At 35.1% G+C, this 72089-nt stretch overlaps 1 pseudogene; it reads right to left on the bottom strand.

Annotated features, from left to right (window-relative positions):
* Window positions 1-26956: 26956 nt before the first annotated feature.
* Window positions 26957-36243, bottom strand: LOC149208765 (cytochrome P450 734A1-like; annotated as a pseudogene).
* Window positions 36244-72089: the final 35846 nt, after the last annotated feature.

Below are 72089 nucleotides of genomic sequence, written 5' to 3'. Positions count from 1 at the left end.
AAAATATTCCATGGAACAAGCTTTCAAAGCATAACTCTCTCTTGGCAGAGGCCGAGGATATACAGGCAACAACAAGTGAGGAAAATACTAAGGGAGAGGCAGATCAGAACATCATCATGCAACAAAGTAGTTTATACCTAAACAAAACTAAACAAAAGAAGCACAACATGGAGAAAATATAATGTCCAATGCTATTAGTACAAGAAATTTGGGAATTATGAACACGAATACAGAAAGAAACAGTCAAATTAACAAAGAGGCAATGTCCTCCTATCCAAAAATGAAGGAGAATCCTCTAAAACAATGTTTCTTTCTTGCCATCTTTCTGAAGACACTCATAGAAAGAACCTTTGGTTCTTTGATTGTGGCTGCAATGATCATATGACACGACACAAATCTACATTCTTGCATTGATGCTTTCATAACATCTGAAATTACTCTTGGAGACCATTCCCATATTAAAGTTGAAGGGAAATGTATTGTCCATATCCTCACCAAACAAAATCAACAAAAATATATATCTCATGTTTATTATGATCCACATCTGAAGCATAATCTCATTAGTGTAGCTCAATTAATGGAACATGGTTATGATTGAATATTCTAATGGGAAACACGTTATATTTATGATAAACCTCTCATTATAAGATTGATAGAAAATGTTGAAAAAACCAACAATAGGATGTTACCTTTGACTCTTAGAAGTCAAAAAATTTCACAGTATTTTGTACACAATGTGTCAAGAATAGATGAGTCACAATTATGGCATTCTAGGTATGGGCATATTCCCCTAAAGAGTCTAATTTTTCTTCAACACAATTATATTGTCATTGGACTCCCTATTCTGAATGAAAAATATTGTAACTATGAAATATTTATTCTAGAAAAGCATAAAAAAGATAGCTCTCCGACATCTTCCAATAGAGCAAAAGAGTCTTTAGAGCTAGTCCATACAAGCATATGTGGCCTGATGCCAACACATCCCATTGGTTGTAGTCTTTATTTTCTAACCTTCATTTATGATTAAAGAAATAGGAAATTTGTTTATTTTCTCAAAAGTAAATCTGATACTTTTTTCAATATTCAAAGAGTTCAAAGAATAAGAAGAAAGGAAGAGTGGAAATCCTTTAAAAGTTCTCAGGTTAGACAAAGGAGGAAAATATAGTTCCAATGACTTCAAAGCTTTTGTCAACACCAAGGAATCATCATTCAAAACAAAAGAAGATATACTCCACAACAAAATGGAGTAGTAAAAAGGAAAAACCATTCAATCATGAATATGGCCCGATGTATGCTTCATACGAAAAGGTTGTCCAATGATGATTGGGTTGAAGTAGTTTCTTCTGCATTATATGTTCTCAACAAATCTATGATAACCAGTGTCCAAGATATAGTACGTCAAGTAGAATGGAATGGTAAGAAGGTGAATATATCTCATTTTAGAAATTTTCGATATGTAGCATTTGCGCATGTTTCTAATCAGCCATGAAAGAAGCTTGATGATAGGATTGAAATATGTATTTTTTTAGGTTACAATGAACATTCAAAGGCCAATAGACTTTACAATCCAGTCACCAAAAAGTTTGTTTTAACAAAAGATGTTAAATTTTTTGAAAATAAATCCTAGTCTTATCAAATTTGTGAATTTTTAAATCAACCTATCCATGCACCATAGCTTCCAAGATTACAAATTCAGGAAGAGCCATACTACTCTGAAAATGATACATATTTTAGAAGTGAATCTAGCATTGATTCATCATCTTCAGAAGACAATATGAAAAATATAAGCATTAGAGAAATTTATGAGCAAGAGCATCAGTTTGATCAAGGTAATATGTTGGCCTATCTTTCATCTCAAACAACCCATTTCAAAGAGGCAATAAAATAAAAACATTGGGTTGATGCAATGAATCAAAAAATTGTTGCCATAGAGAAGAACTAGACTTTGGAATTGGTTGATATCCCAAGAGAAAAAACCAAAATTGGTTTAAAGTGGGTATACAAGACCAATTTGAATGAAAAAGGAGAAATTGAGAAACATAAGGCAACAATGGTTGCGAAAGGATTCTCACAACAATTTTGAGTCAACTATGGTGAAACCTTTGCTCGAGTAGCAAGGTTATATATTTTGAGAACTATTATGGCCACAACTACTCAACACAAATGGAAAGTTTTTCAACTGCATATAAAATACGATTTCTTAAATATTATCTTGCAAGAACAAAGTTTATGTTGAGCAACCTTCTGATTTTGAAGTTCCAGGACAGGGGCATAAGGTGTACACATTGAAGAAATCCTTGTATGGCTTGAAATAAGCTCCTTGAACTCGGTACAATCGCATCAACACGTATCTCATCAAAAGTGGCTTTTGCAAATGCAGCCATGAGCCAAATCTATATAGAAAAAATCATGAACATAAAATTCCCATTGTTTGCCTTTACTTTGATGATCTCGTTTATACAGGAAATATGATGTAAAATAATTCAAAACAACAATGCAAACAAAGCTTGATATTAATGATCTAGGGCTCATGGAGTACTTCTTACACATAGAAATTCAACGATTTACTAATTCTATTTTTTTTTGTCGGCAAAAATATTCCACTAACACCTTCCAAAAGTTCAAAATAAAAAATTGAAAACCATTTGATTCTCTAATTTCGTCAGGAACCAAGCTGAGGAAGCTAGATGTAACACTACCAATTTATATTGCATTGTAGAAAAGTGTAGTTGGTAGTATCTTATATCTCACTGTAACTAGAACTTACTCTAATGTTTGTAACCATTCTTGTTTCTAGGTTTATGAAATCACCCAAAATTTTATATTAGAAGGTTGCAAAAAGGATCTTAATATATGTTGCAAGGAGCTTGGACTATGGTTTTTTCTACGCACATTCTGGAGATTACTCACTATCAGGTTACATAAATAGTGATTATGCAAGTAGTTTAGATGATACAAAAAGCACCTTAGGGTATGTTTTTCAACTCGGAACGTGTCTAATCTCATGCGCATACAAGAAAAAATCCATCGTTTCAATATCTTCTACTATAATGTACCACGTTGGCCTACCCCGGAATAACAGCTATTAGGTTTCCAATTCTATGAATGTTTTTTTTTACAACCAAGATCTAACCATTTCGTGATTTCTTAATGGTTCATACAGTCTCATAATATCACATCTTTTATGCTTTATTAATCCAGAATGGGAACCGTTAGATTCATATAAACAACTTATATATCAGAACCGTCATTGAGTGTGAAGGAATAATCATGGCATGCAACCTATATAATCTTATGGTTAATCCACACCGGCATTAATGGAGTATTATCTTAAGTTTACTATGGCCAACATTGGCCATCCATCATTAATATAATTAAGCGTAATCAAGGTGTTCTGACCAACCCTTGGTTCAACATACATAACTAACTAGTTAAACTACCATTATCGGAAGATATTCCTTTACTTGTGCAATTAGAAGCATGATCCCCTAAGTGTCCCACATGCATGAGAGTTACCACTTGATGTTAGCTAAAAAAATTATCTTAACACTATTATATGACCATTTCAAAATAATGACTTCAAGGAGACATTACGGAAATCATTAACATCAACACACTATAGTTATAATTTTGCAACTCCTTAAGCATAGTCCAAGGAATACTGACATGTATTTCAAGCCCACAATAGATGCAGTCATTTCATAATAAAACATTAACATAGTTAATCTATTTATGGATAATTGTCAGATGCCAATTTCTACCATGAATGAGTCCTATAACTGTTACCCACTCAACATGCTTCTATAGTTAACTTCACATTAGAATGCAACCTGCATAAAAAATCTATCATTCCATAATAGAGATAAATTCAACCATCATTATATATGTGTTAATTGATTTTAATCTCATAACAATTAAGGATTAACACAAAACACATACCATGCAAGTGAATGTCATGAGATTAGAGGGAAACATAATTAAATATATTAATACATAACCATATACTATTCATCAAGAATTCTCATGGCAAAGAAAACTTAAGAACACTTCTCATAAACAAATTGGGACTATAACAGAGAGAGAGAGAGAGAGAGAGAGAGAGAGAGAGAGAGAGATTAAGAATCATCATACACACATTACACACATGTGACGCCAACTAAACCATGACTTGGAGGGAAAAGAAACACCACCTAGCCATGAATCACCTTTGATTCCTCCCGAGCCAAAGGTCTTGCCAAGGATCAATTGTCCTCAATTGATCAATGCACTAGGTATTTAATACCCTATTTCATGACTTAGTTACCATTACTAGCATCCCACTTTTATGGATTTTCCATTTGCCTAGGTCTTTTTCCAAAAATCTTGTATTTATCTCCCACAACGATTTTCAACATAAAAGCTTGCCTTTATCTCCCGCAAAGCTTTTATGTCCAATGGATCTTTATCTCCCCTCCATCCGATGGATATCCAATCCATTGAAGCTTATTTAGAATCACATCTAGAAGCTTTATCATGAAATATTCATTCTATCCCATTCCTCATGGGATTTGGGAAGAATCTCCTCTCTCTTGGTGCTCCACCCTCTAAGTGATTTATTTTATTAATTTATTTAATAGCGCATTTTCTTTCATATTACATATCACCTAGCTTTCCTCATCTTATGTTTAGAATAGCTTAACCCACAAAGAAGGGTACCACACCTAGCTTTAACTCAACTTAGGTTTACAAACATTTAACACACAAGGGAGTATCTCACACCTAGCTTTAAATTAGCTTAGGTTTACAATAATTTAGTACACAAGGGATGGGTGTTAGATACTCGCCCCTTTAAATTTTACACCGTTCTTGGTGTATCACTGCATCATGTCCTCATTCACAAGTAGCTAGCTTCTAAACCAACAGCTCTCATGGCTCTGCCATCTGATGTAATTTTTCCTATGTACATCAGTCACAAGGAGTGACATTGGCCACCAAGAGTGCTTCTTCATTCATAGCTACCTGTAACATTGCTAAAACCATTTGTGAGCATTTATAAATGTGGAATTTTATCTATGATATATATCATAATCAATTACTTAATATTATTAAAGAAGCTATTTCTTATCATGTATTTTATCTGAAGAATGTGTGTCCTCTGCTTGCATTCTGTTCCATCCTTTTTGTTCTTGTCGAACACCTATTTCTTGCAGTCTCTCTGCATACAATACACCAGTTAACATATTTTCCACATTAATATGCTTGTAAGGTCATAACAGATTAGTTCACATAACAATATATATCCATCATATATATTTAGTGTGATTGTATGTATGCCAAATTTCCATTACCCATGGTTACTTATACCAATCTTACATTCCTTCTTCTATGTAACCTCTAGGTCAATTCCCTTGCCATACATTTATCTTATGTCTTCATACATATCTACACAAATATGTATTATACACACCGATATACATCTCATATTCAAATCATGTAATACATGTAGTCATACGAGTACCGTATGTAATGTTGTACATAGTACCATTTGTGCTACTCCCCATCATACCATTCCTATGGTAGAACCTGCATGACAAAACTTTGTCCACATATTTTCCTACCATGTTAGTATCATACCAAACATTATTTTCTCTTGTTATAGCAATTAAAACAAATGTTCTCATTGGACAAGAACTTTGTATGAGTATTGTTCTTTTTTGTGATCAGAGAAAGTTTTGTCAAGTGCAGATCATTTCTAGATTTCATTTGATAACAATATCTATAGTATCGTACTACATTCATACATATTTTCATCATACCTTCTGCTTAATGTCCTAAAGCAGATGATTAGCTCACAGATTATCAGATCATATTTCATCCGATATGATTTACTATTGCCCTTTGTATGCCTCAACAACTTGTTGGGCATGCATAATTTAGTGTAGTTATAACTAAAAGTTTTTACTACTTTCAATTATACACCCCTTTTAGTTGTAAGTGTTTATGATCTCAGGGTACTTACATGTTAGCTCCTTTTAACATTAAATCACCCTTAACCAAAGGATGATTTATATATTTTATGAATTCCTAGTTGAATTACACAACCTTTCTTATGTTGTCTAGACTCATTATCAATGCAATCCAATAAGAGAACCTCTCAAAATTTCTTGGTACAAATTATGATATCAATATATTTAAATAGATTGTTAAATATCACTTAATTGACCCAATCGTCCATACCATTTGTGCTACTTCATCAACAACTATGGTTTGCACTCAAGGATACTTAGAGGTTCTATTATGCATATCCATCAAAAGATGCATATGTCCTGGAAATCTGTTTAAGTTAAAATTTCCCCTTAACCATACTTTATTCCATCGAAAGAACAAATCACATTCTATGTATATTCAGGTTATATAGTCTTGTACTATAACATGTTCTCACCATCCTTTACCTTGGTATAATACTTTGATAGCAATTATACCATTTATAAGTTGTTTTTATAGCATGATGACCATAGTTTAATCTCTGTCGAGAATCATAGTCTAGTTTTATGAGAATTGTGATTCTTGCATTCATGAAGGAAACATATGTAAGTGGGTCACTCAAGTAATGATATCTTCCTCCCATGTGCATTACTTACTTTTAAGGAATTTTCTCCCTATTGCATGCTATAACAACTTTAGTTATAAGATTTTTCCTGTAAGACTAATAACCTTCAATTGCCTTGTCCAACCTGACTCTTAAACATAGTCATGCATAATTTATCTATTTATCATTGCCACATAACAGCCCATGCATGTATGTTAACAGAATATAATTCCAATATAGTTCAAGCAAATTAAATCCCCTGCATGGAGGAATAAAACCAAATTTATACATGCTATGCATATTTGTAAGCATTGATAGCAGTCTAACATTGATTCTACAAGTCACAACTATGCCCAACATCTAGGCAACAAAACATATAGTCTATCACAACACAACAACAACTCCATACTACTTTATCAATATAATCGTTAGGCCAATCACACTCTTTTCTTCTACAGAACATACTGCCGCTTAATAGGCATTGGTGTAACCAAAATCATTATGATTGTTGAGCAATGACTTTTACTTTCTTTCGTCAATACCAAAATTCATCAGGAAGTGCTCACATGGAAGATTATTATGGCTCATTACTATGCATGGATATTAAGCATCATCCTTTTTAAAACATTTTTATCTGAATGACCACTCAGCCAGATTATGGTAACACATACAATTCATGACAATGAATGGGTGTATGTATCATTATACAACAATACAACAATGATACAACCATGGTTTTCTTTATTATCTATTCTTCTTTTCCAAGGTTACGTGATTTTATTTAGCCATGCATCTATACCGTAATTGTACCAACCACCATTTAAATCACTTAACTATTGGAAAAATCAATTCCAGTATAGTTTTCACATGGTTCATCAACCGATTCATGTCATGGTTTGGGATGTTCATCCAATGGTAGAAATTGTGAAAGAGGTTTTAAGCAAAACATTCTAATTTCTCTTCGTCAGTCATAATACCAATTTTGCCCAAGTTTCCTTTTATGTGCATCTAGTTGCTATCATGCATATATATGTAGCTTACCATCACTTGCGATACCACAATGTCCACATCCTCAAGCATGACTATTTGTGAGATTTACATGAAAGTTAACCCACTAAAATAAGCTACAATTGTAGGTAGAAAAATTGACTTTATGGAAATCCTTATAGATAAGGATTTAGTTCTTCTATGCAATTATAAATAAGCAATTATTTTCTCATGCATAAACATAGTGATGATTAATATATGACCATGTTTTCCTATTATTGAGCCATGTAGAAGCAACTAGTCTTTTATTCATCAATAAGTTTGTTTTGTTTATGAGAAGCTTCACAATGAAAGGTTCTTGTAACATGATATCAATTTTTAATCACGATTCAAAAATGAATTGTTTCTCTCTTAGTTGATATGCATGTTGTATTATGAAACCTACTTAAACATACAATACCACATTAAGTCTTTCAGTGAAATGCCAATTCAACCTATTCAACCTATTTGACTGTTAGCCTGAAAATTTTGACTTTTTCACTTAATATATAAAAAAACAAACTTAGTTTTGTTTCCAAAAATATCATCTTGGAATGTTTCTCTTATCAACCATGGAAATTCACTAAAATTCATATTGTTGCATATTCAGTTGTTTGTTTTCTTTTATCCTTAAACCAAAACAAACAAATTTTGGTTTGTTATAGGCTACAGTTCTTTACACGCCCACACTCTTGTTCTCTCGTGACCTGTGATTATCTTTTTCATGCTTGACATAACCAAGTGGTTGTAGTAATTTTAAAGAATGGAACTTCCATATCTACTAACATGGTTGTGGTGGAAATAGGTATTAGAGCAAACACTGAGTTGTTTGCATATCAACTCACCGTGGAGAAAGCCAACTTTAAAGTCAATGGGAAAATGAAAACAAGCGTTAGTAACCACTTGGATTGGAAATTGTAAACAATTATGTATATATTTTCAATTCAAAAAACCTTTAAATTATTATTATCATAAATCATTCAACGGAAATATCCCTTTTTTATTTTTAATGTTGAATTTTGCGCTGGATATATGATTTTTTTTTCTTTCACAAAAGACAAGCAATTCTTTGCATCCAAATTTGCGCAGTTACTTTTTGCATTCCTCCAATTGAAAAATAAATCATTGCTTTCTGTCACGAAGGATAACAATTCTAACTAACTTAATCTGGACAAAAAGTGGCGATAAGGATAATCACTATCCTCGATCTATCTCCTTCCACCCATCGGATAGGCGCATCGAAACATTATTGTACCTCTTCCTTGTGCTAAAGAAACCAAAAGCAACGTGTTTAGAAAGGAGAAACAACAATAGTCAGGTTTAGCATGGTTTCTTAAACATCCTCCCTAAAATATGGGTCTATAGCTAACACCGCCTCAATTTGCATTCTCTCGGAAAAATAAAAAAGGAAAAATATGGTACTTTCCTCAACAACACATGAGGAGTGGTGTAGATGAGAGCACAGAGCATGGCTACGAGAGTGATATGACATGCAAGTTAAGGATGCCCTGCAACACACCCCTCATACTCAACTCTCACTGGAAATAGTGTTGGAGGTGTCTTTTTTTGTGTTTCCATGTTTCATCATATGGCCTATAAAGAATAATATTTTGATGCACAATCACATGCATATCTTAAGCCATGCATAAATATTAAGCCATGCATAATTACTTCAAAGTTATAGACCATATATGCGCAAAACACGAGAGTTTTTATCCTCCTAATTTTTCTTCTTGGACTGCAAAATTAGGAATTATATAAACCGCACAAAAGCCATGTCTGCCTGTGCGAAACCCATGCCACCTAACCAACGCACTTGGAATTCATCTTCCATAGCGAGGACGTAACCCAAATCTTTACACATGTATACATATAACTAGGCATTCAATTTACCCTAAAAGGTGAAAATAACACCCCTTCTTAATGACATCCTTACGAACGCCATATCTCGAATTCTCATATTCATAAAACCAATTTATCTTAACATGTTTAAAAAAAAAATGAATGCATTCAAACCCTCATTAGTTTAAATGCTAATATGTATATATATTATTACCTATGACAAGCAGCCCACATTGACTCTTTAGCTCTTTAGTTAATCAATAAATTTAACCCTTTATATAATAAGGACCATATTCATAAAAGAAAACTGTGTTTTTTTAAATGTTATTGATCCTATAATACCCAAGATTTATACTTGAATTTTTTTCCACGGAATCCTAATTTCTCTTGGTGTTATGATTTCCATATGCTTAAATTTCTACAAAAAAATCGGGGTTATTGTTTTCATAGGAGTGTTATAACCAAACCCGCCAACAAAAAGTTTATAAAGGTGGATGAGTCCATAGGCTGGAAGGTTTGAACTTGGGCTCTGATATCATTTGGAACATATCCTGTTGGCCTACAGCAAAATAATAGCTAATTAGGCTTCCAATTCTGTAAATGTTTTTTTCTACAGCTAAGATCCGACCATTGCCTCATTTCTTAATGGTTTATACAATATCATAATATCGCATCATCATTTTATTCTTTATTAGATCTGTAATGGGAAATCTTAGATTCATATAAACAAGTTATATATAAGAATCGTCATTGAGTGTGAAGAAATAATCATGGAATGCAACTTATATAATATTCTCATTAATCCACACCTACATTAATGGAGTATTATCTTACATTTACTATGTCCAGCATTGGCCATCCATCATTGGCCATCCATCATTAATATAATTAAATGTAATCAAGGTGTTCTAACGAACCCTTGGTTCAACATATATAACTAACTAATTAAACTACCCTTATTAGAAGTAATTCCTCTACTTGTGCAATTAAAGGTATGATCTAAGTGTCCCACATGCACTGGATTTACCACTTGATGTTAGATGAACAAACAATCTTAACACTATTATATGACCATTTTAGAATAATGACTTCAAGGAGACATTACGAAAATCATTAACATCAACCCACTATAGTTATCATTTTCCAACTCCTTAAACATGGTCATGCACATTAAGCCCACAATAGATGCAATCATTTCATAAGAAAACATTAACACAGGTAATCTATTTATGAATAATTGTCACATGCCAATTTCTACCATGAATGGGTCCTAGAATTGTTACCCATTGAACATGCTTCTATAGTTAACTTCACACTGGAATGCAACCTGCATAAGAAATCCGTCATTCCATAATAGAGATAAATTCAACCATCATTATATCTGAGCTAATTGATTTTAATCTCATAACAAGTAAGGATTAACATTAAAACACATACCATGCAAGTGAATCTCATGAGATCAGAGGGAAACATCATTATATCTATTAATACATAAGCATATATTATTCATCAAGCATTCTCATGGCAAAGAAAACTTAAGAACTCTTCTCATACGCAGATTACATGCATGTGACACCAACTAAACCATCACTTAGAGGGAGGAGCACCACCACCCAGCCATGAATCACCTCTGATCCCCTCGGGCCGAAGATCTTTCCAAGGATCAACTATCCTAAATTGATGAATGCATTGGGTATTTAATACCCTCTTTCATAATTTAGTTACCATTAGTGGTGTCGCACTTTTATGGATTTCTCCATTTTCCTAGGTATTTTTTCAGAAAAGCTTGTCTTTATCTCCCATGAGGATTTTCCACATAAAATATTGCGTTTATCTCCCACAAAGCTTTTATGTCTGATGGATCTTTATCTCCCATCCATCTGATGGATATCCATTCCATCCAAGCCTATCTAGAATCACATCTAGAAGATTTATCATGAAAGATTCATCTCTATCACATTCCTCATGAGATTTGAAAAGAATCTCCCCTCTCTTGTACTCCACCCTCCAAGGGATTTATTTTATTAATTTATATAATAACACATTTGCTTTTCATATTACATATCACCTAGCTTTCCTCAACTTAGGTTTAGAATAGTTTAACCCACAAAGGAGGCTATCACACCTAGATTTAACTCTTCTTAGGTTTACAAAAAATTAACACACAAGGGAGGATCCCACAACTAGCTTTAACTTAAATTAGGTTTACAATAATTTAGTACACAAGGGAGGGGTGTTAAGGTATGCTGGTTTGCATTTTTCTTTTAGGACATGTTTTACGGTTAAAAAAACAGTGGATGCATATTAAAGGAGGAAGGGAATCATGACTGCTACTTTCCTTTCTAAATGTTTCCTAATTGAATTGGTTACCAATGGAATAAAAGGATAAGAATTATCCACTAGCCCATGAAAAAAAACTAGAAACAAGATTGGGAAGGATATATCTATTCAATCTTATCCACGGCTTGGGAATGAAGAACAAGGGCGAACGGTTATTCATCAATTGGAAGCGTTGGATAATGATTATCCTCATGGCCAGGATAGAGATATTACTAGATTCCACGTTGCTCGATTGTATAGAAATCAGAAATAGGAATGCAATCTTGAAAAGAGTACTCTAGCCGATGATACAGAAAAGTTGCAAGTTGGTTATGCTATGCAAGCGAAATGTACGTAGCTGACATGAAATATATATTAGTTGGATTGACTTCCTTTTCTGATAAGTGGTAAGAAGTAGATGTGGGAAGGAGATTTAACAGTGGCAAATAACAAACTTGCACACATCAATGCCCATAACGATAACTGCCAGATGTTATCACTTGTTTTATAACTAGCCATATATACTTAATGTTCCCTTCTTATCACCATAAGAAGAACGCTTGGGAATTGATAGATAGTACAGTGGCTTGCACTGTTTAGCTGCTGTCGATTTTTAACCCTTTTTTATGTGTTTATATTTAATTGTTCTTAATAATTAAGCCAAGTAAAGAGCACTGATCTTCTGTACACTATTTTTTTTACGATGGTATGGTCTCGCAAAATTTGTTCTTTTTAAGGGAATCTTATTGTTGACGTTGCTCATCATTCTCTCTGTAAGTGCATTTGGTTCATTTACGATGGAATAACAAACTTTAAATTTATAAGCCTATTTTATATACCCATATTTGTTGTCGTGAGAGTGGTATTAACATGCCTCAAGTCAATTTTATGCTTTTGTTATATTGGGAGGCCTGGGGTGTCCGGGAATAGATTATGTTCATGTTATGAAAGAGAGAAAGCATTTCTAATCCTAGCCTTATATTAACAGATCTTCAATTTAATACCTTTTAAATATGTCTTGTTGATGACCATGACGTGAAATGGGTTCTGTGTCACTATCGAGTGATAGTTTAAAGATTTATGTGGCATTAAATTAAAATTTTATTATACTACAATAGATCCCGATGCACCTAAGTCCTTTCAAATTGATTGAATGCAATTTAGAAATTACTCATTTAAATTCTCCTTGCAATTTCATGGTTGACAGTTATATGTATTTTCTTTTCTAAGTTGTTTTTCCTAGAGGATATTGTTTGTGTTGGTATACATTGAATAAATATGGTCATCAAATTACCGATTCATAAATTTTACGAGTCCCTCAGATGCACAATCATAGCATTACACTCTAATCGAGTTTAAAGGAAACATGAAACTACTAGTTATTGCCCAACTGTCCCATGCTTTGGCACTGATTACGTGGATGAGCTTGAATGGATTGCTTTACTAAATGATAAAAAGGGTACATCATTTCCTCAAACAGAAAGTAATTGCGCAAATTTGGATGCAAAGAAGTGCTTTTGTCTTTTATAAAAAATAAAATAAAAAAATTCATATATCCTGCACAAAAGTCAACATTAAGAACAAAAAAGGTATATTTATGTTGAACGATTTATGGTAATAATTATTTTGAAGTTTTTTGGATTGAAAACATTTACAGAATTGGAAGCCTAATTAGCTATTATTCCGAGGTAGGCCAATGGGTACTTTACATTTGTAGAGGAAGAGTATGTAGTTTCTGTAAATCTTTCTTAATTAATTATGAACAATTCAAATTACAGCCCAAAGATCATCAATACCAAATATTTCACATTCAGAACTTAATATGTTGTTTAAGATGACATACCTTGACTAACAGCGGAAGATGTAATGGCTGCCATCTTCTGTCTTCTGTCTTCTATCTTCTTCTCAGAATTCGGTTTCTCTCCTCTTGCCCTCACTTCCTTTATGTGTTTCTTGATGGAGAAGAATACAACTCTTGTGTGGGAGAGAGAGGACGCAATCCTTTATATATTATTTAACTCTAATCTGGTACGTCCATCATATACCAATTCAACGCTTAAGATCTAATGCTTTAGATTAGAAACTGCTTTAATGCTTTAATGCTTTAATGCTTCTAATGCTTTAATGCTTTAATCAGGTCACATTAAGATTTAGAAACTGCAGATTTTTAACATTCTCCCACTTGACCCGAGTAATCATAATATTAAGTGTTGAACATCATACAATGATAAATTGCTGAGAGTTATGGCGGTTGTGCACTATTAATTCAATGCATTTCCTTCCATATACTACAATACCAGCAAATCATCAATTCATACTCATAATTTATATAAAACAGCATAATGGTCCACATAATGTCTTATATCATAATGATTAAACATAATATCTTTATAAGACTCTTTCTTATTTAAAATTACATAAAATACGTACTACTACATTAAAACAAGATACACATAATTGTATATCAGAAACACATAAAAGAGCTCAGAATATCACACATCAATCATTATTAATACAACCAAGACCCATTCTTTGAGCATGTTCCTTAAATTGTCTTGGTTGTAACCCTTTCGTCAAAGGGTCTGTAATCATAAGTTCTGTCCTGATGTGCATGATTGACACTCTTTGTTTCTGAACCTCATCTTTCACAACAAGATACTTCAGTTTTATATGTTTGGCACCTTTAGAGTACTTGTCGTTCTTTGAGAAAAATACCGCTGCAGAGTTATCACAATAAATTTTCAGCGGCTTGCTAATGGTGTCGACAACCGCAAGTCCTGAAATAAAGTTCCGCAACCATAATGCATGAATTGTGGCTTCATAACATGCCACAAATTCTGCCTCCATAGTGGATGAAACATCGATAGTCTGTTTCGCACTTTTCCATGATATGGCACCTTGAGCAAACATAAACAGGTAACCAAAAGTCGATTTTCTAGCATCGATGCATCCAGCAAAATCTGAATTGCTATATCCAATCACATAGGATGCCTCTCCCATATCTTTCATTTCAAATTTCGTCGAGAGAAATTCCTTAGTCTCATGCAATATACTTAAATTATTTGCAGCAAGCAAGATGTCATCAACATAAAGGACCAGAAAAATAAACTTGCTCCCACTGATCCTTTTGGTATATATACAGTGATCAACCGTATTTTCCTTAAAACCAAAAGATGTAATAATGGTATTGAACTTAATATACCATTGCCGGGATGCTTGTTTAAGCCCATATTTTGACTTCTTAAGTTTACACACCAATTGTTCTTTACCTTCTACAGAAAAACCCTCAGGTTGATCCATATAAACATCCTCATCAAGATCTCCATTCAGAAACTCCTTGTAATCAACAATTCCAATATCATAATCTGATTCTTGCATATAAACCACATAATCATTAGAAATAGCTGACCTACGATTTCTTTGAGGTCTTCTTAATGCTACTTGTTGTGGTTCATGCATATCAGCATTATGTAAGTCATTTCCTTCAGGAAGTACTTCTTCATTTATATGTTGTTCATTATCATCATGCTGTTCTACAACAGCTGGAACAACATTTGGAGTAATAGTAGATGGAGGAACTATTCTAGGCAATGTAACATTTACCCTTGTTTCCTTTATTTCTACTATTTCTCTTCTAGTACTCCCACTGACTTCACCATTCTCAATGAATCTTGCATTACCAGTTTCTAATTGCCTCTCAACTTCCTTTACAAACGTCTCAAGGACATTCACAGATTGAGATTTTTTCATGAAGCAAATAGACATAACCATAACGGGAAAAATCGTCAATAAAAGTGATGAAATACTTTTCTCCATTAAAGGCTGGAGTGTCCATAGGTCCGCAAATATCAGTGTGTATTAGTTCAAGAAGCTGGCTGCTTCTAGTGGCTCCTTTCTTATTATGTTTGGTTTGTTTACCTTTAATACAATCCACACATAATTCTAGATAACTAAAGTCCAAATTTGACAAAATTTCATTACTTACTAATCTCATCATTCTTTCTTTGGATATATGCCCTAGTCGTTTATGCCACAAGAAAGCAGAATTTTCATTCAACATGCTACGTTTACATCCAACATTATTTACTACATTCAACAAGGAATTCGCATAAGTGTCATTCAGTTTCAATTTATATAAACCATCAATTAGAATACCAGAACCAACATTATCAGTATTCTTATATAAATCAAAACAACCAGATCCAATCATACATCTAAAACCAGAAATATCCAATTTACTTGCGGAAATAAGGTTTCTAGATAATGAAGGTACATAAAGGGTACTGTATAAGTTTAATACATATCCACTTTCTAGAATTAGACAATAAGTCCCAATGCCTTCAATTGAAGATTTCATTCCGTTTCCCATAAAGAGAAAATGATCTTCATTTGGATTTATGGTTCGGATCGTAAGAAATCCCTGCACATTGTTGGAAACATGAGTTGTAGCACCAGTATCAAGCCACCATGTATTAATAGGAACTTCAACTAAATTTGATTCAAAACATACGAAAGATAGATAATCACCTCTCTTTTCGAACCAAGCTTTCCTTTTCGGACAGTCACTTTGATAATGTCCTTTCTTTTTACAGAAATGACATTGAACATCCTTTAGTTCCTTCTTTTCCTCATCCTACACATTCTTAGCAGGTGCCTTTTTCTTCTTGAAATGACTTGATTTTCCTTTCTTTTCTTTACCAGCTTTATTACTCACAAAACTTACTGAGTGATTCACTTGATTTTTCAAACGTCCTTCTACCTGAACAAGTCTACTAGCCAATTCATTAACATTCCACTTATCCTTGATAGTGTTATAGTTAATCTGAAAAGGTCCATATTCAGAAGGTAGCGAGTTCAGGATGAACTGGACAAGGAAAGAATCCTCTACTGTAAGTCCCAGGGAGTTTAACCTTGCTGCAATATTAGTCATCTCTATAATGTGCTCTTGCATAGTTCGTGACCCATCAAACTTCATGGTCGTGAGTTCTGCCATAAGAGTACCAGCGAGTGACTTATTAGCTGAACGAAAACGCTCTTCCACAGACTGCATATATTCCTTAGCACTTTCTGTTTGTGGAATTGTTGACTTGATGTTGTTAGCAACAGTCATCTTAATAAACATAAGGCTCAATCTGTTACTGCATTCCCATGCTTTATGGTGTGATTTTTCTGCCTCAGTACTATCTCTTGTAAGAGCAGCAGGCTTATCCACAAGGAGTGCCAAGTTAAGATCCTGAATACCTAAATGGAAATTGACTTGTTCTTTCCATTCAGAAAAATTAACACCAGTGAACAATGTAACAGATGAAGCATGTGTATTCATGGTAACTCCTGCAAATTAAAAATGAAATAACTATAAGCTCATAACTAACGCGATTCAGATGTAGACATAATAGTATAATATAGCACTCCTTTGGGTAGATACTATCTTATACTTAACATAATTAAATACCAAAACATAAGCAGGTAATAAATATATTCAATCAAATAGAACTGACATCTTTGGATGATCAATATTTATTTAATCAAAATATCTATTAAACCTCATCATGTCAACTAGTTATAGAACAAGACTTTCCTTTGGGTAAGTTCTCAGGTTCTATCATTAGTGACGCCAGTTTTAATTGGTATTTTTAACTGGCAATTTCTATCAATAATCATTATGTCACTTATGCACTAAATGATTATTCTGATTTTGACCACTTTGGTGATTAACAAAATCATAAATCTCATGTGCATAAATGATTTATAACACATACTTGATGTGAAACAATCAGTCACAGAACAATTACTATAGAGATCCATCATTATATGGCAAAACAATCAAACGTCAATAACTTCTATTATCAACGCAATTAATCTGTGGAAAAAAATAAATTTCCAACACATTATTCTATAGAGCATGTTCTTGGATTATATCAAGATATTTATATGCTGTTATTGATTCCACTATGGGCCAAAATCTTACGCCTCAAGCTAGCAGCAACCAAAACCTTGATTTTTACCACTCAACCACCACAGAACAACTTAGAGTTTCGCCGATTCCATTACAGCAAATACAAAATGATGAAAAAAAAAAATCACAATACGGCGGTTGAGACAGGACGGCAAGTAATAAAGATGGTCACGATGAATTTATTCACCATATCGTCCCCATATTGCATTACTTTAGCTTTAGTATTATTGTTTGGGTGGGCATAAAATTCAATACAGTCAATACCCTTATGTGATTATAGTATACATTTCGATATTGAGGGGATTCATAGTTATTCTCCAGAGAAGCCCAAATTTCAAACAATGCCAAAAGTGCATAAATCTTGCCCTTAAAATCCAAAAAAAACGTTCTAAGAATTCAGTCTTGGGTTATACAAATACTGATATTAACTTTTAAATATCATACAATATGACGCATTCAAAACAGAATTAATCCAATAAGGAAAGACGTCACTCCAAACTATATGCCCAGGCACAGAATGTATGATTCGAAGCTGGCAATGCGATGAACTTTTTGACAGCGCTGGAAAATTCAGTGGTAGCCTGAGTTTCTCGTGAGCACACCTATCATTCTCAGGAGCTGTCAAAACAGGAGGGACCGGATTTGATTCTTAGTACAGAGGCCGAGCATATTTTTCAGAATTAAAAGCCGGTGGCTGCAGAAGGACGTATTCAAAAGGGCCGACTACTATTTTTCTTCTCAAGTCGAATAGCCAGTGTGGGGATTCGATCCTTCAGTTTGAGGCTATTCTTCAGATCAACGGTTTCATGTTGTCACAGTACCCACCAGCAAGGAAATCGAAAAAACACAGAGATCCAGAATCCCCTTCGGCATCGACATGCACAGCTTGAAAATCTCTTGATTAATCAAATTTCCATTATATTCATTCGCAAGGGCAATCATAGGAAATATTCAGTTATTGATTTTGGCTCTGATACCAAATCTAAATCTTTCTTAATTAATTATGAACCATTCAAATTACAGCCCAAAGATCATCAATACCAAATATTTCACATTCAAAACTTAATATGTTGTTTAAGATGACATACCTTGACTAACAGCGGAAGATGTAATGGCTGCCATCTTCTGTCTTCTGTCTTCTGCCTTCTTCTCAGAATTCGGTTTCTCTCCTCTTGCCCTCACTTCTTTTATGTGTTTCTTGATGGAGAAGAATACAACTCTTGTGTGGGAGAGAGAGGACCCAATCCTTTATATATTATTTAACTCTAATCTGGTACGTCCATCATATAACAATTCAACGCTTAAGATCTAATGCTTTAGATTAGAAACTGCTTTAATGCTTTAATGCTTTAATGCTTCTAACGCTTTAATGCTTTAATCGGGTCACATTAAGATTTAGAAACTGCAGATTTCTAACAGTTTCCACTTCAACAACTTGTCAGGCAGTGTCACTGAGAAAACTATTGAAGGATCTTACAAATGTTCAAAAGGAGCCAACTTCTGTTTATTGTGATAACAATTCGACAATTTATTTATAAAAAAATAATGTCTTTCACAGAAAGAGAAAGTGCATTGACACACATTTTCATTTCCTCCATGAGCTTACTAGTAATGAAGAAGTTGAAAATAATGGACAATGTTGTATTATTGTAGAGAGTTTGTTTCTTAGCTGTACGAGCGTCCTAGATTAGGATTATTTCCTATTTTCTAGGAGTCAGTTCTAATCTCCCTAAATTGATGTAAACTTATATATTTGTGATTTTATGATTAATTGAACAAAGTGTTCTCTACATGGGAAATCTTCAGGTGCAGCTTGTTCACCTGTGAGCTACTAGTTTCAGATTATAAGTTTAAGCTCCCATTTTCTTTAACATGGTATAAAAGTTGGTCAGCCTTAGTGGTAGAATTGAGTGCCTTAGTTGCGGAGTTGAGAGTGTTAGTGGCTGGAGGGTTTTAGTGGCATATTCAAGGGCCTTCATGGCTAATTTGAGTGCTTTAGTGGTTGGAGTACCTTAGTGGAAGATTTGAGGGCCTTAGTGGCAACAATGGAGCCTCAGTGGCAGTAGTTGAGGCTTAGTGGTTGGAGAGCCTTAGGGGCAATAGTGGAGCCTTAGTGGAAAATTAATTTGAGAAACCTGGTGGATGGGTGTGTTGTGAGCCTTGGTGGTTGAAGCATGGAGCCTTAGTGGCTCGAGAGAAGTTTGTTTTTCTCTTGTGTAGAATTGGAGCAACGGGGGTCTGACACACTAAACCCATGTTGCCTAAAGAAGGGAGCAGCGCATATTTCAGGCTCAAAAATTTGTTGATCGGAAATAACTTAAGGAAATATTTTACAACACATGGAAAACTCATGGGTTTGATACCCTACACCCATGCTGGCGCAGATGAGGGTTGTTTGGCTAGATCAATCGTAGTGGATTGAGTTCTGATCAGTCGTGTGTATCGTGGATCATGTAGATCGACTCAGATATGGGTTTCTGTACATCATAGATGCCAAGGTTGTGAAGATCATTTGGTAGATTGTTGTTGAGATCCTGTTGAGGATTAGATCGAATCCAAGTCTTGGAGATTACCTCACATATTGCCCCCTTCGGTATTTTTTTCCTATTTTTTTAGATCGCTTGTGTAATTATTTACTGTTAGCCAGATTGACTGTTGAAGATTGGGTATCTTGTGGTAGATCCATAGATCAATCCATTCATAATGAATAATCATATGGCAGAAGCGTACTTGAATGACAGAAATAAGTTTGATGGGTTGAATGATTCTAACTAGAAATTCAAATTGCAGACACTTCTTGAGGGGTAAAGTGCATGGATGATTGAAAATGGGGATGAAGTGAAGTCGACTATAGCTAGAGGTGGAACAAATGTAGCAATTTAGGATTGGGAGAAGAGGGAGAACAAAGTGAAATTGTTGTTGAAATTGTGAATGAAATATTGCATCATCCCCGACATCGGAGAGTGTAAATTTGCAAAAGATATTTTGGTGACTCTCATGGATCTATATGAGATAAAGATTACCAATCACTTGTTTTTCGTAAAGATTAAGATTATATCCATGATAATGGAGGATAATGAATCAATTGTTGCATTCATCTCTTGGATCAAAGAGTTGAGAGACATGCTCAGTGATATAGGGGAGAAGGTGTCAAACCCTCATCTTGTCATGATTACCATGAATGGTATGATTTATGATTACTAGATGTTTATTATACGGTTGAACACAAGGGAGAAAGCCCCCACTTTTGAAGAATTGATAGGAATATATATGGAAGAAGAAGAGAGGTGCATGAATCTCAAACCTCAGAATGCAAATCTCACATTGATAGCAAAGAAAGACCCTTTCAGAGGGAAACTAGGAGCTGGAGAGAAAGGTGGTAGTACACCCTAGAGAAAGCCACTTCAAGGTATGTCTTCGACCATAATTTATTTAGGGATCAAGTGTTTTTATTGTGGTAAATCTGGTCACATTACTAACATTGTTATAAAAACAAGGCTGATGAACCCAGACACAGATGGAAGAAATATACAAGGCAGTTTGTTGACAAAGAACAAAATGATGAAATCGAACTGTTTGGGTCTAATTCTACTCTTTTTGCTGATACTGATGATGCTTAAATATGGCATGTGGATTCTGGAACATCCACTCACATGACAGGTAATAAGCATTGGTTTTAAAGTTTTAAAGAAACTAACAGTGGTGTTAATATCTACCTTAGCGATGATAGAGCCTACCAAATCAAAGGTTACAGATACATTCACGTGATATTTCTTGATGGTAATATCAGACAAATCCAGAATGTGATGTATGTACCTGGCATTCAAAATAATTTTATCTATGTCTCTATGACATCAAATCAGAATTTGAAGGTAGAGCTTCTTAAAACCTATTGTGTCATAAAGGATTTCTTGGATAAACAACAATTAGTTTCATCTAGAATATGTGTTGGAGGCTTGTGTAAGTTGAATTTCACAAGCGTGCCACACCAAGCTTTGACTTCAATAATGATGACAACAAAGAATCTTTGGCATCAAATATTCATACATATCAATCTTCCTAACTTATTCCTGCTAAAAAATAAGTTGTGGTTAATGGACTCCCTGTTTTAGAAAATTCACATGTTAACTTTGAAGGATGTGCACTTGGAAATATGCACACGGATGAATTTCCCTCAAGTTTAAATAGAGGAAAGAGAGATATCCTCGAACTTTCTGCACACTGACATATGTGGACCAATGTAGACAAGATCATTAGGAGGAGCATATTATTTTTTATTATTCATTGATGATTGCACAAGCTATACCTAGGTATATTTTCTCAACAAGAAAGGTCATACATTTGAATATTTTAAAGAGTTTAGAAGTAGGATTGAAAAACAGACAGGGAAGGTCATCAAAATTCCTCGCTCAGATCAATGGGGAGAATACAAGCTAGGAAACTTCATCAAATATTGTACGGACCATGATATAATTCAGCAGTTTACAATACCCCACATTCCATGGTAGAACGGGGTTGCAGAGAGGAAGAATACAACACTGGTGGAGTGTACATGTAGCATCTTTAAAGGTAAAAACCTATCTAATGGTTTTGAGGCAAAAGATATTAATACTGCAGTCTATTTAAAGAATATGAGTCCAATAAAGAGCCTTGATCTAATTAACACCTCTTTCAAGGTTTTATATTCTTTTAAACCTGTAGTTACTCATTTAAGAGTATTTGGTTCAAAGGATTTTGGACATATTCCTAAGGAGGATAGGAAAAAATTGGATGGTAAGGCCATAAAATGAATATTTATAGGGTATTGTTCTGAGCATAAATCATACAAATTGTTTAATCCATCTACTCACAAGGTGTTTGTAAGTGGAGATGTTATATTCAATGAGCAAGTTGATAAAGGGAACAAAGACAAAGGCTATGAGGATTGGCACATGCCTTTGCTAATTGAAGACAACAATAAGGAAATTAAAGACATCAATATGCAACAAGAACAAAAATTAGAATCAAGTGATGCAAGTTTAGTTAACAGTTTGAGTCCACTAAGTGAGCAAGATATATTTGAGGCAAGTTTTCTACCAAGGAGATCATGTAGGCAAACTCAATTGCCAACAAGTTATAGAGACTATGCTCTTATGAACATCATTTTAAATGTTGTTGAGCCCTTAAATTATAGTGAAGAAAGTCAGTATGATGTATGGAGGGTATCCATCAAAGAAGAATACGAGTCAATAATTGAAAACAAAGCTTGGGATTTAGTTGAAATCATAGAAGGGAAATAACCTATATGTTGTAAATTGTTAAATAAACCTAAGTTGAAAGAATATTGAAGTGTAGACAAATATAAAGCTAGGTTGGTAGCTAAAGGCTACTCACAAAAACAAGGGCTGATTATGTGGATACCTTTGCTCATATAGCTAAGTTAATAATTATTATAATTTTAATATATTTAGCTACAAATCATCATTAGACTCTACACCAATCACATGTGAAATCTTATTTTCTGATTGGAGAATTAAAAGAAGAGGTATATCTAAAACAACCTGGAGGGTTTATCAAACAGGGGTAGGAACATCTAGTCTGTAAATTAAAGAAGGCATTATATGGATTGAAACAGGCATCGAGGTCATGGTATGAAAAAATTGACTCCTTTTTCTTCCATCGTAGTTATAAGAGAAGCAAAAGTGACCCAAATATGTATACTGTTCTTATGAAAAGGGAAAAATTGTTCTGATTTCATTATATGTAGATGATCTAATTATCACTGGAAATGTTGATGAATTGATTAAACAAATCAAAGTGCAGATGTCGCATGTCTTTTAAATGAAATACCTCAGAGAATTACATTATTGTCTGGATCTGGAAGTTTGGAGGGACTCTGGCAAAACTTTTCTCACTCAAGGAAAGTATGTCAGATGATTATCGAAAAAATTCAAAATGGAATAGTGAAATGTTGGCTTAATGCATTTACAACATAATCTTAAACTTCAGAATGATGATGATTCTAAAGAGGTGGATGCCACATTGTGTAGACATCTAGTTGGGAGCCTCATTTATTTCACTACAGCTAGACCTGACTTATCATTCTCAGTCAGTGTGTTAAGTCAATCCATTTCAAAACCTCTTGAGAACCACTGGGTGGTAGCAGAAGGTGCCTTGAGATACCTTGAAGGAACCATTGATTTTTGTATTAAGTACATCGATTCTTCTAATGTTAATTTGACAAGATCTTCAGATTCAGACCAAGTAAGAAACCTAGATGACCAAAGATCCATAATAGGTTATGCTTTCAATCTCAGGTCTGGGGTAATTGTTTGTAGAAGCAAGAAGCAAATTACTATATCCTTATCTTCTATAGAAGCAGAGTATCAAGTAGTGTGCGCAACCACATGTGAGGCAATTTAGTTGAGGAGACTTCTCCATGATGTTGGAGAAGAACAAAAAAATGCTACAGTAATTAGATGTGACAACCAAAGCTCAATCAAGCTGGCAAACAACCCTGTGTTTCACAAAAACACAAAACATATTGATACATAGTTTCACTTTGTTAGAGAGAAGGTTCTGTCTAAATATTTTTTGATTGAATATTGTAAAACTTGTGATAATGCAACAGATATTTTTACCAAGCCCGTTGGGAGGATTAAATTTGAAATGTTTAGGGAGATGTTAGGAGTACAAGTGAACCCTTTCTACATTATTTTTTTTAACAAGACATAACTTACTTGCTTTTTGTGGTTCAAGAGCTTAGTTTGTAGATAATTTCACAAATCCATTATGAAAAAATGTATTTGAATTTCAAAGAGAGAAATTGGGCATTGGAAGTGTCAATACTTGTAACTCTTGAGATTAGGAGGGGGTGTTGAGATAATTAATCTCATTTTCTGCTAGGTGTCATAGCCGGTTTTTGTTCACTTGAGTTTAGTTGGAACTTTCTCCACTCATTTATTGTTGTTTGCTTCCTTGTCTCCTATATAATTCTATTTAACTAATTTTGAATGATGAGAAGAGTTGTTTGCTCCATTCCATTTTAGTGTTGGTTCTCTATCTATTTCTCTATGTTCGCATTCTTTATCATTATTTCTTCCTTCTTTCATTTTAAATAAATTGATTAATTGAAAAAAATGGCATATGAACAAGTGTCCTATGAAATAAACTAAGCTTTTTTTGGGCATGGGGCATTAGTAACCCATAATATTTTAATAAAACCTTCCAAACTAAAATTTACATAGTAAAATAAGGTTGAATCTTCATATATACATATATATAACTTATATTAATTATTTATATAATTAATAATAATTACAATAATTTAAAATAAATTTACAATTTAATTAAATTTATAAAAAAATAATAATTTAGGAATGTTATAATGAATGTATTAATAACTTAATTTATATTATATTACATTATATTTTTTACATTTTTATTTTTAACCATACTAAATTGGTAATTTTTAAACCAAATATACGAATAAATTAAAAAAAAAAACAAATCATTTCCATTACCATGCAACTAATAAACAACTTAAAACAATAATGCATTTTTATCTTAGAAATAATATTCGAGAGAAAAAAAGGGGCAAAAAAACCCGTAGTTGACCTAATGTTTTGAGAGGAAAACAATAACTTTATTAACCTATTTTTCATTTATAGTATATCTTGGCATGATGTTCCAGTCTCTCTTGTCCCCCTCCAATGCGCTTAAAAACATAGTGAAATATGATATGTATGAAAGGTACACAAATATCAATATGACATATTTTGACATGTAGTTGCAGAGTCTCGCCTCTCATCCTCCAATGCGCTTAAAAAATAGTGAAATTATAATATGCATAAAAGCTACATCAATATCAAAATGATAAATTTAAAAATATATATGTTTAAATAGCAGTTAAAAAGTTACCCAGATAGACCACGTTATCTTTATCAATTTAATATTAAATGTCGTTACCTTTTATACACTCGAATAATCCAACGTCAAACGCTTTATAGGCCATTCATGTCTGGTTGTGAAGCAACCACGTTGTCAGCGACAGAGTGCCCAAAGTGTTGAGGGCAGTATGAATCATAGTTACCAAGTTCGCCCGAATTGGGGCAAACAATACGGAAATTCGCCGATTCGGTTCGTCCGCCGAACAGTTCGCAGAAATTCAATCCGATTCGTTGCATTAAAGGTTAATCGCGGGTTAATGCAGTTTGTTAATTCTGTGCGCAGGATGCCTTCTTACCATATATGGAAAATCTGAAAATGACAAGGAGTTAGGGTTAGTAAACAGTCACCCATTTCAAAGTCAATCCAACTATTACTTGTATATTTGGATAGAAAAATGGTCATAATCTCTGTAATTCTGTACGAGGAGTATAACTATAAATAAATAAATCGATGTAAATAATACAAATTCAAACCCCAAAGCATTACCAATTGAGAGGGTTTCGGTCGCAATGTTTTCCTCCCAACACTTAACAGACCGAATGAGGGAAGCAGAGTGACACGTGAGGAGGCCATTACTTTGAAAAGAGAGATAGAAGCGGGATGGAATATAGGGAAAGAAGAAAAATGACCACCAGAAAAAGAAAGTAAAAATTGAAAATATCAGTTAAATTAGAAAAATCAGCTTTTTTAATAACAAAAAATAAGTGAAAGTAGCTTATTTTTTCATTGTTACAAGATTCTATGAATCGAAATAAAGAGTTTAGATGGCATATATAAAGAAGGAAAATAAAAAGTTAAAAAGGCAGAACAAAATAGAAGGTAAAATTATTATTAGAAAATTTCTGTTTTTTTAATCATGGAAACCGAAATGTGTGAAGTAACTAAATTAGTTTTTATTTATGGAAAGATTGATGTTTTGGAAAGAAAAGATGAATAGTAATTTTATTTCTAGCATTGTTATATTATTTAAAATTAATAGAAAAATATTGATAATTCAAAATAAATTGAGAAAAACTTAAGAAAAAAAAATTGTTTTTATGATGTCTATTATCGATTTTTTTGCGAATTGAATTTTTTTCATTCGAATTTTTATCGTATGGAATCGAATTCGAATTCGAACTTGGTAACTATGGTATGAATCATAAACGGCAATATTAGTGGAGCATCACTATTCAAATATTACTCTCACACTGGATAAGCGGAGCAGCATGGATAAATGTGGGGTCAAATATGGGGTCAGGGCCATAAACAAATTGGCGACATAACAACAGAATTACATAATATAGTGTAACGTTGTAGCGAAGGAAGAAGAAATGTCACATTGAATTAGGCAATCGACTGAGATGTTTTGAGCGAGGATGAAGCATCCTGAGAACAGTGGGTGCTTGTCTGTAGGAAAGAGAAATCTGGAAAGAGAAGCGCTGTAAAATCATGGCCAAAACAACCTTCGCTTCAATCACACTGAAATTTTACCGTATGCACACGCTCGGCCCAGCACCAAACGGAATAAATGCCAGTGGATGTTTTGCATCCCCCACAACTCCAGTACGAAATCTGCCAAGATTGAATTCGTTCACATCATCTCCCCACAAAGTTTGCTCATGGGGAACAGCCAAAATTGGAATCAGTAGCTCCATGCCTCGTGGGAGTTTAAGACTCCGATGATTGAGTTCGTTCTTTGTCCGTCTGACCAAAGCTACTAAGGGTGGATATAGTCTTACAGACTCATTAACAATCATGTCCACTTGCAAAAAAAAACCGAAAATAATATCAATAAGTTTATGACCCGATTAAGAATATCAATAAGTTATAACGTTATCACTCAATTAAGTTTATCAAAAAGTTATAACGTTATGACACAATTAAGAATATATCGCTTATCTTACGATTCTGAGTTGGCTCAAAGTATTTCTGTCTGGATCATCGTTTCCACACACGTCTAAAACTTGCTTCCGAGCCATTTGCTGCCAGTCTTGATGGATGGCCAGAAGAATTACTGTCCGTGTCAACATATTTCAAGTGGTCTGCTTTCCAGCAAAGAAGAAAGTCTTGCATTTCTCTATTATATCTTCATTTCTAATCGTAGGAGGACTAGCGTTAGACAGATCTCCCACATTAATATTGGCATTGGCATCTATCATAAGCCCTAGCAAATATTTTGAAATGGGTTTCTTAATGCCTGTATCATTTTCTCCCCTCTTTATCAAACCCGATCTAATTTCTGTGGCCAGTTTCCATTGATGCAGACTCTTAATTAGCTTTCTCAAAGCCGATCTAATTTCTTTGGCCCATTTCCATTGATGTAGACTTTTAGTTGTAGGAAAAACCTGAGACACATTTGGAACCCTTCTCTTCAGATTTAGACTGCCATTAAATTAACTTGGCATTATGCATTCTTTCCATGGACATTTTTATGGGGATTGCAGATTTAGGGCATATAATTTGTTGGGGATTTTTCTGTCAAAATCCCAAAAACACAATATAAAATGCACAGAGAGAACAATGCTTTGTTTCTCTCCAGGATGTTCACACAGCGGAAGGCTAAAAATTATTTATTAGAACAGAGTATTACACCCATAAACAAGGATCTGTATTCATTAAAATGAAAAACCTAATACAAAATTCTTCCTCTTCTGCTCAGAGGGATTCACCAAAAAAACACAGTGCTACTCTATTCATTCAGTTCAGATTACATTCTATGCTACTGCGTATTGTAAAAACATACATCCACTTGCGCTACTGCGCTTCTACAAAACATTCATACACTCACACTACAGACAATAACACGCCCACACCGGACTACAACTCTCAACAACAAAAACAAAACTTGAATGAATTAATGAACGAGGATGAAGACCCATGCTGTGAACTGCTCGAGGCTGTCCTTCCTGTCCTCGGCTGAGTTGCATATTTACTGCGGTGGCTGAGGAATTCAATGTCTTCCTTCTCGGCCATACTTGTGAATTGAATGCAGTCGCCTACTGTTGTACTGCTGCATGCCCTTTGTTTAACCAGCTCCGCGCCAATTCTCTATTTCTCCTTATATTTGAAAGTATATGAGCAGCACTACAAAACTCATAAAAATTCCTCTTGACAGACTTCAAATATTAAACCAATATGTTTCGGGATCCCATCGGGTCCGGGCTTCATCGCATAGCGCTCATATATATAAAAGAGTGTGTGCCCATGGTTTCCCCGATTGCGATATGCCGTCGTACTATGGGCAGATACCTCTGATCATATATATATATATATATATATATATATATATATATATATATATATATATATATATATATATATATATTATAACACATGCCTGAAATACATTAAAACACGAAAAGAGAAAGCCCCTAGCGGAACTGAAATAACATTGAAACAAAATGTTAAACACCCGTCGGGTCCGGCTCATCGAATCGCGACAATATATATGCGAAAGGCCCATGCTCCATTGGAAACGCTGATAGCGATGTGCCGATAGCGATATCGGTGATCGCTCATCGCATAATAATTAAGCCCATTTGTAAGCCCTCTGTTGCGATACGCCGATGCGATATCGGCGATCACTCATCGCTGCCGCTGCCTGCCTCCGATACTCCAACCCGCTGATATGACAACTTGCCGATACATGGCTCAACTGTTGCACAGTTGAAATTATATTTTCAACACTCCCCTTTAATTTCAACTGTTGGGCATTCAATCATACCCAAACACTTCCTCAAAAATTCAAAGATTTTCTGATCCAATGGCTTTGTCAAAATGTCAGCTATCTGTTCTTAAGTCCTTAAACTGATTTCTCCATTGCTTACCAATTTTCTAATATAGTGGAACCTTGTATCAATGTGTTTCGCTCGTTTGTGAAACACAGAATTCTTGGATAGGGCAATAGCTAAGCTATTATCACAATAAATCACTGTTGCTTTTGCCTGCTCTTGGCATAAACTCCTCAATATTCTTCTCATCCACACTGCTTGACATGCTGCTGTTGTAGCTGCCACGTACTCTGCTTCTGCTGTAGACAATGCCACAATTGGTTGTTTCTTGGAAGCCCATGAAATGGCTCCTGAACCCATATTAAAAACATAACCGGAAGTGCTTTTCCGATCATCTACACTTCCAGCCCAATCGCTATCAGTGTACCCAACTAAATCTGAACTTTCTGAAACACTACATAATGTGCCAAACATTTTGGTACCTTTGACATACCTTAGAATTCTTTTTGCTGCCTGCCAATGTGCCTCTTTTGGCCTCTCCATGAATCTGGAAATCAAACTAACAGCAAAAATTATGTCAGGTCTAATTGCAGTTAAATACATAAGACTGCCAACTATGCTCTTATATAAGTTGGGATCAAAGACCTTGCTGCTGTCCTCTTTGCTGAGTTTTAATCCCATTACCGTGGGAGTGATTGCTGCATTGCATTCTTGCATGTGGAATCTTTCCAATACTTCATTTACATATCTTGCTTGAGTGATAAGAATTCCTTTTTCATTTTGATCTACTTCTATTCCTAAGAAGTATCTCAACAAGCCCATGTCAGTCATCTCAAATTCTTCTTTCATGACTGATTTAAAATTCTGAATGAGCTGATCATTATTACCTGTCAAAATAACATCATCAACATATAAGACAACAATTAAAATTTTACCATCTTTTTCTTTGATGTAGACGGTGGGTTCTCCTTCACACTTGTCAAATTCATTATCCAATAGATAGGAATCTATCCTGCTGTACCATGCTCTTGGCGCTTGCTTCAGCCCATAAAGAGCTTTCTTCAATTTGAACACTTTGTGCTCTTCACATTTCTTCTCATAGCCTAGAGGTTGTTCAACATAAACCTCTTCCTTTAACACTCCATTTAGGAATGCTGATTTCACTTCCATTTGGTAGAATTTCCATTTGTTTTGTGCTGCCATAGACAACACTGCTCTCACGGTTTCCATTCTTGCAACCGGTGTGAAAGTCTCCTCATAATCTCTCCCATATTGCTGCTTGTATCCCTTGACAACCAGCCTTTCCTTGTGCCTTTCTATCTTGCCTTCAACATTGCTCTTGGTCTTGTAAACCCATTTAACTCCTATGACCTCTTTACCTTTTGGTAGCTATACCAAATCCCATATCTTGTTTCTCTCTATGGCATTGATCTCCTCATCCATAGCTTCTATCCATTTCTTATCTTTAATTGCAACTTCGAAATGAATAGGATCATCAACTTGACAATACAAAGAAAATAAGGAATTCATTCCTTCATCATAAATGTCACTTAGATTTCTAAATTTCTTACCTCTTTCACTTGGTGTGCAAGTGCTTGAAGATGCACTTGAATTTCCACCTTCTGGTGTGCTTGGAGAAGTACTTTCATTTATCCTCAATGGTGTTCCTTGCTGTCCTTGTGTTGGCGCTGCTGTTTGGGGATGTATTTCAGCCACCTCCTCCTCATCTTCATCATGAGACAAACAGTTTTTAACATTCACTGTTTTCTCTATGCTTCCATCCCAAGCTTCCTCTTCAATGAACTGAACATCTCTGCTGACAAAAAACTTCTTGGTGGATGGGATATACAACCTATAAGCTTTGGATTCCTCACTGTATCCAATGAAAATACATTTCTCCCATTTGTTGTCCAACTTCCTCCTTAGCTGATCTGGAATGTGTGTATAGGCCACACATCCAAAAACTTTCAAGTGGGTGACACCTTGCTTTCTCCCACTCCATGCTTCTTCCGGCACTTTGTTCAACACTGCTTTTGTAGGACACCTATTCAAAATATATACTGCACAATGTACAGCTTCAGCCCAATAATCATTTGGCAAATGCTTTGCCTTCAACATGCTCCTTGCCATATCCATGATGGTCCTGTTCTTCCTTTCAGCAACTCCATTTTGCTGTGGGGTGTACCTAGCTGTAAGTTGCTTGTGAATCCCATTTTCTCTACAAAACCGTAGAAACTCCTTGGAGATATACTCACCTCCTCTATCAGTTCTCAAAACTTTTATATGCAGCCCGCTTTGGTTCTCCACAAGTGCTTTGAAATTTCGGAATTTTTCAAACACTTCACTTTTGTTTTTAAGAAAATATACCCAAATTTTTCTTGTAAAATCATCAATGAATGTTAGAAAATATTGGTTGCCTGCTAATGATGGAGTTTGCATTGGTCCACATAAATCTGAGTGGATGATCTCTAAGGGTGTCTTTGCCCTTATGCTTTTACCTGATGGAAAAATTTCTCTATGTTGTTTCCCCAAAATGCAACCTTCACAAAGGCTGTCCGGTTTCTCTATCAATGGTAATCCTCTTACCATTCCTTTTCTGCTTAACAAGTTTAGACCTCCAAAATTAAGATGTCCAAATCTCAAGTGCCACAGCCAATTTTCATCCTTTAGCACGCTTTGGAAAGCCTCTTGGGTGACTGCTGCAATTTCTCCTTTGTTTTTCAAATCTGCCCTGATTCTAAGAGGGAACATCTTGTTCCTTGTCATCTTCACTTTAGCAATGCATCGTTTGGTGGGTGCTATATCCATGATGGTGCATATATCATTTTCAAAGAAAACATTGTAACCCTTTTGAACAAGCTGTCCAATACTCAAGAGGTTACATCTCATTCTAGGGACATAGTAGACATCTGCTATGGTTTTCCTTTCTCCTTGCTTTGCAAATATTTTTACCTCTCCTTTTCCCATAACAGAAATTTTGCTATCAATTCCTAGTGTGACTTCTGATTTCATATTTTTATCTAGGGCAGAAAAGAGGGATATGTTTCATGTCATATGGTTGCTGCAACCTGAGTCTAAAAACCATATGTCCTCACTGTTTGTTTCAGCCATGTTACAAGCTAACAACACATTATCTTGGCTGATGTTTTCTCTAGTGACATTTGCATTTTGTCTATTACTAATATCATGTTGCTTCTTCCTACATTCACTGGCATAATGCCCATATTTTTTACAATAATAGCATTGGACATTGGATTTTTCATACCTTTGTCCTTGAGCATGATGTTGTCCTCCTTGTTGGATGCTGCCTTGGCCTTGGTTCTGATTTGGATTGCTACCTCTTCCTTGAGCATTTGCTGGACTGTTTTTTCCACCTCTGTTCTGGCTTCTGCCTCTTCCTCTCTTGTTTCCTCTGCCTTGACCTCTTCCTCTTCCAAAGGACATCTGGGTCTTGAAGGCTTGCTCTAGAGATGAGTTTTCATTTCTACTCAACCTCTGCTCATGTGTGATCAGTGATGCATGAAGCTCATCAACTGAAAAGTTTGAGAGATCCTTTGTCTCTTCTATGGTGGTGACAATCACATGGAACCTTGAGGGTAGGCACCTCAATAGTTTCTCCACAATCCTCCTTTCTTCAAGTATCTCTCCATGAGATCTTATTTGTGTGACCAGGCCAATTACTTGAGTGAAGAATGAGTCAATATTGTCTGACTCCTTCATGTTCAGATTCTCAAAATCTTTCCTCAGGAATTGCAGTTTTGTTGTCTTCACTTTCTCCATGCCTTGATAGGCCGTTTTAAGAGTTTGCCATGCCTCTTTGGATGTCTTAGCTGTTGCTAACCTTGGAGACACGCTTCCATGCACTGCCTGATACAAGAAGAAGAGGGCTTTTGAGTCCTTCTTCTTGCAGCTCTTTAACAGATCCTTCTCTCCTTGAGTTAGATTATTAAACTCATTTTTATCTGCGGGTTGTTCAAAACCATCCTCAACTATTTCCCATAAGTCTTGGGAAGCAAACAAGGCTTTCATTGTTATTGCCCAATAGTCATAATCTTTGCCATCAAATAGTGGGAGCTGCATAGCCATGCTATTGCTGGTGCTGGTGCCAGTTATTCTTGCACTACTTGACTATGCTTCAAATACTTGACTGTATTTAAAAATAACAGACTGTCTTTAACAACAACAAAAAAAACTTGAGAAATACCTTGGATTCTTTTGCCTGAGTCTTCACACTACTCGAGAAGTTGTTGCAGTAAGAATTCTTCCTTCAGCTTCTTTGAGCCCTTCAAAGAGCCTAAACCAGCTCTGGTACCACTGTTTGGGATTTTTCTGTCAAAATCCCAAAAACACAATATAAAATGCACACAGAGAACAATTCTTTGTTTCTCTCCAGGATTTTCACATAGCGGAAGGCTAAAAAATTATTTATTAGAACATAGTATTACACCCATAAACAAGGATCTGTATTCATTAAAATGAAAAACCTGATACAAAATTCTTCCTCTTCTACTCAGAGGGATTCACCAAAAAAAACACAGTGCTACTCTATTCATTCAGTTCAGATTACATTCTACGCTGCTGCGTATTGTAAAAACATATATCCACTTGTGCTACTGCGCTTCTACAAAACATTCATACACTCACACTACAGACAAATAACACGCCCACACCGGACTATGACTCTCAACAACAAAAACAAAACTTGAATGAATTAATGAATGAGGATGAAGACCCATGCTGTGAACTGCTCGAGGATGTCCTTCCTGTCCTCGGCTCAGTTGCATATTTACTGCGGTGGCTGACAAATTCAATGTCTTCCTTCTCGGCCATACTTGTGAATTGAATGTAGTCGCCTACTGCTGTACTGCTGCATGCCCTTTGTTTAACCAGCTCCACGCCAATTCTCTGTTTCTCCTTATATTTGAAAGTATATGAGCAACACTACAAAACTCATAAAAATTCCTCTTGATAGACTTCAAATATTAAACCAATATGTTTCGGGATCCCATCGAGTCCGGGCTTCATCGCATAGCGCTCATATATATAAAAGAGTGTGTGCCCATGGTTTCCCCGATTGGGATATGCCGATCGCACTATGGGCCGATACCTCTGATCATATATATATATATATATATATATATATATTATAACACATGCCTGAAATACATTAAAACACGAGAAGAGAAAGCCCCTAGCGGAACTGAAATAACATTGAAACAAAATGTTAAACACCCGTCGGGTCCGGCTCATCGGATCGCGACAATATATATGCGAAAGGCCCATGCTCCATTGGAAACGCCGATAGCGATATGCCGATAGTGATATCGGCGATCGCTCATCGCATAATAATAAAGCCCATTTGTAAGCCCTCTATTGCGATACACCGATGCGATATCGGCGATCGCTCATCGCTGCCGCTGCCTGCCTCCGATACTCCAACCCGCCGATATCTTGCAGATACATGGCTCAACTGTTGCACAGTTGAAATTATATTTTCAACATAATTGAGCTCTATCGTGACCGTTAGAAACCACTGACCATCATATTCTAGGATACTCATAGAATCCGCAATCGACAATGTGCTTCTATTACATCAAAAAAATGAAAAAACAGCGTGATAAACTGAAAAGTTGGCTTCGATTTTCTCAAATAAATTCAACGATAGACCAATAAAAATGTTTTTACACTGGTATGTATTCCAATATGATAGTAGTGGCAAAAGATTTGATATCAGCCCCCCAAAAAAAATATTTCATATGAGCCTAAAATATGACAAATTGATCAAGAACTGTTAAGGAATATCTGACCTCAAGAAATATGAAGCAGAAAATTTTTGTAAAGCTTCGGCGGCAAAGATGAATTGTTCAGACTGCATTTGAGAGACGCATTTTCCTTCCTCGTAGCTGGTGCCAAAAGATGTTCGTGCAATGATATCTGCACTAGCATTCTCAAACTGCTCACAAATGTCTATCTCACTCCCGCCTGCTTCAGTGTAACTTTTCCATTTGTTTAGCATATTTGTGGCACTCCCGGCAATGACAGGGATCAATGCCTGTTATGCACACAGATAAGTGTATGAAACATAGAAGATTATATTCATTTTAGAAGTTTAATTAAACTGGATAGCTTCAGATCATATTTAAGAAAAAAATCATTTGAATATATTACTCTCAAGTTCTCTGTGGAAAAAACAGGATTTATGATTCTTCTGTGCTGCACCCATTTCTCCCCTTTCAAATTTGGAAGTCCATCGCCTTCCAAGTTCTTTAAAATGGGATGAAGCTCTGCTTTTTCATAATCATGTGCTTGAATGAGAATATCTCCTTCATTAGCTCAGGGTATGCAATAGTTAGTCATGCAATAGGGCCAAACCATACAAGAAAACTGCTACCTGTATAAGGAGCAGCAATACTTCACCGTAGGGCTTCCTCCATTCGTTGTAGAATGGAAGAACTCGAGCGAGAATATCATGAGAGAAACCCACGTTTTGAAAACTCGCTTGATGCGCCATTTTCATCATCTCTTTGGCATTTCCACGAAATAGCTTATACCACCGGCCTCCTATTCCCTGTGATTGGAAACGCTTCTGTATTTGTAGAGGGTTCCACCGTACAATTCTTATAACTTCGACGACTACTGTAACAACAACTACAACGCAAGCTGTTAAACCTTAAATCCAAAAATATGTCTCCATTATCTCAATCCCTTCTCTCACTCACAATCTCAATATATCTTAATAGCCTAAGCCTAAGGATTATGTAATTTTCCAAATCTGTTCGGCCACAAGTAAAGTAGATATGTTAGAAATGTTTCGTTTTCAACGCACCCGCAATTTCACTAACACTGACAGCGGACGCATGGCTTTTTTGCTCTAAGTCGTCACCCGACATCATCACCCAACACGTTAATTGACGTGTTATTGGCAGAAAATCCTCTTAATTTGAATTAAAATTGAGATGAATTAGACTCACCGAATGGTTTTAGTAACAATTTGACTATGATCGAGGGGCATTTCATAGATAACGCATACAGTCACGCGCACATTCTCCGACATGTTTGTTGTCAATGAATGCATTGACAAGAAACGATTATCCAAAAGTGCGCATTTCATAGATAAGGCGTACAGGCACGCGCACATTCTGCGACATGTTTGTTGTCACTGAATGCATTCACAAAAAACGATTATCCAAAAGTGCCCTTCTGTTCGATTATGGAATGCTGTCTCTCTGTTCGATTGGGACGTTAATGGAATATACGTCTCCAGTTTTAAATTTAAGTAACTTCCACCCTAATAAATGGAGAGCTTTCTCAAAAGCTTGTTGCCACTGGGATCTCTACTTTCATGTAATTGACACCCAAACAAACACGTATCAACAAAAGCAGCTCCTATATTTGGACGATTCTAATATATTTTATCAATTAAATACTTTTAAATAGTTCTTAAATATAATTCACCACATTGCATTATTGCGAGACCATGAGAATTTGATTCTTTTATATATTATTAGTTTGATTTCTCTTTCAAAATTACTTTTTATAAAAAAAAAAAAAAAAAAAAAAATTATATCTCACAGATGTATGCCCTAATATATGTAGTAATCCTTTATTTATTATGATGATTATACGACGATACGTTAATGTTTTATGTTTGATTTGATATCAATGGCCTAATATAGGTAGTATTCATTTATTTATTATTATGTTTATATGAAGATGTGTTTATTTATTATGATGTTTATATGAAGATGTGTTAATGTTTTATGTTTGATTATTAAATAATGGTGTTCAGGACTTACCATTTCTTCTTGTATTACTAATTGAATATATTTAAATATTTATGTGATTTTATATATTATAACTAACATAATTAATTTTAATGATATTTTTAAATATTTCTTATAATGACTATGGTCTTTAATATAATTGGTTATCGGATTTAGTTTTTAATGATATGTTTAAAATTACATGTATTTATTTATTGGTTAACATATGTTTCAATTTTATGGATATGGATGATATTATTGTATATTTTTTTTATGATTGCCTTTTAGCTCGACAATTTTTTATGAGGATTAATATGATTTATTAAAGTACATTGACATGATTCACTTTCGTATTATGCTTGCTTAATTTGATGTTTAGTTGGAGAGAAATTCCATTGTGATTACGGATAGATGCCTATTATGATGTGGTTTATGTGAATTCTTTATTAAGGGACTTTGAAGTTTTTTATTTTGTTAGTTTGATTTCTTTCAAAATAGTTTTTGGTTAAAAGTTTACATGAAATGTATGACCTAATGAATGTATATATATTCTGATAGTTGATGATAAGTAATCTTTATCTACAATGATTTTTATATGAAGATATGTTGATTTTTGAATTCTTACTATTAGAAGATGGTGTTTGCATGCATTAATGCTTTAGAACGTAAACACATATGTGATTTACAATATTAAATTTAATACTAACATTTCCTAATGACATTATTCAATATTCTTGGTAATAAATAAGAAGAATTGGTGACTATTGGCCTAATGTTATCATTAAATATTCTTGATCATAACTAGGAAATACTCATAACTATTGGTTGATCATTAGGATTGTGTAAGAGGAATTAGTCCATAATGGTATAGTTAGGATTACATATATATACTTATTTCCTAATAAACATATTGATGTTTCAATGATATGGATCTTGATGATAATGTTGCATATTCTTAATGGCAGGTAGAACAATGACCTTTCATGGATATCAATATGAACTATGACATCACAATGACATAATTCACCCTTGTATACGCCTTCATGATGTGGCTTATATGAATTCCTTGCTAGAAGGATATTTCATCATATGTATGTACATGGGTTTGATACCTTTCTATTGTTTAGTTTCATATTATGATTAATGTTATATTAATGTCTTAGATACATTGCCATTCATGATTTGATATTATCAATGATGATGTATATTTATGTTAGGCATTCTTTCATTGATGGATTGCATATTGTGATTAATGATGTGCACATGTGACTGATAATTTTCCATTAAGTGGTTTCGTATTATAATTGATAATATGTACATGTACAAGTGTAGGATGCATTTTCATTGATAGGTTTCATATTTTGATGTGATTATTATAATGATGATAATTTCTATTTTAGATTCACTAACTTATATTATGGTGAGATCATTGTAATTATGTTAATTGGTATTTTGGATGGTCTAAATTATTACAGTTTGAGACGTAGGTGAATGAAAAGGAAAATGCACTCAATGTAAGGGTTCTTGTCTCATTGAACTTGATTATATACTCCTAGGAACCTTAGAAAATATGAAAATAGTTGTGAATATAGCTTCCAAAGCTAACTTGGGTAAATGGGTAGAAGGGAAGACCTTTTATTTTATTTTTACCTTAAATAGATATAATTTCACCTTCAAACACAAATTCACCCGTGCATGAAAAAATGGAAGTCCAAGGGACAAATATATTGGGGGAAGTTACATTGGGATGAACTATAAAAGAAGTGTCATGCCCATTATTTTGGGAGCTCATGAGGAAATTATTTGTGGAACTAAATATGATTGATGAACTTGTACATGAAGGGTATGGCTTGGGTAGAACTATGCCTATGCCAAGAAACTCTATATGGTTTAAGGGGTTGGAAGTGTATCTACAACATGAAGAGGTAGTAAATATTTGTATAACTACCTATTCATACTTCTTATGTGGGATTAAATTAGAGGATGTCATTGTTGTCTAATTGAAAGGACCCACTAAGGTGGTAGTAAGATCATTGTAGAGGAAAACATTGTTGTTGTTGCAATTACTAGCTAAAGAAGGTAATAAGATGCTTGATGGATACAATGGTTCTACCACAATTGTAGTTGTTTCCGCAAGTCTAATAATTGATGGTTGGAGGAGGAAACCAGGAACTACTACAGTAGATAAACGTGCAAAAACCTCACATAATGAGTTTCATTTCATAAAATTTGATTCATTAATTGTTTCATGAAGGATAATTAAATAAGACAAAAATTTAGTCTGAAAATATCTTAAAGAAATATCTAGATAAGGTATTCCTAGAAACATATTTTATAATTATAGAGAAAGAGGTAGCCCAACTCTTCTAGAGGATAGAGGGAGTACTTATAATATTCCAACATTTCCCCCTAGTTATGATTTTTAATGATTCTAATACTAACTAATTAAGAAAGCCTCTGTGAACATACAAAACTGATAACATGATTGCCTATTGGTAGAAGTCTCAACTAGGCCGACAACACTTGAGATCAATTCCAAACATGTTTTTATTTACATATACATGATAATGTAGCTTGTCCTTAGCTCTATTCTCTTTAATTATCTTCTTCTTTCTTCCTCAAACTTTATATTTTATATCCTTTTTTATTTTTATTTTTCTTCATTGTTACTATGTGTTCTTCTTCAATATTTCCTCATCTTCTTTATCTTCTTCATTTCGTTCCTCTTCCCATGTACTTTTACTTTAGCTACTAATAATTGAATAATTCAACGTCTATAAGATTAATGGAATATTCATTTGATTTATTCTCTTCTTTCATTTCCACAACATCTTTAATAAATTTGTTGGTTCCCCCCTTTTTTCCTATTCGTTTTCCTCCTATAACTATAACATCTTTTCCATAACCAATTTCATCTTCATCATACTTGGGCTATGCAATCCATTCTACAAGAAATTTTATTCAACACCATAATTAAATTTAATATTCGTCACAGTAGCACATTCATGTCTTCAATAACATCCATGGCTAGATTCTACTTACATTTTTCTATTAATACAAAGTTAGTTTCAATTTCATCTTCATCTTTGACTTCATATATATATGTATATGTATATGTATATACACACATATATACATATACATATGCATATATTTATATACATATACATATACATATACATATACATATACATATACATATATATTTTCACCATGTTTATGCTTTGCATCTTATACATAGTCTCTTTTATCTTCAAAAATTTATTCAATAGACTTCTCTATAGTTTCCAGGCCAATTGTATTCCTCATATCTTTCTAATCCTCTTCTACTTCAATAGGCTCTTCCACACCTTCCCCAATTATTTCTACAATATCAAATTATTCTACCTCTTCTATTACAATAGTTGCTTCATCAACAATAGTGATGATCCATGACTTATCTTGATGCTCATTAGTGTTTCCCCATTCTTCCATCGCACTTTTCCATAAATGTTATCCCCAAAATATATAAAGGATTTTTTGACTTGGTTGCACTACAATTTTGAGAAGAATGACCTAATCCAAGCCTTGTAGAATGAGATATAATATTGTGGGATCATCCATCTTATCTTTTACTAGATGATCATTCTAACCCTAAATCATGGCCTCATATGTTGCTTGATTTGGGGTCTCCAAATCCCTTATACACAATATCCCATAAATCTTCTACTCATAGTCTATTTCTCATCTTAATGTCCCAAAAATCATAATTTTTACGAGAGAAAATAAGATATGGTTGCAAATAAGAACTATAGAGAAATTTAATACTACTAAATCCAAATTTATTCAAATTCAATACTAATTTTATGCTTCTAGTTAAACAATTATAAAAAAATATCTTTACCTTAAACAAAATTTTCCCATAGAAATACCTTAAATTGATTATGATCCTAGATAAAGTGGGGAGGAATGATCTAAAACATTTAACCCAATATTATTAGGAAATACTCACAATCAAAATATGCAGAAATGATATTAACTAGTTCCGGAGGCCAAAAAAAAACTCAATTTGAGGCAAAATGAACCAAATGTTTTTAGAAATAGGACAATGTAAAAGGAAAGTTTGGAAACTTACTAATAAGCCATAGATATGGTCACTTATTTTCCTATGAAAAACATACACTAGTAGAAAATGATGAAATTAGTGACTAGGTGAATAAAAAAGTTAGTCACTATAACTTTTCCATGTGAAATACTACCAAAAACAAGCAATATTAAGTTATCAACTAAAAATGACTAATTTAGTCTCGGGTTAAGATATACAACTAGATAATAAGTAATATCACTGAAAATGACTAACATGAATGACTAATTTATTCTATGAACAAAAATATGGCTACTTAAAAGGTACTATAGTATATGAATCAGTCGTTTATGTTAGTCATTTTAATTGTGTTACTTTAGCAATCTAAACTTACAAACGACAGGGTAACTAAACTATTTTATATATTGGATGAAGGTTATAATTCATTAAACACTTGTTTATTCAATTTTTATGAGACCCAACATTTGACCAAGCTAATTATTTATCTATTAAAATATCGTTATAGATTATTTTTTATTTTTTTATTCTTATTATTATTTATATAATGCATAGAAAAATAAAAATTTATATAATTTTCTTCTTATTTATGAATCATTAACAATAAATAGTAATAGTGCAACTTCTACTGAAATATATACACCACAATTTAATAAGGGTATTCCAAATATTTAAAAAATAGAAAATATTCAATATCATAACTATCTATGAACAAATTACCATGAGTACAAACACCATAGAGGATCTTTTCAGAAAAAATGGGGTTGCACGTCAAACCCTTTAATTACACATGGCCAACAATCATGAAACCCCAAAAATAACAAAAGAAACACTAAGAGGATTGATGCTATGAAGTAAAAGTTACAACAAAAGAAGAAAAAGGAGGTGGAGTATCTCAGCGAGAGAACTAGGCACGGAAACCCCAAAAATAAGAAAAGAAACCCTAAGAGGATTGATCCCGCAGAGTAAAAATTACAGTAAAAGTAGGTGGCATATCTTAGTGAGAGAAATGGACAGGGAAGTGAGACTTCAAAATGAGAGGAGAGCATTTATGAAAATGACAGACCAGGGGAGTCAAATCCAAGACCTTTATTAGATCTTATGAATTATGTTCTGATAATAACCTATAATATTAATGCAAGCCCTATTCGTAGCCCTAATCCAAATGCTAACCCAAACCCTATTCTAGAACTCTCTAAGACCAAAAGCACTAAGGACGATGGGTTTGATGGATCAACCTCGAAATTGCTCGATGGTAGTATTGAGTGTAATGTTGTTAATAAGTTTGTTCCTAGTAAAATGGAGATGCTACCAATCTTTGTAGTGAAAAGAAAAATAAAAACTTAGATGATACAAGAAGGAAACGTAAACCTAAACCAATGTTTCAAAAGAAAACAAAAAAAAAAATCTTACATGTTGTTGTGGATAATCAAGTAATGTTTTAAGGACTTAGGTGGAAAGCATGCAGTGATCAATCAAATCATGGAGGTTATATATCCTTTGTATTATCCACAAATATATCTGTCATTAGGAGTTGATCCCAACAAGGGTATTCCATTGCATGGGCCACCAGGATGCAGGAAAACCAAGATGACACATGCCATAACTAGTGAGACGAATGTTTCTTTCTACAAGATTTCAACTATTGAAGTGGTTTTTGGAGTGTAATGTTGGTGTCGATATATATTTTAAAAATGTTGCCTATTTTATTACTAATATAAATAATTGTATGCATATAAGAATTAAAAATAGACTAATAGGTAGGCACTACAACCACAAGCAAGAGGTAGTGGACCTCGCAATAACTATTATAACTATCATAGATGAAAAATGCATAACATCAAACATCTTTGCAATTGGTGATTGTTGAGTCCCAAATTTTCTCATTTTTTATAATATTTATGAGGTCTTAACCACCTTATTTTGAACCCTTCATATCTTTAAAAAACCTCTTTTATTATATTGTGTGTTTTGACCACGAAGGTGTTGTGAACTTGAAGGTATGAAGATTATTTTAAAATGTATCATTTTACTTTAATTCCTAAGTATTTTCAAAGTTAAAACGTTAACTAATCAAATCACCTACAATGTCAAAGGAGCTCACCAAATCTTATGTAGATCAACCTTTTTCCGAAGTGGTTCAGAGAATCCTACACTTACTGCGCGATTTCCTGCAATGATATCCATGGTTGAACATGTTCCGACCAACCTCGAGGAGAATTAAGACATGGGTTTTGTTGAGAAAATCACTAATATGGATTTTGTCCTATTGGTCACCTCAAAACTACCATTGAAACCTTCCAAACCTTCATTCCTTTTTCAGATGGTCGTATTAAGAAGTAGTTCCAGTAGCTTCACGAAATTTGTTTGATCCATGCATTCAGTCATGGATCGAACTCATCCTACTAATTTATGCTATCTTTGTCATATATTGTTAGCCAACAGTTGTAGGATGTTAGATTTTCTAATTTGAGGAAGATTATGCCCATGTATTTGTATAAAATACCTTTATGTTTATTAGGGGGGGATAGAGAGGATCTAGAGTGAACAAGGACATATCGAATATATCATACCATGTATCACTATATATTTTCCAGATTAATATAATACTTTATCTTCTACTGAATTTCACTGAGTAACTCCTTTCATAGTTGAAGGGGTTCTAAGTAAGGGAGAGCCCCTTTACTCACAACTCCTGTAGCTACAAATTTGTTTTATTTCCATTTATTTTTGTCATGCATTACCATAATTAGTATGCATTTTGCAGTTCACTTTTCTAATTTGTAGCATCTTGTGAATGATGGTTAAATGTGAGCTTATTTGATCAATGATTTGGAATTGTTGAATAGGATTTCATTTATGTTATGCAATGGGTGAGTTGAGTTGATTGTTTTTGTTTGGTTTGATATCTTTTATTCATCTACATACGCAATTATAGGTGTTGTACAGACATACATGGAATGTGAATAGAATATGAATGATAAATCAATGAATTGCATATCTTATTCACAATGGTACATATTTATAATACATAGGAGTAACCCTTGGTTTCATATTACAAGTGGTCTCTTGGACTCCCTTTGGTTGTTCAACTTCCACACCACCCTTAGAGCATTAGGTGTCCAACATCCCCCCCCCTCTAATCCGAAGGGTTATATATGAGTCCAAGAAGGGTGTTGTAATAAAAAATGTGCAAAAATTCATGCCAGCACTAGGCTGAATTTTCTCTCTGAAATGTTCATACCAAGGAAGGTTGTTTTAAAGATGACCACCAACATTTGAATGCTTAATACAGTTCCCAAAACTCTTCCAGGTCTGGCAAGAAGTTGAGGTCTTCTTCTAGAGGAAGTGTTGCTGATGTTTTGAAGAGGGAAACCTTCAACCATGAAAGGGAGGTCTCACCAGGCATAAAAGGGAGAACCTCAACCTCAAAAGGGAGGTCTCGCCCAGCATAAAAGGGAGAACCTCAACCTGAAAAGGGAGGTCTCAACCTATGATGGTTTAAGGATTACCACCAAATTTGGAATGCTTAATGCAATTCCTAGAACTCTCCCAAAACTAGAAAGAAGCTGAAGTCTTCTGCTAGAGGAAGTGTCCTCAATTCTTTGAAGATGAATCACCAACTAAAGGCATGATCAGGGGCATCTTTGTCTCTGACTACAACTATGAATCTGGTATGGTAGGTTGTGGCTCAGGCTAGCTTGATGTGGCTTTGAAGCTTGTAGATGACCGTCATTTCCCCCCGTAACAGATACAAGGTGAGATGATGGAGAAAAATCAATTGCAACACTGTTCAATACTCTAGAAAAAGTTATGACATATGACTGAAATATCTTCTTGGTTGTTGAAGTCCATTTCCAAGAAGCGATCCATCCAAGATGAATCTTTGTTCTTGTAGTAGGCTTGTTTTTGAAGCATACGTTTGAAGAATGAGTGGTTTTGTGACAGTGCTTACATGGATGAAGATCAAAACAGTGATATTTCACATGGCCAACTCTGTCACAATGTTGGTCTTTAAAATTCTGTTGTTGTTGTTGTGGAAAAGAAACAGAATCTGAAACAACTAAAGGTGAACTTTCATGAAGAAATATAGTACTTTGAAACTGGATGGGCTTTGAGTAATATGGAAAATCAAAGGAAACCTCCTTATCATATCCAAGACCTATTTTGCGCTTCTTATGGAAAAGCTCTTCCCAAGCCTTGATGACCGACTTGGGAAGTGCAGGCTGAATTTTTGCATCTTCATGTACAACTGCCCCTGAGAGGGGCTCAGTGATCTAATTAATTTCTGGTTGCTGATGGGAGTGTGTCTCAAACAAAGAGTTCTCCTAAACAAAGACAAGTTCAGAATCATGACCATACTTTTGTAACTCCTCTTACTGTAGCTAGGATTCAAGCTGCAAAAACTCTATCTTGTCATATATATTTTGGAGACATGTTTGAATATCACAAAGAGTGATCATTTTTATTTCATGGTATCATGATCAATGGAATGTACTAGAGTTTTCAGGAACTCTAACACTTCATCAACATTGGCCATTTTCCAACAGTTTAAATTCCTAGATCTGAATGTTATCTCAAAATAAAATAAAAGAGTACCCCCTTTACTAAAGGAAGATGTATTAGAATATTACACCAGGGCCAACAATGTCAACACCAAATGTAAGTGTCGTGTTGAATCTAAATATTAGGAGCAATGATCTTTTATCCTTTTCAGACTGAATAATAGCAAAAAAAATATCTCTCCATAATAGATGCAATTTATCTTGCACTCCACTTCTTCAAGACAAATTGCAATAAAAGTTACAAATATTTTAGTGGGAAGAGTATATGAAGAGAAGGCTTTGGTGCTTAAAAGACCCTGTAATATGACATATGGTCGCAATTGATTATTATTGGAAAAGAGCTCTTGAAAAGAAACAATGTTGGCCAATATCCTTTCAATGTTGGTGAATAATTGTTGAACCACATGTCCCTTTTGACCATTGAATACGAAAGGTATAGTAGCATGCTCAAACCATAGCCTTAACACAGAGAAGAAGACTCAAACTAGGTTCTGAGAATCTGAAAATTTGAATGTAAAGACTAGTGAAAAACACAAGTAAAAAATATAGAGCAGTTAGTTTGTTATGGGTCACTGTAAATAACTAGGCATCTTGTTGGATCACGATAAACAACATACTCTTCACAAAGAGACCAGAGCACACGGTCTCTTGAAGACTCTTGAGAATTTGTGCAGCCATGCCGATGCTGAATGCCAAGTTGAGTTGCCTTCAAATGAGTGTGTTGAGTTTCCTTTATATCACTGCTTAGGGTTTTGACACCAAATCAGTTCCGCAGAAGGGATCCGCACAAAAAATCGCAACATGGAAATAATTTATGTAGTAAAAAATCAAATTTAACATCTTGTAGGTCTCCCATGGCCATAGGAAGAATAACTTTTTTCACTCATTTGCATTTCGGTAGAACCATCATATAGAGAGTATGAGCTCAACAAATTTCTTTAACACATAAGTGAATCAACAAGTATAATCCAAAAAAAAACATTGGATATTTGGGCAACCAATACAACGTACAAACAAATGTGCAAACTAACATATCACTGAACTCGCGGTCTTCATCATATACATAATTGCACTTTTCAAAGCCAATTCAACACCTAAGCACAGATTCTAAGCTTCAATCAATGTTTTTCAATTAATTTGACATACCAACGCATACCAAGATGACGATCGAGACTCTTCAAGTTCCTTCTTGAATTCCTTCATCTGCAGCTTAAGTGACACTGTATTCAGTGACATTCCTCCTCCATTTCTTCCTTCACATCTATCTATGTTACTTTTTGTTTCTTTGGAAGAAAATTTTAACGATAGAAAATGATAGCTTGCACAATGAGGACAACAATCAAATGAATAGAATACTAAGCATCCCCACTCTGCTATCCTTCTCTCTCATTATAATACCTTTTCTCACGGGAATTTATTCCTTTCCAAGAGTAGGAGTAAGGTGATGGTGAGAATCAATGGTGTGTTAAGCACTAGTACAGGCGCCAGTGTGGGTTACTCCCTTCGTGCCTTGTGTGGGCACAAACCTTGGTGGATTATGACTACTGATGGCTTACGCTTGTTGTACATCAGCCCTTTACAGTTCAACCCATGACAACACCAAAGTCGACTCCTTTCAACCCTCCTGTGCATCGAGATTATGTGGAGCTGACAAGAGGATAATTAGAAACTCTATGCACCAAGTAGAAGAAACTTGGTCCATCTTCGGTTATTTATATGCATAGATAGACATAAAGACAATAACTCAGGATAGCTTTGGACAAAGTATATAAGGAATTGAAACTATATGCAGCAACACAATCAACGATTCACAATAATCATGGGGATAACCACATTGTTGAAGAACCACTACAACATCAACAGGGCTCAAGCTTCTTCCTGCTTGGTACTAGTAGCCTTCTCCATTGAAGGCCACTTAACTAGTTTCAGTTTGCCGTCACCACTATCACAAAGTTTTATAGGACGTCGGAGAGTTTCAACTTATGGACCAGTTCGCTTCCTTGTAGACTCAGACAAAAAGTGAGGAGACACTACTATTATTTTTGAAGGCTGTGACTATGAGCACTGGCTTATTACGATGCAATTTCCTGGTCCTCAACCCACCCATGAGGAAAATATTGATACTTTTATAAAAACCCTAGTGAAGGTGGTCAGAAGTGAAGAGGAATCTAAAAAACGATCTATGCTTTGTCTACAACAACCTATATGGGGTTTCAGGCCCAGGTATTAGAGGTGTTATCACTTGAAACTATAGTGCATGTATATAAGGTTGTCCATAAGTTTTATATAAAGTCTTGAAGTCTTGTGAATAGGTTTATTAGTATGTGTCAATTTGAAATTTGAAATTCAAGAGCTATTGATGTGAATTCGTGTAAAGGAAAAATCATTAGACACCCTCCATCATTGTTAGTTAAAGCATGTCATGTCATTGGTACTTGCGCAGTTTCGCAGCGCAGGGTTGATTGGTCAGTTTAGCTGCGAAATGATGATTTCGTGTTTTCGCAGCGCTCTGTTTGTCAGCGATTTCTTAGCGCATCCTGTTAAATTTGAACTGCCCGCGCTACGAAATCGGGGTTTCATGGTTTTTTGCAGCGCTGTTTCTCTGAATGTCAAATCCGAGAGTAGTGAGTCATAAGTCCGTTCATGATTGTCTTTTCACACCCTCTCCATGTCATGATAAGCCATTATTTCGCCATAAGGTCCGAAGTCATGTAATTGTGTGTTAGTTTAGGGGATGTTATAAGAGATGGTCATTTCATAATGGGTTCTTCATATTATGTGAACGTGTTTGCTATATGAAAAGCCCAAGTTCTTATTTAAACGGACTATTGCAAGCGAGCCTGCTCTCCAAAGCCGAAGTTTGTTTTCATGCTACAAGCCACCATTAGTTTCTTGTGTAAAAATATTCAAAGCAGCATGGAAAGAAAGGAACACCGATCTGGTAAATGTGTGAGGACAGAGCCGGAGGGGTTAGATGTTAATCTCAGGAATGAAGAGGTAGCAAAGGCCTTTCGAAGTGCTGGTTGCTGGCGGTTTTGCGAAAAATTGAAGGGAGGACATGCAGAAGTGACCAAGGCTTTCGCATTAAACTTCACTGGACTGAATTCGAAGGTGGCAATGTTGGAGTTTCCGGTGTCTCCTGAAGTTATTTCCACTGTCACAGAAATTCCGAGGAGTGGCCAAGAATGGTTCAAAAACTTCAAATTCGACATGGGTCCCTGCAAAGAGTTTTTGAAGGCACCTTATGTAGATGAAGATCTCACCAAAGCAGTCCCAAGGAGTTATCTAAAAGAGAATTATGCTACGCTATTGACATGTATCCAGAAGTACCTGACATGTGAGGGTAGGTACAATAAAGTTTACTCCTACCACTTCAAACTTCTGTTACACTTCACAGGTAAGGTTTCGATAGACATACCTTTCTATTTGTTCAGGAGTATTAGAAAAATGTGTGATAAGATTCAGTTAAAGAAAGATGCTTATGAAACATCCCTTTTTCATCATGGTCTAGTAAAATTGCTGGTGTTGGATAGTTTACAAAAAATTGGTAAAGATTGGGATTCATTTGTGTTTATGGCCGGTTTCCCAAGCAAAACAGGCCTCACTCCATTACCTGTGAGAGAAAGAGAAGAAAGGAATGAGGAACCTACTTTGGCTGAACTTAGAAGAGAAGTGACAGACCATAAGAAGCCTAAAACTAAAGCAAAGAAATCAGAAAGGTCTGTGGCAGCTAAAGAGACACCTGAAACATCAATGAAGAAAACTCCTAAGCCAGTAGCTAAAGAAACACTTGAAGCATCAGTAGATAAAACTCCTAAGTGATCTAGAGTATCTGAAAAGGAAACCCCTAAATCATCACCTAAGGGAACACCTCAGTCATCAAAGCAGAAGACTCACAAAAAGAAAGATGAAACTAAATCTAGTGAAGTTGAAAGGGTTTCAAGGGTGAGAACTAGAGGCCAACTAAGCAAAGAGAAAGGAAAGTCAGTCCCTGTGGAAGAAAGTCCTATTTCAAAGGGTAGTTTAAATGACTTACTTGAAGCCATTGAACTAGAGCAAGATCATCCAATTCAAATTGAACCACTAGAACTTGAGCAAGATCAATTGGTGCCACCAATGCATATTGATCTAACTCAGTCCTCACCTGAAAGTTCTAAAAAATCAAGGGCTTCTAAAAGGTTAAAGTTTGAAGAGCCAAGTGAAGAATATGCCTTTAAACCACGCAGACCAGTGACAAGAAGGCAAATTAAAGAAGTGGAGAAAGCTCAGAAAGAGAAAGCACCTTTAGAAATGCCTAGGACAGAGGCACTTGAAGTTTTCTCTGAAATAGTTCAGGCAGCCAAAAGCAAGAGCAAGGATAATAAGGTTATTATCAGTCAAAGTGGAAATGTTATTGCTATTAAGAAGCAAGCTGGAGCAACAAGGGAAAGAATACCTCAGATTGAAAATGTTTTTAAGGAAAAGGCAGTGAGATATACAAGTTATAAAAAGGCTGTAATGAAAGGCAGAACAAGTTTGATTAGCCAAGCTGACTCAGTATCTGATGCATATGTGTGGACAGTGCCAGCTCTGAAGCAGGCAAAAATCATGAAACAAATGAATACAAGTTTAAGAGCAGAAAATAAGATGTTAAAGGAAGAAGTCAGCAGCTTGAAAGGGGAGCTAGGCAAACTAGCTAAATGATCCAAGGAGAAATTTGCTTTCCAAATTTTGGTATATTTTGGCTGTCATCATTTAAAACTTTTTGATACTTTTTGATGTCCTTACACCTGTGTAGAATGGCTGAAGAAATCACAGAGTTAAGTTATTGTTGCTTTAAGGTTCATATGCTTAGTTTTGATGACCTACAGCAGTTTCGTAGCGCGCTACGAAACTGCTGTAGATGACTGTTTATGTTGAAAACTTGAGTTTGAATGCTGAGGTCAGCAAATATTTAAAGGGATGACTTAAGGCCAGCATGGAGACTATGGAAAGTCAGTCAGATGTTTAAAAAAGGTGCCAGGTGTAAGTATTCGAAGAAAAGGTGAAATTTTGTCTTTTGTTGAAAGTTTTCACTTTATGTCCGAATTTTTAGGGTTCTGGTAGGGCTGCTGAGGTGTTGAGTGGTACACCTGTTCAATTATGAGATGGCCAGATCATAAGTTTTCTTCAATGATACAGGACTATCAGAGGATTAAATGGCTTGAAACATGATCTTAAATGCATGAACACTAATGGGAGGCAGAAACCGTGAACATAGGGTACATATTCTTATTGGTTGATGAATCACCTACACATCAGGCATCCGAAGCTGCTCATCCAGTGAATGTGTTTTCAGTTTGGTTTGGCTATTATTGAAGTGCTACAGGTGTCAAGTTTCAAGGATGCAGCAAGGTACACGAGGAGATAGACTTGAAGTGACAATGTAATGGAGTCCTCTGTTTTCGTAGCACGATATCTCTTGTAATTAATTAGTTTGTTTATGATAGAGATAAGGTAATTAATGTTAGAATTCCGAGCTCCCTTCATGCTTGTTGAGGAGTCTCAGGTAGTAATGTTTTGATTGGCTATATATAGAAATGACTCATATGTAAAAAAGGTTGGACATTTTATAGAAAAACAGAGTTGTTTTGGGCCATTGTAAGACTTTTTTTGACAGTAATAGTAAAACAGTGTTGTTCTCTACTCAAGATTCTCGATGGATTGTTATGTTCAAATATAATGATGGTGTTTTATACTTTATGTTCTTTTATAGCCTTGTTGTAACACAATCACTCAGAATTCATAATCTTATGCTCTGACTTCCTGTGTGTTTGGCAAGCTATGTTTTGATGGAGTATGTTTGACATGTAATGCAAAGAGCCTTGACTTCCATGAGATGACTATGTTTTCCTTGTTTACTTAATATATTAGACTCCATTGCCCAATGAGAACCAGTTTGATATGTTTCCAACCAGCTTTGCTTTCATGAATGAATAAAGAGTTAGCCATCTATTGTAGTGAAGGATTTTATCAAGACTTTGTGAGAGAGCCCTCTCTGATCAAAGAGGCTAATCTTTGGTCTAAAGTTAGGTTGAAATAGTTACATGAAATCTTGCTTGGTTGCAGCCCTCAGTAGTGATTTTGTGATAACAAGAGGAACTCTTTGAAAAAATGAAGGGTTTGCTGGGTGTTGTTTGGGTGTTACCTGTTTCATATATTGACCCTATAAATAAGAAGTATGGAGGAGATAAGTACATCAATTGGGTAATAACAAGTCTAGTGGAAGGTTGACTGACAATTCCAAGAACGAGTCAGTGCCAAGCCGTCAAAGAGCAGAAGTGCCCATGTGTAGCAGAGAAGCATTAGAATATTTGTATAAATAAGGAGATGGAAGACAAATTCTAGAAAGAATGTAGTGCTGATAATCTCTGAAAATGCCCAAGCCTAACCTATGCTTTGATACCATGTCAGACATACATGGAATGTGAAGAGAATCTGAATGATAAATCAATGAATTGCATATCTTATTAACAATGCTACATATTTATAATACATAGGAGTTACCCTTGGTTTCATATTCCAAGTGGTCCCTTGGACTCCCTTGGTTGTTCAGCTTCCACACCAACCCTTAGAGGATTATGTGTCCAACAGAGATGAATTATCTACTCCATAGCCTTTGTTGCTAAGGGTTGACGAGGAAAATATTTCTTGAAGCTGTGCATGTGTGATTTTATTTAGAATAACACTTAGAATATTAGTCTTCATATATTTTGTGTAGCATCTCATAAGCTTACCTACCCCTAGTCAATAATTTATGTCTGTCAAATTATAAGTCTATAATTTTGCCAAACATTTTGGTGTCATTGTTGGTGAGGTCTAAGGGATGATACTATAAGTTGTTTAGTGTTATTTCTTTTGTTTAAGTATTGCAGGACTGGGGGAGTCAAAGTGGTAAGGCCTATGCACCTGTAGAGATTAGAATTTCACCAAATCCATGTCCTGATCATTTGGTAAGTAGAAGTTTTTAAATTTTCTGCATAATATATTTATAGGGTCCAATATTTTCAAGTATTTTTAGTGTTGGTCCGAGCACCACTTCGTCCAATAATAAATTGGTAAGGAAGAGAAAATACATAAAGAACAAGGTAAAGGAGACAGAGGAATCCAACAATGGGTTATACCTCTGAACAACATTTCATAGTTGATCCTAAGCGAATTAATATTCCCATAGTAGCTTCTTTTTCAAGAAAATTCTCTGTTGCTGCTCATTCAGAATTTGAAATGGCACCTCAAAGGTCATAGCAAACATGTCCTACAAGTATGTTACAACAAAATTATCAAATTACTTATGACCAGAATCAGATATGGAACATTCCAATGCCTTGGCAGCCCTGTCCTTGACACAACCATTTCCCTTACCCTGTCGCACCAAATTATTCCCCTCAAAACATTTATTTACAAGAAATGGTACAAAAAAAACTTCCTGCCCAGCTAGTATCCAATCTCAGCAATAAAGCCATCCAACCTACTCACTATATTAGAATAGCCATTTATCCCATTTATCCTACCTATTACATTTCACCTCAGCCTTTGCAAGAAATTTCTGTAACTTTGCTGCAGGAGTTTTCTACATTTCTACAGGAAATTAAACTAAGGTTAGGAAAAGTGGTGACCCAACCAGAAAAGATGGAAGAGATTATAGAGGAAGAAACTGTGTATACACTTGAAATAGAAAATGTAGAAGAAACAAAATAACAAAACATTTTAAGATCACAAGAACCTTCCTCATCTCAAACTATCTGGCGTCCTTTTCGTGAGAGGTTCAAGGTAGAAGAAATGACAAAATAGCCTAAATTTGATCTTTTATCCAAGTTAATAAATTTAGGCATCAAGATTCCTTTACTACAAGTGATCAGGGATATCTCAATCTATGCTAAAATAGTTAGGGAACTATGTATCAAAAATCTGGGGAGACAAAAGAAAGAACCCTCCACTATTCAAGTAGGTGGGAAAATTAAAAGCCTTATGTCTAGCGGATGGATTTGCCACCAAAAAATATGAAAACCTTAGAATTATTGTGGTTACCACCTTCATCAATGGATATCCAATAATAAGTAATTTAATTGATTTAGGTGCAACCATTAATATAATGACAATGGAAACATTGTCTCATATAGTATCCTTTGATTTTCCTCCTACCCCTACTATGTTAGAAATAGCAGATAGATCTAAGGTCAGGATAGATAGTGTATTGGAAGATTCCTAGGACTATCCTGCATATTTTTATGTTCTTCAACCTGGGACTAATTTAGCGAGCCACCCTTTGATCTTGAGGAGAACTTGGTTGGCCACAATGAATGCCTTCATTTGGTATAGGTCAGGGAACATGACCATCACGCATGAGGCTGAAATTACGCACATCAATCTATATCCCCCTATTAAACCCTTCTTTAAATTAGAAAAGATTCATTGGGTTGAGGAAGAACTTAATTCAAAAATTATTCAACTAGTTTTGACAATAGCCCAAGCTATGGGCCTTAAAGAAAACACTGGGGATAATTTAATTAATTGTTGTATTTAAAACCTTGCCTTTTTCCAACACTTAGAGGGGAAGTCAAGTCATGAGATAGATGGCATTGCTAAGCATAGCTTCCAAGACCATAGTATGGCATCTAGATTAGATTCATCCCTCCTATCATTATTTCCTACATAATCGACGAATGAAGTTGGGAGCAAGGTAATTGAGATCTTTCCCAGAAAATCATTAATTATCAATATGCGCTAACTGATAAACAAGAAAATCAATTAACTCAGATATTGAAATATTTTTCAGAAACATTTTATTGGGAATATGCAGATAGAAATATGATACTTGGTATCTTATATGATATTTTATATGATTGCATAGAGGTTTATATGGATGATTTTACGGTGGGGGGTGACACTTTTGAAAAGGATTTACTTAATCTTAGGAAGGTTTTCAAAATATGTAGAGAGACTAATATTTCATTAATGATGATACTCACATTCATCTAATGCAATTATACTTTGATTCCAATACAAAAAAAACATCACATATTATTAGTTGAAAACGATAGATTGTTTAGTGTACTACCCTTCTTGAAGTGAAAAATCGCTTGATGATGATTGTTTTGTGACATATTTTTCGAAGTAATGAACATGAAAAGACTATTATTTATATTTTTGTTTTATTTTTTTAACTCACCAACTATAGTCTTTTAATGAGTTTGTGTTATCACCTTCTTTCTTTTTTCACCGTGTAGGAAATTAAGTTTCAATACATATTTATCTTCCATTCATTTTCACTTTTCATTTTGTGCATTTTCAAATAATTGTTTACCAATTTAACATTATTAGAGTTGTCAACTATAGAATAAATTGCAACAAATACTACAATAAATATGATCCAAAAATTAGGTGAAAAACCTACATATGATGAGGAAGCACCATATTTGAATGTTGTTGGTTTATTTGAACTCGAGGAATCGGAAAAGTATATACCTTTTAGAAAAGCGATGTATGAGAAAATAAAATAATTTGACGTAAATATTCATGAGTTTGATATAGCTATTCATCGACCTTATTTTCACGTGAATCTTGTATAATATGAATTACATTAAATATGTTCGAGTTATCTAGATGCATCAAGAACAAGTTAGAGTAAAAAATTCTTTAGTTTAAGATCACACGCCTTTTAGGGTGCCTTTCCAACTAATTTCCCCTTGAGATGTGATAAGACCTTTGTGGTAAAACATGATAAAAACATGCAAAAATATTTTCAATATTGTATAACAAGAACCTAGAGCAACAATACTCATGATTTTTCTTTCCTAAAACATGGAAAATTAGTATATTATAATTTAACTAAATATTTTTCTTATTATTATATATATATTTATACATTATCAAGGAATCACCAATATTTTACAATGTTTTCTATTTTTTTAGAAGATTAGCCAACAATTTGCAATACCATATAACCTAGTGAAAAATTCGCCAAGATTTAACAAAATTTTATAATTCAGTGAAACATTGCCCAAGAAATTATATATGTATATTATATCAATGAAAAAATAGCCTATAAATTTTTCTATATACCATGTAGATTCACCCATTTATTATAAATAAAAATTTGGGGGGTTTCTTAAAATTTTCCCTGGGAGTCAATTTCTCGGCTACCATCATATATACCCTAATGAAAACCAACTGCCAAAATAACTAAGGACACTGACTCTTTGAAATTCAAGGTATTCACGCCATTGCTTCTAAGGGAAGTACCTATTGAGGGCGACTTGTTGGTCCAAGTACCATTTCTGAAGATAGAGGACTGGGATTTGGGCGATCATGAGAAATTTCCATAATCAGAACCTAGTAAATACTTGAAAACAATCTACTATGAGGAGACGGTTGTTACAAGGCTTGAACTAATGAAGTGTGCAGCAGGTATTGAGCATGCAAGGTTGCTTAATATGTTGTATGTCCCACATTTTAGCCATAGTATTATTAATACCATTTGTGTGCGCCAGTTGTTGATGTTGGTTCATGACGGGTGCCTCTCGCTAGGAGGGTCCATCCCAATTGATGATACGTTGATCCACAAAATCAAATCATTGCCATATATGGGTGCTAACTCTGCAAGTTCTTTTGTGGGTAATTCACAGGAGAAAAACTTGTGGACGAAATGAAAAGTGACTTTGGGTTGGTGAAGATGTTGTGGGGATGTGCCTTTAGTTCTATCCCAGATGAATCTGCATGGTTTGCTACAGAGGTCTTGGTAGGAAAAATCACGAGAAAATGTTGTGCCAATGAAGTACTAGCACCAATGGTATCCTTGGTTGCACAGTGCATCCATGCGGTCCAATTCAATTGGAAAAAGTACCTCTCACAAGAATTCTTGGATGATTGTCACAAAGCATAGGAAGAAGGAATGCATTGCACTACACGTGGCTAATATTATTGATTGCATTTCTAACTTGGAGGATGCTAGAGGATTCCTAGTTCCCAATGATAGATCCAGAGTTGTCCGAGGCTGCCAAATTTTCCTTGTTATGGGCAATGAAGGACCTGTCCCATGTCACTAGAAACAAGATGTTCTAAGTACTATTTGAAACAGAATTGTGTATGGTGATTAACCAAAAACCATGGTTGTCACCCACTATGTTCAAATAATATCGACGCATTGCATATTTTAAGGTCGATTTCCATCATGTATACATTTGTGTGAGGTGCAACTTGATGAAGAAATTGATGATGTTATCATTTTTTGTTGCCAAATACGATATCACATCGTTAGTCCTTTAGTGGCCGACTGACTAGCTCCTTCCAATAGATATTTTCAAAGATATTAGAGTGACTAGTGTAGAAGACGCAACAAGCATCAGTAAAGTAAAAGAAGAAGGTAACCATCAACATAGATAAAAATATCATGTAAGAATTAGAGGGTGAGCATGACAAAGAGAAACATATCAAAGAACCGGATCAAGGTACTGAAGAACCCTTTGTACACCCGGAGAACGTTGATTCTCCATTTATTCTTAAATAGTGACAAAATTCATGTGCGGGAGGCACACGAAAGAAGCACAGGTCTAATAAGTCTGCTGGTGCGAAGGCCATGGTCTTCACTGAGGGGGACCTTGATGAAATTGGAGATACAGTTAGGAATGTGACAGAAGAAATTTGGGGCGATATTGAAGATCAATATTAGTATGTTTTGACAAAGTTCCAACCAGGCCTCACAGAGTTGCAGGTTCAGGCGAGCTAGCTTCAAGCGAGCTAGTCTCAAGTGAGCACGAAGCCAATGACATTGGGTAGTGTGCATTCAGTCCTCTCCTTAGAGTTCCTTATTGTACCCCTACTTGATGGATCTTTACATTTGAACGATGCCGTAGAATGGGAGAGTGCCCAGCTTCCCAAAGATGTATGTATAAACCTCGCAGCACTTCCCCTGTCCACATTGTATGAGCTACACCAAGGTGAAGTAGATGAGCTTAATGTGCGAGAGAAACGGGCTCTCATGGTGATGAAGGATGCATAGATCACCAGTCAACAGATGTACGATGAAAATCGCAAAGCTCTTCAGGATCGTGATGAGGCAATTGCAATAAGGTCCCAACTAGAGCAGGCCACTTCTAGAGTATGCAGTGAGCTCCTAAAGCTCCAAATTTAGTTAGAGGCCACTTCTAAAGAAAAAGTGTAGTAGCTGGTAGTTACGTTTAGAGAATCAAAGGTGTAGGTGGATAAAGTTTGCTTCGAGCTCCAGCTCCATATTACTGAGCTTCAATTGACGCTACAACCCACCACACCACAGGATGTCAGAGAGTGATACGAGGCTACCATCAGAACAGATAGGGAAAAGCTCAATGTTGTAGTCAAGGAGTGTTTCCATTTATTTGAAGAGACTCTCAAACTGTGGGTCTCATTGCAGGAGGACCCATAGGTGAAGAAGATCAAAGTCACCATTCAAGGTAATAAGTTGCAGTATGATGAGATAAAGGCAATGACGAGCAACTTAGCCCCTGTGCAACAGTTCACTTGGTTAAAAGAGGGGAGATCCCTGCAAGGATAAATCAAGGAGATATGGAAGAATATGTAGATCATCATTGCATGAATTCATCGATGGGAGGAAGAAGTAGGGCATCTCTCACAAACCATGGAAGGCTCACTCAAGAGTATGCAGTAGACGCAACGAACAATCATCTTAGCATATGATGAGCCAACTATGGAAAAGTTGGTCAAAGAAGTTTGATAGGCAGTCATTCAATGCAGGGAGGTGCTTCACCCAATGAATTATTTGTTCACTAGCCTAAAAGTAAAGATCCAAAGCATACAAACGGAGTGACTCGAGGACGAGTCACATAATTGTGTTGGGGGGTTGTTGGGATGGTGTCCCTTGGGTCAATTTTGTTAGAATATTGTAATTGTCTACATTTTCAGGAGTAGAGCGTGAGTAGCTCAGGTCAAATGAGAGTCAAAGGGTTTTAGGAAGGTCAAAAACCCTTATATTTTGGTATTGTTTTGAGATCCTCCAATGGTTTTCAGACCATGATATTTTAATACAAAAGAGTATATAAAAGGGTGTTTGAGTGAGTCTAAGGAAATGAACTAGATAAGTACTTGATGGATGAAATAACCTTAAGCTGGTAATTATAGATATTTTTTCATTTCGGACGAAGGGGAAGGCCCCTATAGCTAAGTTCATGGACACCTTGGTATGTCTACAGCTAAGTGTGATGTGTAGAAATTCCCACTATAGATCAACAGATTATGCAATATACTAAAACACAATACAATATCTACTTCTACAGCACTTTGCGGAAGCTTAATCGAATTGAGCAATATCAATGAGAACACATATAACTGAGAATGAGAAATCAATCACACATAACACATAAGAATAACCTGGGGAAAGCCTTAGCCTAAAACCCCAACTCTGTATTATCATACAAGTGGAAATATAGTCTGGATTACAAAAATAATTAGCTCACAAGATATCATGCTCTTTCTGCAATCCCTCTGCTGCTCGTAAACAGTCAAAGGTCTCTCTCAAACCTTCTCCTCTACCCTCCAAGCCTCCTATTTCTTTGCACAATTTTCCTCGAGGTCCAGTGCAGCCACTTGTGTGAATTTGCTTCTTCAAACACTCATAACCTCTGATATAATTGCACAATCCCGACGAAGATAAATCCTTCTACATGGATGAGCTTCCTTTATATGAAAAATCCATCCAACTAATAGTAGACTGTCCCTCCTCTAATCTCAACTGGGTCTCTATCTGAACTGACATGAATGAGTTATTCATGAGAGAATATTTAGTTATCTGAAGAACAACAGTTATATGCAATCATGCATTAACTAACTGAACTTACATTAATTTAAACAAACTGTTTAAGTCAATCTAACTAGACTTCACTCAGTTAACTGAGCCAACAAATTACAACTCAAATTAGAACTCATCCTTATCTCTTTAACCGATGGATAAATTCCTCAATTAATAGAGAAATTGTTGCATGTCCTCACATAGACTTCATGTTTAATTTCTCACAACTAATTAACTCATGGTGAATTAATTAATTTTTTTTGAAATAGATGTTAAGTTCAACTTCGAATTTTACTTCATATTTTAGTCCAAGGACTGACTAAAATTGGAATCCATCTTGAACTGCTAAAAATAGCAATGCTATTTTTAGCACTTCCATTTTTCATTCCCTGTTGCTCAATCCAGCCCTGGTACCCAAACTCCTATTTATAGCAGTGCTACTTTTAACATTTCTTGTTTCCATTTTCAACACTCCCTCTCAACAAGAAAGGCGTTCAACTCGAACCCAATCCTATACCTTTGGAATTTTCTGCATGCAACACTTCTACCAAGTGTGGTTGCTCTAGCAACTCTAGAAACAAAAAAAAAACTCCCAACTGACCTTCCTGTTGGGCTAGAAACATCCTCTGATGTTGAAGCTCCATCTCCCACTAACAAGTGCTCCCTCTCTATCCTCTGAGCTACTGCAACACCCCATGCATCTCCCACCATTGCACACCTCTTTATGTCGTCCTGCACTGGTGAAACACTCCTGTGCCTCTCGCATTGTTGCAACCTGCTAGCTCCGCACTGTCTTGGGATTTCTGCACTGTAGCTCTCTCTGTCGCTCCATCCACATCTTTCTCTACCCACTTAGCCAATCCTACTACTCCTCATCGGGGCTCCCATAACAAGGTCAAATCAAACAGGTTGGGTACCTCAAGGATCCTGCCCCTATTTCAACCTTCTTGGAACTATCACTTCACATCGCCCCACCTCACACCTGGAGGTATGGCTGCATGTGATCTCTCTACCCACTTGGATTGAAATTTCCCCCTATTGCAGGTCTCTGCGTGAGTGAATGCCTGCACTCGATCTCCTCTCAGCAACTCCAATTGTGGCTCCTCCACAATTGACTGAGACTTCTTCTGGGGCTACATGTTGAGAGGTAATTTACTCTCCCTCTCAACCACCAAGTCTCTAACCTTTGCCTTGCTCCTCAAGGCTTTGCATGCATCTTGAACCTCAAGAGCGTACATGTTTCTTGGCTAGCACACCAATCTATTTCATCTGTCCCGCCGCCACGAAATTTTTTGGAAAAAGAGCTAAATTTAAATCAACGATATCTCCCTCATCTGAACTTTGTTTAAGATGATTTTTTTTCTTAATTTGGGTATTTTTCCACAAGGAAACCATATCTCCTATTTGTTTCTAAAAATTTTGCAAAAAAAATTTCAGATGTGCTCTGAAAACTCGCGGCCCAAAACTCAAAACTTCGAAATCTCCTCTAGTATATTGTTCTCTGTTTTGATCACCTTTACTCCGATACCATGTAGAAATTTCCTACAAAACCTCACTCTGATACCATGTAGAAATTCCGACTATAGATCAATAGATTATGCAATATACTAAAACAAAATACATGATCTACTTCTACAACAATTTATGGAAGCTTAATCGATTTGAGCAAGATCAATGAGAACACATATAACTGAGAATGAGAAATCAATCACACATAACACAAAAGAATAACCCGGGGAAAGCCTCAACATAAAACTCCAACTATGTTTTATCATACAAGTGGAAATATAGTTTGGATTACAAAAAGAATCAGCTCACAAGCTATTGTGCTCTCTCTGCAATCCCTCTACTGCACATAGACAGTCAAAGGCCTCTCTCAAACCTTCTCCTCTACCCTCCAAGCCTCCTATTTCTTTGCGCAATTTTCATTGGTGTCCAGTGCAACCACTTGTGTGAATTGGCCTCTCCATACACTCACTAACCTCTAATCTAACTACACAATCCTGAAGGAGATAAATCCTTCTCCATGGATGAGCTTCCTTTATATGAAAAATCCATCCAATTGATAGTACACTGTCCCACCTCTAATCTAAACTGGGTCTGTGTCTGAAATGGCATGCATGAGTTGTTCATGAGAGAATATTCAGTTATCTAAAGAACAATAGCTATATGCCAGCATGCATTAAGTAACTGAACTCACATTAATTTAAACAAACTATTTAAATCAATCTAACTGGACTTGACTCAGTTAACTGAGCCAACTAATTACAACTCAAATTAGAACTCATCCTTATCTCTTTAACTGATGGATAAATTCCTCAATTAATAGAGAAATTCTTGCATGTCCTCACATATACTTCATGTTTAATTTTTCACAACTAATTAACTCATGGTGAATTAATTAATTTATTTTCAAACAAGTGTTAAGTTCAAATTCGAATTTTACTTCCTATTTTAGTTCAGGGACTGAATAAAATTGGAATCCATCCTAAACTGCTAAAAATTGCAATGCTATTTTTAGCACTTCCATTTTTCATTCCCTGTTGCTCAATCCAGCATTGGTACCCAAACTGTTATTTATAGTAGTGCTATTTTTAGCACTTCTATTTTCAGCATTTCTTGTTTCCATTTTCAACACGACGGCCCCTGTAGCTAAGTGCACAAGGTTTGGAAAGTTGTATAAGGAATATATTAAGTCATAAGACGATATTTGAAGAAATTATGTGTTTTTTTTTTGTGCACTTTGTATTTTATGTATTTACACACAATCAAATTATAATTATCCATATATTATCTTAATTACTCTGCGAAGATCTAGATCAACTGTTAGAAGTTATTTGTTATGAAACCAACTCACAGAAGGATAGAAAATATAGATGAACGGCTTAGAAATAAGCCTCTTTGAGGGGGAAACCTCCTTTACATTACACAAATGAACAATTCTTAGATGATACAAATGACAAGACCTCCTTTCTATACATAGGAGTCTAAGGGGTCATAATATATGTTGGGTAGCGGAGGTCCCGCATAATAGTTTTGGAGCTTAAAGCCTATAAGTTAGGCTAATAATATTGTAAATCTCTGAAATATGCAGAGTGCGAAATCTAATAGGTTGAGTCAAAGGGTTGTCTGCATAAGAAATAATATAGAATAATAGGAAGTAAGTTGGCCTGCCCATGGTACGCTGACCATGGGAATGTATAAATAGAGCGAGGCTCTAAGGGTAGAAGGCAGTTCGTGTTTCGAATGAATCTTCGTGTTATGGTTGTGTAAAAATAGTATTTTCTGTGTCGGTGAGTCAAGGGTGTTGGTAGATAGATAGAGGCTCTACAGCTATGTAAGCAGAGGCCTGGTATAGTCCACAGCTATGTGCGCGGACCCCTACAGCTGAGTGCATAGGGTAGATCTGGTTGTATTAGCAAAAGAGCTGAATAAAGATAAGTTGATTTTGAAATAATATGTTGATTCTAAAATGTTGTGGATTTGGTTAATTTCTGGTTTATATATATGTTTGATCTGTGCGCTTATGCTTATGTTCTAAGTTTATGCAAATCTATAACATTTCTGGGTGCGTGCATTGGTTATCTCTATTAAATGTTTGCTTAAAGACTATAAGAAGTAGATCTAATCTGTAACAAACTTAGTATTAATAAGTAGTAAGGATTTGCCTTGTTCTGAATCTACATAGAAACAGAGTGGTGCGAGGCCACAGAACGATGCACGAACCCTCCAGACCACGTGAAGACATACCAAGGGTGTGAAAACCTAATTCCATCACCTTCCCCTGCTACCTCGGGTGAGACCTCAATTCGTGCTTCACTTACTGTTGCCGAAAGGGCCAGTAGCAGCAGGATTTGTTTGGCTAATAACTCTTTTGAACTTGGGTCAGGCCACAATAAGCCAACAATATAATCATAGATGAAATAACAATAATAATGTAAGGGCACAATAATAACAATATTGGGCCTCTATGGGGCACAATAATAACAATATGGGGACTACATGGGTAAAACAATATAATAAGGGGGTTGTACTAATAACAATAAGGGGTTACACTAGTAGTATAGGGGCCTAACATGCCCCTCTCCTTCAAAAAGTGTTCTCCTCAATCCTTGAGTGGTTCTTGATGCTTATGTATAAAATTATTGTCCTCCCATGTGGAATCTTCAACAGGTAAGTTCTTCCACTTGATGAGATCTCTGAAATTGATCTATTTCGTAGCATTCGATTTCTCAGTTCTATGACTGCTTCAGGTTCCAATATGATTTTTCCTTCCTTGTCAAGTTCTCACAATACTATTTGAACTAGGACCTTCTGCAACTTTTGAATGAGTTCCCACTCCTTTGGGCATATGGATATATGTAAGGCCTGATGTTTGGAGGAGCACTTTGTGGAATCAAATGAATAGCGTGATCATGATCACGAATAGGTGGGAGGCCTTTGGGAGTCTCAAATACCTTGTAATGATTGTCCAAAACGTTTTATAGATCTAGAGAAATACATTATTTCGATGTGGGATCCTCTAGTGAACATAATTGTGCAATTACACCTCGTTGTTATTTATTTAGAAGCTTTGTCGTGCTGTTAGAGTTGATTATCTTTCCGGGTTTTCCTTCGATATCCCTCAATTCAACTTCCTTTCCTTCCCAACAAAATTTCAAGAAAAGTTCTGAAAAAATAAAATCTATTCTAACCAAAGATTGTAGCCATTGGACTCCTAGTAAAACATCAGCACCACCCATCGAAATGGAAAGCATTGGGCTATTCAATACATATTCTCCCATGGATAGCTTGATATTATGGCACTTTCCAGAGAAATTTATGGTTCCTCCACTTGCAACCATCACTTGACACTCTGGTGCTACATATAGGAAGCAATTCATTTCCTTGGCTATCTTACAATCAATAAAATTATGGGTATTGCACAAATCAATCAACACTCTTACCTTTTTCTTCTTGATATTTCCTTTTATCTTGATAGTTTGAGGAGTGGTAATTTCTTCCAATGCATTACAAGATATGGTTGGATTGATTTCTTGAGACTGGATGTGATCTTTCAATTCTTGAACATTTTTCTTCTTCATATGTCCTTCTATATTGATAGTTGGAGGAGTGGTAATTCCGTCCAATTCATTACAAGATATGGTCGAGTTCATTTCTTCTTCCTCGATGTGATATTTCAGTTCTTGAACCTTTTTCTTCTTAATATGTCCTTCTATCTTGAGAGTTTTAGGAGTGGTAATTCTTTCCAATGCTTTACAAGATATGGTTGGATTCATTTCTTCTTTCTCTGGGGTTCTTGGTGTATATACTCTTCTTTTGACGTTTCTTGATCCTTTTCTTCCCCCTCTCCATAATCAATGTAAAATAATTTCTTCTCAGCACACTTATGACATTTAATGTATTTGTTATCACAATTGTAACAAAGCCCATTTTCACTTTTTTCTTCCAATTGTTGTGTTGTAACCCTTGTAGGTTGTGGAAGGCTAGGAGAAACAACACTTCCATCTTTATAGTTGTGAGGGGTAGACTTACTTGTTGCCATAATTTTGCTTTCCACTTTGTAACAAAGCCCCTTTTCTCTTTTTTCTTCCAATTGTTGTGGTGTTGCTCTTTGTATCCTCATAATGTGCTATCATTTCCTCTCTGAAAATTGACCAAGTAACAAATTGTTTATGAGAAAAAAGCCCTTTATACCATAAAAATTGATCTGGTTCTAGATATGAAGGTGCAATACATACCTCTTGTAATAGTGGTACAACATGTAGATCAAAATATTGCTCCATCTGTAGTATCCAGTTTACTATATCCTTTCCATCAAACTTCCTCATATCACCTTTTCGTTATTTCAAGAGCTCCACCTTGAAATGACTGTAACTCTATACTTTTAGATCTCAAAGTTCTAAAATGGTCTCTTGAAGTAGCCCTCTGAGTCCTCTTTCTAACCTCGTAAGTGTGATCAGAATTCGATTCTCCAAGAAAGAGTTATGCCCAATCTCCTAAGATGACTTTATTATATAATCTTTTAGTAGAGCAAAGTTGTACGACGTGCCATGTGTCATTGTTTCAACCTTCGGATCTGAAAACTATGCATAGAAAGCTACAGTCTGTCCTCTTTCTATAACTTCATATGAAATTTCAACAGAGGGGGCCCAAGTCCCCTCAATCCAACAGAGGCCGAGTAGTAGAGTGAGTAGTAGCACAGATTTCTCAGTAGACAGTTGTAGACACATTTGAGATAGTTTATTTTGTTTGGATACTTTTTGGTCGCATATGTTGTAGTAGCAACAACAACAATGAAAAGGTTTCATGCAAAACAATCCAAAGGAACCAGATTAGGGTACAATTGATTCCTTTCTTGTTGAGTGGGAGTGTTGAAAATAACAACAAGACATGTTAAAAATACCACCAAGAAATAAAATCCTAATTTAATTTTTCTCGTTGAATTAAATTGTAATTATAATTCTCATAGCAACTTGTGATAGTTAACTAAGTTATTTTGACTTGGTTGGCTCACTTAATTCAAGTTGGTAGTCTATCTAGAGTCACGTAGAATGGTTATTAAATTTATGGGACTAGGTTGAGTTATTTTGAGTTCTAATTATTTAATTAGTTTAACTGATTTAAATTCAGTTAAACTAGTTCCAACAGATGGAGGAATTAGTTGGAGATACAGTAGTGGGGTGTAACATGCAGAAGTGGGGTGTAACCGACACTGCTCAACTATTAAACTAAAGATTCACTCATAATTAACTCATCAATGTCAGATCAAGGAAATACATAGTTGAGATTAGAGTTTAGGGACAATATACTATCAGTTGTATAATCTTCCAAATTGCACAGGTGGTGCATGCAATTAGAGGAATGCCTATGGTGGATTGCACAATTATGGTTGAGGAATTTTCCCAATTAAATATGGGCTAGTTCCTAAGGAAATAAGATTTTGGTAGGCAAAATATTTGGCTAAGTATTGGCTGAAGTTTGTTTGTGAAGAAGTGAGATAGATTGAGATAGTGCAAAAGTTTATCAGGCTTGAGAAAAGAACTGTAATATTATCATATTTTTTGATGAATGCAATATACCGATAGCAAGGGTTTTTAGCTATGAATTTCCTTAGAAAAATATTGTGTTATGTGTGATTTAATTCTTTCTCTTTTATGCTTCATGATTTCAATGATCATTTATTGTTTTCACTGATGAGTAAAGTAGATTCAAGTAAATTTTTTTAACATTCTACAATTTTCAACTTCAATCTACAAGGAATTTCTACATGAAAGAAGGAAACTCTGAGAAAATACATTTTTTTCAATTTATGACCGTGGAATACTGACTTTCATATAGTTATTTGACTTGGTTGGATTCAATCTATTTCTTGTATTTTTTATGATCCATTTTCTCAAATATCTCTTCTTTATGTCTCTATAATTTAATTTTTGAGATTTATAAGATTAATTTTTTTTTTTTTTTAATGATTTGATCTCTTGAATCAAATATTGTTGATTATCACATTTCTTTGTTGCTTAAGTGTTATTTCAATTTGTGTTCGTTTAACTAGATTGCTGCACTTCTCCAATGACTTACGTACTAAGAGTGTTATCAATATAAACATTTGAAAGATTGGAGTATCTGTGGGTGGGTCCCAAATGCTTAAATATGTATAATTTCTTTCTTTGCTTACAAGTTGAATTAATATTATAACCGTAATTGATTGGTAAACTATATCATATCCTTTGTCAAATGGTTTATTGGTTGTATCCATAGACCAAGAGGATAGAAGCATACGAATTTGATAAATAATCAATTACAATTTTCTCCTTTTAACTAATCTTGTCCAAGTACTATATCTATATCTATATATATATAAATATATATATCTTGAAGGTGAAATATTTGAATAACCCTTGTTATGATCTATTTATTAATGAAATTGAGTAACTTGTATGTTTACAATTATCATTTCATTCATCGTTCACGTTGAGAATTATTCAATAGTTAGTTTTATCTAGAAATAGTGTTTTATTTCATTCTACTAAATATTTTTGTGAGCTATTTACAGATCATTCTTATCTTGAACTAGATTCATCATGATATGATCTTTGTCACTTGTTGTAACATAGTTGTACATGTTGTATCATAGTATGATCATGTAACGTAGATCTTGTAATATATTATAGTTCTAATTTCTAAATGTAATCTATAAATTAGAATTGTTTTGTATATTGCATTTATACTTTCAATGTCCTTCTCTTAAATAAGTTTAGTTTGATAAATTTGTACTAAATCATTTTATAGTTTAGTTAACAATAGGATTCTAGTTTTATTATTTAATCATAACTTAGCATAGGATAATATGGCATAGCATTAGTTTAGATTAGATTTAGATTCTCTCGAGATTCAATCCTTTGTAAGAAGAAAGGATCCAAGGCTAATGGACCCTATAGACCTGTCGATGACAATTATAACAAATGGCTTGAGTTGTTAAACATCCTTAGTATGGGCCATTCCTCCCTTGTTGACTTATGTGTATAACTCCCATGTCAACAGGTCTCCACCATCAATCCCTCTGAACAGGGGATGATTTCCTTTCTCCCTTTCAACCAGGGATACATAACCACAAGCCTCAACCTATCTCATTCATCATCTACTTGACCTTTTGTGGAGATGTAGTTGTAGCTACAGGGATTTCTCTCTCACATCACGTCATAACAAGATTTTATTGGGACTAGACATTTTTCAATCTTCATGTAGCTCTAACATGGCATGAAGTAGTTTTTCAAACATATTATGGAACGAAACTTCTTTATTGTTGATCAGAAAAGACTTCGCATATTCTTTCTTTGTGATAGGGTTCTACCTTCATGCCCTTTTTCAAGAAATTATATCATCTTCAAATGATCATCATTAGTATTTTCTCAACAATTGTCTCTGTCAAACTAGTCAAATAGAGCCAATTATAGCTCCCTCTTTCCAATCGAGCTCATTGTATCATCAAGTGATCAAAATTCTATTTCATTACTTCTTGTATCAATTTGTTGACTTTCCTTCCTCTATAATGTACACACATTCGTATATTATTCCTAGAATTCATGTCATATCCCAACAATTATTATAGTTTCCAAATAAATCAGAGTGACTTCTACTGAAGATGTAGAATCCTTCATATCAATTTTCTTGTTAGCTCCCTCTAAGGTCAACAATACTTCCATCATGTACAAGTTTTGTCAATAATTTGTTCCAGGATCAAATCAATCAGTTGTTGATAAAATGATATAAGAACTATCCTTTTTTTTGTGAAAGGCTTTTATCATTGGTCTATCATATTTTCTTTTAATCATAAACTCCTCTAGATTCTCTGCCAAACTTCAAGTAGTATTGTAACAGATTAGGATCTAACAAGTTCCTCTTTCTAGTAGAGGCAAGTAAACTTCTTCCCTTTCAGATTTTTCTTTCTTTCTTCCCTCTAAATGATTTCCTTTGATGCATACTCTCTTTTTATCTTTGAGCATTGCTACCTTCTTCTAAATCTTCCATATGTTAGCTAAGCTTAGATATATCTTGTTATGAAACCAGCTCACAAAAAGATAGAAAATATAGATGAACTTGAAAATCAACCTCTTCGAGGGGGAAACCTCCTTTACATTACACAAATGACAACACATCCTTTCTATATACAGGTGTCTAAGGGGTCCCAATACAATTAGAGCCTATCTAACAACAATATTGTAGGGGCACAACAATAACAATAGTGGGCTACTAAGGGGCCTAATAATAACAACATGGGGGCTATATGGGCACATTAATACAATAAGGGGGTTGCAGTAATAACAATAAGGGGTTACACTAGTAGTATAGGGACCTAACATGCCCCTCTCCTTAAAAATTGTTGTCCTCAATGTTTGAGTAGCTCTCGATGCTTCTGTATAGGATTATCATCCTCCGATATGGTATCTTCAGTGAGTAAGTTCTTCAACTTGATGAGATAATGTAAAATTGATCAATTTCGTAGCTGTCGATTTCTTTTTTTGTGACTGTTTCTAATTCCAATATGATTTTTCCTTCCTTGTCAAGTTCTCAAAATATTTTTTAAAGTGGGATCTTCTCACCTATAACCTTCTTTCAGAATGAAACATGAAGAATGGGTGCACTCGGGAAGACACGGGAAGCTCCAATTTGTATGCCATAGTACTAATCTTTTGTAATACCTTGCACAGACCATAACACTTTCGTGATAATTTATTATACTTATTATCTTGCTTAAGGGACATTTGTTTGTATGGTTGTAGTTGTAGAAATACCCAGTCACATACATCAAAACTTCTTTCACTGTGATGTTGATATGTCGATTGTTTCATTGTATTTCGTGCCAAAGTGATGTTATCCTTTAAGATTTTGAGAACTTGTTGTTGATTCTCGATGTGATCTTCCACTTATTGAACCTTATAATTTTCTTTTAAATATGATGTGATGGAAAGTGGATGATATCCATAAAGTGCCATAAATGGGGTCATTTTTGTTGTAGTGTGGAAGGAAGTGTTATACCACCATTCAGCTAGAGGCAACCACTTGCCCCATTTTGTTTGTTTATCAGATACAAAGAAAAAAATATATATTTCCAAACATTTTTTCACTATCTTAGTTTTCCCATCTAATTGAGGATGATAAGATGAGATACAAGGTAACTGAGTACCCATTCCACCTCTTGTACTCCAAAGAAACATTTGGAGATTTTTTCATATAATTGTTTCTCCTCCAATAGTTTGAGAAACCTGTTAAAATGTTGAACATGATGCCTCCAAGACTTGTTGTAGAGTAGTATATCATCAAAAAATACTAACACTACACAAATTTTCTAAGGAAGGGTTTGAAAATGGAATTCATCAAACTTTGAAATGTAGAAGTTGCATTGGTAAGGCCAAAAGGCATGACCAAAAATTGATAATGACCCTCATGAGTTCTAAATGTTGTTTTTGGATGTCTTCAATCTTCATTATGATTTCATTATATCCTGAACAAAGATTGAACTTGGTAAAGTGAATTACTCCATGTAATTCATCCAGTAATGCATCAATGAGAGGAATGGGAAATTTATCTTTAATAGTAATCTTGTTGAGCTCCCTATAATCTGGACACATGTGCCTGTTGAGGGCCCCGAGGTCGGGTCAACAACAAGGGGGATACCCACCCGGTCCGAAACCTGGTTGGCGGCTCCTTGCCCGTTTGGAGTAGCGGGTCCGACTGGGGGTAATGGGACCAGTTTCCCAATGTGATGGGTGTGTGTGTGTGCGTAGAGTGTGATGATATTAATCTAAGGAAGGGGAGAAGGATTCTTCTAATCTGGTCTTAATTCTAACTGCTAAATTAACTCTATGCTAATGTAATCTAATGAAGAAAAATACACCTAATCTATGCTAACCCGGGGTGTTTTTCTTTTGTTATGCGATCTAGAAAGATTTCTAACAGCAGCCGGTAATAAAGATCATTCAACTGATATCAGAATATAAATCAATAAAGATAAACTATTCTGCATAAGAAGTTAGGCAGAGTAGTTGTGAACAGTATATCGCATAATCAGTTTTCTATATGTTAAACATAAATAAATGATCCCACCGTACAGAAGTGCCAAATGGTAATATAGACATTCATGCAATAACATACAAAGAACTCAGCCACATATCACTTTAGGAATACTAGCAGAATCTAGCCAAGAGATAAAAGTACCATTTATGACTAAGTTCACTAATAAACTTCAAGTAACTATGATTTATTTCTACTTGTTCTAACATTTGCTAAGAGTACAGAAGTGCAACATCAGTAACAGATATTAAAATGCAAACATAAATAAATCTCGATCCATCCATTCATCAAAAACCTCCTCTGAGGGTGCAGAAGTGCATGTTCTGAGGATAAGTTTTTTGACAGATTTCCGGACCCTTCTCCAAAAACCATGAGAAGGGTTAAATACTACTAACTAATCAATATTAATTACATGAAATTAGGGAATCGGCCTCAAATGACCGCCCTTTTACTAAAAGCAACTTTATTTCTAAACTTAAAATCTAATTTCTGACCGTTTCTGTATATTCTCTTTAGTGCTGTCAACAGTGTAATGCTTTCCTGGGAAGAGTCAGCTAGCCGCCTTCTTGTTTCGCTCGGCAGATAAAAGTGGAAATAGCAGGAGCTGGCACTTCCTTCCGGCAGACCAGAAGATATTTTCGAAAACCTTTCTCTAGCTGGGTGTATTCGCCACGTGTATACTTAGCGTGTCCCAGTTTCTTCTCGAACTGATTTTGCTGTTGCCATTTTCGGTTTCTGGTCGTGCGAATGACTGAGTGGGTTAAGAGTCGTGCTGCATGGGCAACTCCCTGTGTCGAGAATTTCTTCCGTTCTTTGTTCCAGGTTTCCCTGAAGCGTTCTCCTTCTCATGCGCTTCTTTCTCTGCTTCACAAAGTCTTAGCTTCAGGATCTTTTCTGAATATGCTGCTTTTGTGCGCCTTTGACTCTGAGTCCCGGATAGTCTAATTTCATCAGT

This window comes from Pinus tabuliformis, chromosome 1_2 (genome assembly GCF_031772625.1).
Source record: "Pinus tabuliformis cultivar Carrire ecotype Pingquan chromosome 1_2, CPIR1, whole genome shotgun sequence".
NCBI classification, from domain to species: Eukaryota; Viridiplantae; Streptophyta; class Pinopsida; order Pinales; family Pinaceae; genus Pinus; species Pinus tabuliformis.
This window is presented reverse-complemented; position numbering and strand designations above follow the sequence as displayed.